The 69,396-nt window shown below is 47.1% G+C and overlaps 1 protein-coding gene across 3 annotated transcripts; it reads left to right on the top strand.

The window, feature by feature from the left end:
- Window positions 1–8,779: 8,779 nt before the first annotated feature.
- On the top strand, window positions 8,780–49,856 carry SCARA3 (scavenger receptor class A member 3). Of its 3 annotated transcripts, XR_009051451.1 has the most exons (7): window positions 8,780–9,087; window positions 29,320–29,418; window positions 30,612–30,731; window positions 32,052–32,150; window positions 33,122–34,165; window positions 38,831–38,978; window positions 47,214–47,333. XR_009051451.1 is itself a non-coding variant. In XM_057723361.1 (6 exons), the coding sequence occupies exons 1-6, from the start codon at window positions 9,081–9,083 to the stop codon at window positions 47,663–47,665; spliced, it is 1,821 nt and encodes a 606-aa protein (XP_057579344.1). In that variant the 5' UTR covers window positions 8,780–9,080; the 3' UTR covers window positions 47,666–49,856. The 3 variants fall into 3 exon arrangements, 2 of the variants coding, with proteins under 2 accessions (XP_057579344.1, XP_057579345.1); XM_057723361.1 differs by lacking the exon at window positions 38,831–38,978 and having other exon boundaries at window positions 47,214–49,856; XM_057723362.1 differs by lacking the exon at window positions 47,214–47,333 and having other exon boundaries at window positions 38,831–38,985.
- Window positions 49,857–69,396: the final 19,540 nt, after the last annotated feature.

Here is a 69,396-nt window from a genome sequence, read left to right as displayed (position 1 = left end):
TCTAGTTTATTCCTCTGATTTATTTCTTTGTTCATGTGTAATATATCATTTTTATTACATAACTTTAAAACAACATTTAGTGTTGAGAAGGTAATCTCCCTCGCTCTTTCTTCACAAATTTTCTCAGCTATTCTTGGACATTAATTCTTTTGTATAAATGTTAAGTTAATTCTGTCCAGTTGAAAAAAATGATATTGCAATTATAATTTCACTAAAAGTACATAATAGTTTTGAAAGAATTCACATTTTTATATTTTCTTCCTATTTAGAAGCATAACATATTCTAGAAGTCATTTAAACTATTATTTTTATTTCTAAATGAATTTTTCATCTTCAAAGGCATATTACTTAAAAATATCAAATAGTACAAAAGAACTAAAGCAGAGTCCTCTGTCTCATTCCTTACCATTCCTCCAGCCTGCTACCACCCGACCCCCCAATCCAGGAAAACCATTATTTTTATATTAAAACAAATATTGTTTCATCGTGCTATGGCATGCAACTTTTACATCGCTTTTTAAATCAAAGACTTCAAAGATATTTTTGCTACTTCTGTCATATGGCAGTAGAAAATTTCCAGAAATTGTAGGAAATTGATCAGATGATAGTTCAAATGTTTTCCCTCTCATTCAGCTTTGTGCTCCTATTCTCCAAGACAGGGCCCAGCATGCAGTAGGTGCTTAATAAATACTCGTTAAATTACCTGAATAAATTTTTCAATCAGCACCATCTAAGATTCCATTTATTTTTTTATCGTATCAAAACTTTAACACCCATGAGGATGAGGGATATACTCCTAATGCTAGCAGAGTTTTTGGCCACGTATTCAAAATATATTTGTTTAAGAAATAAAGGAAAGCCGCATGGCCAAATATCATCTAGATTTTTTTTTTTTTTTTTGGCTGCACCGCATCGGCTTCTGGGATCTTAGTTTCCCGACCAGGGATTGAACCCTGGGCCACAGCAACGAAAGCACCAAGCCCTAGTCACTGGACCACCAGGGCATTCCCATCACCTAGATATTTTTCTCTGAATTACTAAGCTTCATTCATTGCTAGTGCAACTGATGGTGAATCTAAACGTAGGGTTTAAATTTATTTCTCTTGAATTTTATCTCATAAGTGCACTTGTAGGCATCTGTCAAGATTGTCCTAAATTTTGTTCTTCCAGTTTTGAGTGAGAAACAAAGAAATAATCTGCTACCAGAGTATAGCTGGAAATGTCCATTAGGACCCTTCTTATCACTTTAAAAGCCCAACCTTGGGGACGTCCCTGGTGGCACAGTGGTTAAGACTCTGTGCTCCCAATACAGGAGGCTGGGGTTCGATCCCTGGTCAGTGAACTAGGTCCCACATGCATGCTGCAACTAAGAGTTCACATGCTGCAACTAAGGAGCCCGCATGCTGCAACTGAGATCCAGTGCAACCAAATAAATAAATAAATATTTTTTATAAAATAAAAGCCCAACCTCTTGAAGGCCTGCTATAAAGAAATTCTTATGGACCAAATCCTTTGGAGGATATCTTCGTCAAAAGCAGTCATGCCCCTCTAGCTCTGATCTTTCCATTTTAGAATATGTAATTCCTTGCCACCTGGAGATAGCGCTTTTTCCAGCCCTATTTGTAGTAATCTAAATTGTAGGATTCCTGCAGGGATCCCTTTCCATTGTCCAGTGTATGGTTCGGCTAAAAGAAGCTACTCCTTCCTACAGACCATCAAGGCTCCTTGTTTTCATCTACATCCAGCTCCAGATGAAGTCAGCCACTTTCTTCCTGAACTTATAATTGATTCAGATGAATAATCTAAGTAGACTGTCTTCGCTAAGACTTTATTACATTCGTTTAGATTTGCACAAGCTCTTGAAGCATGCTTTGTAATTAAACTGCTTTTCTCAGAACTTCGCCCTTACAGAGTTCATAAAATAAGATATTAATTTGATGATATGAAGCCCCCTTTAAGGACTTCTCAGGCTACAAGAGTTCATATTATATACCATCTCCCATTAGTAAAGAGTGGTATTGCAAGACACCTGTTGGCCACTGTATGCTCAGAAATGCCAGAATTGGTGAATGTAGAGTGAGGCAAGAATCCACAAAGATGGGATGAATCTTAAGGGAATTTCTGGGAGGAAGCAATAAAATATAGGAAACTTAAAAATCATGAAATAATCACATAGTTCAGAGAATGGGGCAAAAAAGGCCAACTTAATTTTTCTCTGGACAAGTCTTCAATTGAGAACGTTGATAGGTTTTCCCCTCCAGGGAATTCTATTTCTCATTTTTAATTGAAGCCAATAGAAAATGGGATTTAGATTTTCAGTTTATGGCCAGCATTGCTGGAACACTGCTATGAAATACCCCAGACTGGCCCTCACGTCCTTTCAAAACTATTTTACTCCTGTGCAGGATTGGTGGTGTTGCGGTGAGTATAACTGCCTTCCAAAAAATATTTTACTCTTTAGCTTCCAAAGGATTGATGATTTGGGTGAAACACTGGCATTAACAAGGCAGTAACACTGCATGGAGTTTGAATCCATGCTACTGAGGAAGAAAGAGCAAGGACTTCCCTGGTGGTGCTGTGGTTAGGAATCCATGTGCCAATGCAGGGGACATAGGTTCGATCCCTGGTCCAGGAATATCCCACATGCCATGGAACAATTAAGCCTGCAAGCCATAACTACTGAGCCTGAATGCTACAACTACTGAAGCCTGTGCACCTAAAGCCCGTGCTCCGCAACAAAAGAAGCCACTGCAATGAGAAGCCTGTGCACTGCTACGAAGAGCAGCTCCTGCTCTCCACGACTAGAGAAAACCCACATGCAGCAATGAAGACCCAATGCAGCCAACAAATAAATAAATAAAATACAGGTCTTATTATAAAAAAAAAAAAAAAAAAAAAAAAAAAAGGAAGGGCAAAAACCTTTGAAAGGTCTGGGTTGGGGAGGGGATTGTAAATGAATGGTAGGACTTACCAGTATCCACGGTTCCTCCTTTCCTTGTGCTAAGTCAGCTGAGGGATATTTTTCAGCCTCCTTGCCTTTAGTTGGGGCCATGTGACTAAGGTCCAGCCAATGGAATGTGGCTGATAGTGACTGTATGACTCTTCAAGTCCTGTCCCATGAGCTTCTCAACCCACAACCCTCCAGTCTCTCTCCCCCTTCTACAGCAAACTCGGAGGCTGCTTATTGAAGATGACAGCATCACAGGATGGAAGAAGCCTGCATCCCTAAATCAACATTGGTAAGAGAATTACCTGACCTGCAATGGACTGTGATAGGAATGAGAAATAAACTATTACTGTACTGTCATTAAAATCTTGCAGTTATTTGTTGCAGCCAGTGCTCCTTGCTCTCACTGCTACAGAAATTGCTCTCTTGAAATGGGATGCCATTGTAATAAAAACATAAATATGCAGCATTAACTTAGCAGTTGGGTAGCGTGATGTGAGGAACCTGATATCAGAGGCTGAAAAGATGAAAATCTTTATGATGCAATAACAAAACATTGGGTAAACTGTTCCTATATTATCTGGGATAGCAGACCACATGCTTACTAAGTAGTCATGTCCGGGGGCATTGGTTAGAAAGAAACAAAGTGATAGTGTGTGTTCTCTGCTATTGGCTGTATCTGGCAAAGCAATGTAAAGCAGAGATGAGCTCAGGAGAAGTGGATGGTTTGCAAAGAGAAATAAAAGGGAATGGAGAGAGTTTAGAAAATTTGAGCCAGAAAGAAGAAAACACCAACTGCCTATAGACTCAAACAGCAGAAAGTAAGATTGGAAAGTTTTTTTTAGCAGCAAAGACCCATTAAAAGCTAGCCTTGTCGAAAAGATCAGATTAAGGATATGACTTTCCCAGTCAAATCTTGTAGCATCAAGGTAGCTAACTGCCCTTTGAGAGACAGAGAGAGGCATGGGGGAAGAGAAACAAAGAAATAAAGCTGGTTTGGAAACTATGTCAAGTAAAAAACTCTGGGTGTGGTCACTGGCCCAAGACACTAACTAAAAGCAAATAGATGAGACTTTGCTAAAATTTGAGGGACTTTCTTGACAAACAAACAAAGAAACAAAACCCACATACCCAGACCCTTATCTTTCATCTTGATTGTTGGAGCTGAAAAACAACCTTGCTCCAGGAAGCAGTGGGCTGTGAGAATTAAGCAGCCCTCAGGGAAGGCTCACCACCTCCCCTGCCCTCCCCCCCAGCCCTCATCCACTTCAGATGTGTCCCAGGAGGCTGGTAGACAGGAAGAACCTTCTAGAGGGCATAGACTAGAATATATTGGACAAGAGAGTTCCTCCAGAGTTGAATAAGGACCTAAGTAAAGAATTTCCCCCACCCCAGGATTAGGGCCCTTTAGAGCACATGCAGGGTCTTGAAATTTCCACAGACCCATAGCTACTCTGTGTCTTTCATTCTCCCCTTTCCTGAATGGGTGTTTTTATTGTGACTGTCTGATCCAGGCCCCCCCATTTGGACTGGAGCCACTCCCAGACCTGGCAGAGAAGACAGAACCACAGGGAGAATCTGGACTTTGAGTTGCCTTCCTGGGAAGGAACAAACATGTTTATGTGCAAAAAGAAGGAAGCAAACAGGCATTTGGTGACCAGGAAGGTGGGCTGTATGGAGAATGCCCCTGCTCCCTCATCTGTGCTTCTCCCTCTGTCCCGGGCACACAGCGATGTCCGTTTTCAGGCCCTCTCGCTATGAGGGCTTCTGGTCAATGGAGTGTGGGTAGAAGTGCTCTATACCAGCCTAGCCCTTAAAATTCTCCCATGCGTGATCCTCCATTCTCCTGTTCTGCAGCAACCTTAAAGCTATTTGTTGAAGACAGTGGCCATACCAGATGGAAGGCCCCTGGGTTCCTGAGTCACCTTCTGGAAGAGAACTGTCCAACCCACACTGGATTGTGATGTGAGAAATAAACTTTTGTGCTATTAAGATAGTGGATTGTTGCCACAGCAGTGAATGTTACTCACACCAACTAACTAATATAAGGGTAGGGAATGTCTACATTCAGAAAATATACCAAATAAGAAAGGCCATTAATGAAAAAAGAAGTCAAAGATGTTTAGTAGGAGAACCGGAATTAAGTAGGATAAGATAAACTAGGGAAGAGGAGTGATTCAAGAAGGAGCTGCCAATGGTTTGTCTTAGTTAATTTTGTGTCAACTTGGCAAGACTATGGTACCCAAATATTTGGTCAGTCATTATCCTAAATGCTTCTAGATGTGAAAATGTATTTTACACGAGATCTTTTAAATTAGTAGACTGTGAGTCAAGCAGAATACCCTCCATTGTGTGGTGGGCCTTGTCTAATCAGCTGAAGACCTCAAGGGGGAAAAAATCTGACCTTTCACATGAAAGAGGGCATCCCACCAGCAACCTACCTTTGGACTTGAGCTGCAACATTAACTCTTTCCTGGGTCTGCAGAATGCTGGCTATTGGTTCTTTTTCTCTGGCTGTTAGTCTATAACCCTGACTAATACAGTGTTAAAGCTACAAAATGGTTGAAGAGGATACAGATTTTGAAAAGGCTATCATATTTGGCAACTAGGAGGAAGGGAGAAATTTCAGCGAGCATTGAGGGCTGAAGCTTCATTCTAAGAAGGAAAAGTGGAAGCGATGTGCTAATGCTGGAGAGGAGCATGGGTTGGGGGGAAAGGGATCAAAGGCATTGGTGGAGAAATTGACTTTTAGGAGAAAGAGAGGTTTTTTTTGTTTTTTGGGTTTTTTGTTTTTTGTGGGTTTTTTGGCCTGAAGTAGAAAATATAGAGGCAAGTCTGGGGATCAACCTGGGAGGCTTTGTTCTGAGTAAATCATAACAGTGCTCACAAACTGAGGTGGAACAATCCAAGTGCCCATAAACAGAAAATGGGCTTAGGCAGATGTCACATATATATATATATATAAAAGAATATATATATCAGTAATATATATATTAGCCATAAAAAAGAATGAAATACTGCCATTTGCAGCAACATGGATGGACTTACAGAATATTATACTTGGTGAAGTAAGTTAGACAGAGAAAGACTATTATTATATATCACTTATATGTGGAATCTAAAAAATAATACAAATGAATCTACATACAAAACAGAAACAGATTCATAGACACAGAACACAAACTTATGGTTATGAAAGCGGAAGCGGGGCGTAAATTAGGAGCATGGGATTAACAGATACATGCTACTATATATAAAATAGATAAGCAGCAAGGATTCACTGTATTGCTCAGGGAACTATATTCTATATCTTGTAATAACCTATAATAGAAAAGAATCTGAAATATATATATACAACTGAATCACTTTGCTACACACCTGAAACTAACACAATAGTATAAATCAACTACAGTTGAAAAAAAAGGGACTGAGTTGGGACTTCGTACCTTCATTAATACATGGAAGTTTCCACCACTAGTGATTCCAGTTTTTCCCTCTACATGGCGATTTCCTTTGACTTTCAACATAAGCATGGTATATGTGCCACAAGAAACTGTCCCCACACCTTCCCCACTCCAACTCAAGTTAAAAACATCATTAACCAATTTTCCCTAGCCCATCCCACCCCACCCACCCTATCTAATGCCTTCCGTGCCTCTGCACTCAAGTCCCAACTGAGCCACATCCTAACAGTTCCATAATCTGGTCTCTCAGGGGAAGTCATCCCAGTTGACCCTGGGTTCACCCTCTGGCTGTTGATAGAAATTGCCTGAAATTGCAGCTGAAAACTCTCACCCCAAAGCTGGTGTAATTTCTAGGAAATCTGGTCTCCTCCCTTCTTCATCTGTGATCTGTGACCTTAATCTTTTACCTTCTTGATCTGTGATCAAGATCTTTTACCTTCCTCATTCTGACTTCTTCCCTCTGAACTATTCTGGTGCTTTGGCCAACTGGTCCCCAGCTCTCTCCTGCAGCTCCACAGAGCCAGGTGCCTCTCCCCAGAGTGTTTTGGAGCAGGAATTCATCCTCTGAACCTCTTCAGGGCTGCTCAGCCAGGGTCCATCTATAGCCAGACACCAGGGTATTTCATTTCCCTGCTGATGGATCTGCATTACTATAGCAACACCACAGGGATACATACATCCTCCAATCCCAAGGGGGCGAGGGGGTGGGAGAGGGCCCTCCTGCACACAAGGTTAGGACCATTTTCTGACCAGACATCTTGGATCTAGCCAACTAAAGAAAGCATGGAGAAAACCAAGGGTCATCTGTTTGTTCTTTCTTTTGAAAAATATTTCAGTAGCTTCTGTGAGAGTCAGGATGGTGCACCATGGCAAAGGACAAAGGTGCTGGATTCAGCCTCCCTGGGTTCAGATCTCAAGATCTCCACCTACTAGCTGTGTGACACTAAGTGCAATATCTATCCTCTGAAAAATGAGGACTATAATAGTGCTTATCTCATAGGGCTGCTATGAGGATTAAAGTAATTAATACACAGGTAAACTGCCTAAAGGATCCTTTAGGGGTGGCTATCTCCCTAGTGCTTACAAAGCAGCTCTCCTGATCCATGCCACAGTCTGGAAGACTGAGGCTCATGTGGCAGAATGGAATCCAGATTCAAAGTCCCAGAAGTACATCATGACTACTACCAGGTAGGCAGAATCCTCTCTGAACCTCAGTCTCTTCTGTAAAATGGGCAGCAGTTTCCTGGCTCCCTCTCTCAATGTCATGGTGAGGTTCTGCTGAGATCACGGAGAGAGCGGGCTTTGTGAACTGAGACTTGCCATTGGGAAGGGGAGGAGATTAGAGAGAGCTGAGCATCCCCCTCTCTGGCTGCCTGGAATTAGGGGTTGGGGGGTGGCGGGAGCTGTCCTTGGCCCCTTCTCAGCTCCCAGTCTTGGGAGAAAGTTTCTCTGCCCCTTTAACCTCACCTGCTTTACTTTAAAGGTCAAATAGGGGTGGGAATGGAGGTGTGGAGATGTGGGAAAGGGGCTGACTTAGAAATCAAAAGAGGCCAGGCCAGGTGATCCCCACTGTGTGGTCCGTCTTGCCCTGCACCATCCTGCAACCATGGCCATCATGCCTCAGCACCATTACTTGTTAAACTGTTGTTTTTCCTCACAGGATGCAACCTCAGGGAGACCTGGACAGTGTGGAATGTTCCCCACACTCCCAGACTTTGGGCAGGACCTAGCCCATGGCTGATGCTCAGTAAGTGTCCCATCAATGAAGATGACATGTGAGGCTCCCATGCCTTGCCTGAGGCCCGTTTGCAGAGGCCCCTCTAGGAACAAAGTCACAGAAGTTGGGAGCGCTCAGGCCCTAGTTTTCCCTTGCAGAAAACTGAGGTTTGGAGACACGGAGTGGCCAGCCACCCAAAGTCACTCACCCAGAATGGCACTGCTGGAGTGACCAAAGGTCTGGGTCTGCTCCGGACTGAGGGATTCGGGACTGTCAGTGATAAAACCGGGACAGTCCCGGGCAATCCGGGGGACGGGAGGGGCTGGGGCTGGGACCCCAGGGATCCTAACTTCTCCAGCCCCTCTACCCCTGAGATGGGTGAGGAAAAGATCCAGGGCGAACATCCAGAGCCCCCAACCACCAGGCGGCCCTCACCGCGCGAACGATCGCTCTAGAAGAGCCTTCCTAGCGCGCCCCCGCCCCCAGTGCAGCGGCGCCCGGGGGCGGTCGGCGGGCAGGGCGCGGGGACCCCGGGCTGCACAAAGAGGCCCGGCCGCGGCAGTTTTGAAAAGAGCAAGGAAGTTGATCTGGGCCGGGGCCCAAGGAGTGACGAGGAGGGAGGGCGCGAGGGCGGGCGGGCGGCGGGAGGGCGGGCGCGCGGGGCCGGGGGCGGCCGCAGCCCTCGCCTCGCCGGCCTCCACGGGAAGCGCGGCGGCGGGATGGGCGGCGGGGCGCGGCGCCCCCAGCCTGCGACCCCGCGGACCCTCCCCTCGGCGCGCAGCCTCCGCAGCCGGGGCTCCGCCGTGACTCCGGCACCGAGCCCCACTCCCGCGGGCTGCGCGTAGGGCGGCGAGCGATCAGCGCCCTCCCGGGACCCGCCGGCTTCAGCCCCGGGCGCACGGCCGCCGAGCCGCCTCCGGCGGGGCCCTCCCGAGGCCCCGGAGCGGGGACCATGAAAGGTAAGCCCGCGCGCGGGAGTTCCGAGGCGAGCCCCTGTGGGACCCCCCACCCTGCCCGGGCGCGGTGGGCACCTCTCTCTGCGCGCGGGCTGAGGACGGGAGGACTCCTCCGGGAAGGATGGCAGGGGCGTCTCTAGGCCTTTGGTATCCTCCGGAGAAAGGTGTTGGGAGGACAGGATGGAGCCCTGAAGTCCAGGGGAAGGGGAAAGGAGAAGGAGGATGGAGAATGTTCTCGCCGTTCATTGCTTTCTCCCGGAAAGCCATTGTAAATTCCAGAGAAGCTTCTGATCCCTTTTACCAGTCAGCACGGACGATGTCACCAGCCCAACCTTCTATCAGTGCCTGCCTCATACAGAGGACCCATCCGAGAGGCTGCTGCAGCCCCCAACTAGGCTTTTGGCCGGCACCAGGTCCAGGATCCTCCTCTGGGAACTTCAACCCTTTCCCCAGGAGAGACCTGCTGTGTCTGAGTTGCTCAGTCTAGGCCCTGCCCTTCCCAACCTCTGACCCCGGCTGACCGCCCTCTGACCTCCTGGGGACAAAGCAATAGGGGGAGATCAGTGGTCCAGGCCCGAGCTCTCCCTGGGCCAGTGGGCATCATCACAGTGGTCCTTGCAGCCAGTTCTTGGGATGGAAACAAGAACCAAACTTGGTCCCTGATGCTCATCCCAGACCTGGCTTTCTTGAGGCCCGGGATAGCACACCCCTGGTTTTCACGCTCATTCTCAGGCTAAGCAAGAAGCAGGCTTTGGAATCATCCTGCGGACAGGGAACCTTGAGGTTTTGATGCTGTTTTATGAAAATCCTTCCATAGCACCAGGGCAGACGCTTATGCTCCTAGCACCTCTTCCGCTTACTGAATGCTGAAGGAGCCGAGAACCTTTGAGGTCATCCACAGGGCTTTCAACTATACTCTTATGTGGTGGTGTTTGTTCACGTAGAGGGGTTTGAGGGTTTCTGTGAAGAAGAGGCTCCACGAGTAAACCTCTCTTGGATCACAGCCTCCATGTTGTATAGTTGCGGAAACTGAGGCCCGAGCAGATAGGACCAGCCTCATGGGTATGTCACCCATGCAGTCCCCCAGGGGCCCAGGGCCCCACGTGAGGTTCAGTGCTCTGCTGTTGCTGTCTTGAAATTATTAATAATTTTTTAAACAAGGGAGCCCGGCACTTTGTTTTATACTGGGCCCTGCAAATTACATTGCTGGGCCTGTGCACGAGAGAAGGGACTTGCTTACGATTCACAGCTTGAATAGCTGTGGGGGACGGGCCCGGGGCTCCTGACTTCCAGGCCAGGGTGCTTGCGTATACATACATCCCTCTTCCTTCCCTCCGGCCTCTGGTCCCTCTGTCTGTGCTTCGTCGTGGCCTCACCATGTCTTGAGCTGTCTGGGGCGAGGCTGGCCAGTTATCATCAATCCCAGGGAGTTCCCCTGGCGGCAGAGGGGAGCCTCGCTCACCAGGCTCCTGCTCTCAGCTGCCACATCTGTGGAGCTGTCCTGGGCCCAGTCAGCGGCCCTGGGGCAGATCATTACCAGAAGCCTCCAGAAAGGTCTCAGACCACATCTCACCACAGGCTCGGGGCCCACGCTGCTCGGGGCCTTGAGGATGACGGTAGGATGCTGCACCTCCTCAGAGCGGTTTGGCTCCACCAGCATTCCAGAAGAACACTTTGGGGGAAAATAGAGCGAGGGAAAGACAGGCAGGGCCGAAATCCTCTGAAGAAGAGGAGACAGCCGGCTCCCAGGGAGGCAGTCGGCAACACAAGACCTGCCTTTCTGAAACTCGGTGAGGCAATTCCACTCCTCTGAGTCAAGGAGGAAAGAGCTGGTGTGAAAGGGTATTTAGAGGAGGTCTCTGAGGAGGACCGGCTGAAGCATGTCATCAGGTCCCAGGGTCCTCCAGGCCTGCTGGCTGGGGGGCTGTGGGCTCGGAGCAAGAAACCCAAGGCCTGCCTCTCTCACTCCTCTTCCCTCCAACAGCAGCCTCACCACCACGCGGGGCCGAATTGCTGTCCGCCGAGGCCGTCAGGGCAGCTGTTGTGTATTTTTCCCCCAGTTTCGGGAAACCTTCCAGCATCTCCAGAACATCCCAGGGCCTGGGCCTCAGAGCTGCGGGGAAGGCGGGGTTGATTCCCAGAGCGCCTCCCCGCAGGGTCTGCCCTCATCCTCCCCAGGATCCAGGAAGAGCCGCCACCTCCACCTGAGATGGAAAAGCCAGGGCAGTCAGTCAATATTTGGCCTTGGGGATCTGGGGAGTGTGAAGAATCAGGTTTTTTTTTTTCACCCACATGGAAAAAGTAAAGTGCCCAGAAGAGCGGGCAGCCCCTTCCAGGACGGCCCTTCCCTGGGGGGGAAGCTGCCTTCAGACTCTCCTCCAAGGGCCCCACCAATCTGAGAATTACATCTGCTGGCAAAGATTCGCCATCCCTGTGCAAAGCAAAACACGGTGATGTTATGTTTTGTGGAGGTTGGCGGGGACGGTACTTAAACAAGAAAACAGGTCTGCTAAGGAGCGCCGCCACCAGTGGCCAGGCGCCAGGGCCTGCTCTGCCAGCCAAGCTGTTTCCACCCTGTGGCGCCTCCTGCCCGCCCGCCCACTGGCCAGCAGCCGGGCCTCCCAGGCAGCCGCATCTTTTGATGCAAGCGGGCCCCGGCCCCAGGTCCAGCCCGTCTCACACCTGAGGGGCACGTAGCTGCCACCAGCCCCCGGTGATGGGCCCACCTTGGAACTGCCCACTGGCTTGTCTGAGCCATTAACAGCCACCTGTGGAACTGTTCCCACATCTCCAGCGAGAGGGTCCTGTTGTGAGAGACCTTCCCAGCCATGTGGGACGCCCCCCCAGAAGCAGCCTGTTCACCGTGAAGATGACTGATTTGAAGATCAAGGACCCGGGCTCTAGTCCTGGCCCCGAGTGAGGCTTTGGTCAGTGTTTCCGTCTCTAGGCCTCATTCCCCTCCTGGGTGGTCCCTGAGGCCCATCTCGCTCTTATGCACTGTGACTCAGCCCAGGAACTCTGGGCCTGAGGGCCACTTGGGGAGCAGAAGTGACTTGGTAGAGAGATGGTTAGAAGCAGGCCTGCCGCATGGACCGCTATGCCCCTGGGAGACGGCCTCAGCTGCCGTGAACGGGCAGAGCCACACCCCGCTGTTCCCCAAACCTGGGGGGAGCAACCTCTCTCCACGGAATCAGGGAGCAGTGCCCACACCCCGCAGGCAAAGAGTAGGCAGGACAACAGGGGGCCTCTGAAAATAGCAGTGCGATCCCAGGAAAATCTACCTCCCACAGCTTGGCAGGGGGGCATATATCCACTCACGAACATGCAGACTGGGTCCCTTTGGGAAGCCTGACCTCCATCCTCAGACCTCAGGGTGCTGGAGGGGGCCTGTGACTAGAAGGAGCTGACGTTGCAAAGGTGCACAGAGCCAATAAATGGCCTGATGGGGGAGGGGCACCCTGGGGGTTCAGATGTTGGAGATCAGTCCCCCCCGCCCCCCACACACACACTGGTTACCTTGCCATCCAGCTGGGGTGATTTTAATAACTGAAGGCTCCCATCCCAAGCCAATTTGGAAGAGAGGACAAAGAATTCTGTTTCCCAATAGATGTTGGTAGATAGCTTGACAGTTTTCGTGAAGGACAGACAGCTGTGCCGGGTGGTACAAGTACAGAGTTGGCAAGTACAGCAGCATGATGGGCTTGCCACTCATGTAGTCACTGTCTGTGTTTTGATCATGTTTAATTCAGCGTGTGTGTGTGTGTGTGTGTGTGTGTGTGTGTGTGTTGTGAGCACTGAAGCCCAAGGCTGAGCCTAGCCCTGTCACATACCACCTTTATCACTTTATAACTATGATGAAGTCATTGGTACTCCTTGGCCCTCAGTCTCCTCATCTGCAAGTAGACTGTATGGTCTTTGAAGTTCTTTCCAGCTCTGACATTCTCCTCTAATATTTTTCCTTTGTGAGGGTATATATATTTATATCTATCTATCATCTATCTATCTATCCACATTTTCCCTCCAGACTAAGACTGTAAAGTCCACAGGGTAGTATCCAAATGAGAGTTTCATGAGCATGGGGACCCTGTCTGTCTTTTTCTTGTCTTCCTCTTGCACAATGCCTGGCACTTCGGAGGTGTCCATTATATTTGTTAAGTGGGTACATCTGAGTCCCCCGCTGGGCTGAAATCCTTAAAGGCAAGAATCACACCATGGTGTCCCCAGAACCTAACGCAGATATTTGGTAAAGATTCAAGCTTCTATTTAACCAGCATTTTTTTTTTTACCAACTGCCAAATGGCCAGGGCTTGTGTGTCTATGGCCGAGAAAGATACAGAGAAGGGCTTAGAGTCTTTTCTCTCCAGGAGCTTACCCTTTCCTGGGACACTTATGATTTGTGCCCAAATCATTCATAAAACATCTAAAAGTGGTGTCACAAGAGAGGTCGCAAGGAGAGAATTCAGGTGCTGTTGGTCCTTTTCCCGTCTCTCCTCCTTTGCTGCTCCTCCTCTGGATGAGTCTGTGGTCTCAGCCATGGACTCCCATTCCTTGAACAACCCCACCCAAGCCTCAAGGATGTAATACACAGGACAGGCTGGTAGTAACGAATTTACTCCTCTGAGCCCTAGACCCGTACTCAACAGTGTCCTGCGCGTCTAGCTGGAGGCCTGCAGACACTCCTTTAAGGTGCAGATGGATGCCTTCACATCCACCTGAACCCAGGCTAAAATAGTTATTTTGAGATGTTGCCCCACACCTTTCAGTCGGCCAACATGTATTGATACCCGCTTTGGGGGAGGAGGTGGCTAGTCCAAAGGGGAGCAAGGATACCCTCCAATGGACACAAGACATGCACATTTAAGAAGAGAAGCAAGTAATCAAAGGGGATGATGTGAAGGCCCCAGGGAGGGGTTTATACAGTAGATTCCATAGGAATCCCCAGAGAGAAAGAGCGTTTCAAGTTGGGGCAGGTCGGAAAGGCTTTAGGCAGTGGAGGGTGAGAAAGATTTGGATGGGGTCTCTCCAAGAGAGTCGGGAGGGGCAGGAAGCATGTTGGTGAAAGCTGAGCACTGTTGTTGGGTAAGTGTGCTTAGGGCTGATGTACAGATTTGCCTGGAAGCCGAGGGTTGGCAGGGAGCCATGGGACCCGGAGGCCTTGAGTGCCATGCCAAGGACTCCAACTGTGTCCTGTTGACTTTGGCGAGGCCCTGGGAGGATTTGTCAGGAGAGGGCCTGGTTGCTACTTCTCTAATGACGTTCACCCACTTTGGGAAATCTCTACTTTTAGAGAAAGCAATAAGGGAGGAAGAAAATGAGCCCAGAGGAGCAGTCAGGGACACAGGGGGAGAAGAAGGACATAATGTCATGGAAACCAAGAGGAGAAAGCTCCAAGAAGGAGGAAATGGTCAACAGTGTTGACTGTTGATGGACAGGCTTAGCTCAGGGTTATTTGATTCTGAAAAAAGCAGGCTGTAGAGACCGAGAGGGGAGTGGGTGGATTTGGAGCAAAGGTGCAGGGAGGCCTCATGTTAGAGAAGTTTCAGGAAAAGGGAGCTAAGGAGTTAAGTAAGTAAGAAGGGGGCCAGGCGTGAAGGGTTTTTCCGAGGTGGCGCTGGCCTGCTCATTGGAAGGCAGAGGGAGAGAAGAGAAGGGGAGATGGGCGCCTGGGGATGAAGGAGATAGGAGTGGCTGAGCTTTGCTCTAGAAGGGAGAGCAAAGCTCTCCTTTTTTTTTTTTTTCAATTGAAGTACAGGTGATGTGCAATATTATATGGTATAGGTGTACAGCAGAGTGATTCACAAGCTTCAAAGGTTATACTCCATTTCTAGTTACTATAAAACACTGACTGTATTGCCTGTGTTGTACAATATATCCTTGTAGCTTATTTTATACATAATAGTTTGTACCTCTTCATCTCCTACCCCTGTCTTACCCCACCCCCCCACTCCCCTTTTGGCTGTCCTTATGGGGCCCCAGGAAGGATGTAGACACAGGCTTCTTGCATTACTAGTTGCTTTTAATCTTTTTTCCCATGCATCCCCATTATATATATAGTACCAACTGTAAAATAGATAGTCAGTGGGAAGTTGTATAACAAAGGGAGTCCAACTCGAGGATGGAAGATGCCTTAGAGGACTGGGGCGGAGAGGGTGGGGGGGACTCGAGGGGGGGAGTCAAGGAAGGGAGTGAATACGGGGATATGTGTATAAAAACAGATGATTGAACTTGGTGTACCCCCCAAAAAATAATAATAATAAAAAAAACAGAAGCAAAACAAAAAAAAAATTTTTTTTTGAAAAATTCAGAAAAGGAAAAAAATAGCACTTACATGAACTCCTACCCCTCAGAGATAATTGACAGGATTTGGATGAGAATTGTTCCAGAAATCCTTCTGTGTATATTTGCACACTAATTTTTTTTTACATAGGTAAGATTATACAACTAGTAATGTGGCTTATTCTATACATGCATTTTTAAAATTCAGCAACAGAACCTAGATATCTTCCCTGGGCAATAAGTATAGATCTGCATTATTTTTTTAATGGCTGCATAATATTCCATAGTATGGCTTTACAATAATTTATATAACCAATCCCTATTGATGGGCATTTAAGGTATTCACACTTTTCCAGTTTATCACAGCACACAGTGATAATCTTTACACCTCCATCTTTGCCTAGTGGTATCAGTACCTTATTAGAAAAGAGTTCCTAGAAAGGGGTTGCTGAGTGAAAAGGCATGCTCATTTGAAGTCTGGCTATCCTCAGAAAGAACACAAATAACAAATGGTGGCGAGCACATGGAGAAAAGGGAACCTTCATGCACTTTTGACAGGAATGTAAATTGGTTCGGCCACTATGGAAAACAGTATGGAGGTTCCTCAAAAAACTAAAAATAGAACTACTATATAAGCCAGAAATTCCACTCCTGGGCATATGTCCGAAAAAAACAAAGCCGCTAATTCAAAAAGATATATGCACCCCAAAGTTCATAGCAGCATTATTTACAATAAGCCAAGATACAGAAGCAACCTAAGTGTCTGTCACAGATGAATGGATAAAGAAGATGTGACACACACACACACACACACACACACACACGCACGCACACACAATGGAATACTACTCAGCCATAAAAAAGAATGGAATTTTGCCATATGCAGCAACATGGATGGACTAGGAGGGTATTACGTTAAGTGAAATAAGTCAGACAGAGAAAGGCAAATACTGTATGATACCACTTATACGTGGAATCTGAAAAATACAACAAACTAGTGACTGTAACAAAAAAGAAGCAGACTCACAGATATAGAGAACCAACTAGTGGTTACCAACTAGAGGGAAGGGGAGAGGCGCAAGACAGGGCTCGGGGATGAAGAGGTACAAACTACTATGTATTAAATAAGCTACAAGGATATGTTGTACAGCACAGGGAGTATAGTCAGTGTTGTCTAGTAACTGTAAATGGAATATAACCTTTGAAGCTTGTGAATCACTCTGCTGTACACCTGTACCATATAATATTGTACATCAACTGTGCTTCAATTGAAAAAAAAAAAAAAAGGAAGTTTGGAAATAGACTCCACACTATACTCCCAGTGCTTTGGGCCCATCTCCACACACCTTCGTCTGCACTAGGTTTGAGGGCGAGGCACCTGGAGGACAAGATGAAGAGCTTAAACCTAATGGTTTTGATCTTTTTCAGAAAGGGAGCTCATCTTTGGAGAATGAGGTGGGCTGAGAAGAAGAGGAATAGTGAGTGAAGATGCAGATAGGAGGACGTGACTGAGGACAGGGCCACACCAGTGTCTGACATGCCCCTGCCAGGTTTCCCCAGCACAGGGCAGAGAGAACAGGCTGGGGCATGAAAGGCACCAGGGCAGGGAGAGAAAGCTAAAGGCTCCCAGAAGCTGAAGCTGATCCTGGAGGCCAGGCTGCTTGCCTGGGAGAAGGAGTGTAAAGACTTAGTGCAGGGAATTAGGAAAAACAGTGAGAGAGGGAGCAAGAAAGGAGCTTGCGATCACGCAGAGGGAACAGCAGTGAGGTTTACCCCAGATGGTGGGCAGGCTGAGCTGCGGCCACCGTGGAGAGGAGACCAGCAGATTCCAGGGCAAGGAGGCCTGAGGTCTAGAGACCCAATGGGCTTTCAACATTAAATTTAATGGGCTGCCTCCATTAAAGCTGGTGGCGGGAGACAGGATGAAGAAATAATCGAATCCAGGTGATGTACTTATCCAGAACAGTATTCCCCAAAGTGGGTGCACCTCTTAATACCAGTTCCATTGGATTTAATAGATCATTTTTTTCAAGAATGGCAGAAGTTCTATGGTGAAATAAGTTTGAGAAACACAGAATTAAACACAGATTGAAATGGACTTTATTTTTTGCATAACTTTTCAAAATTTGTTCTATGTTAATGTGAGTCTTGAAGTGGTGATGGAAAATGCAGCATTTTCCAGATGTACTTTAATATTTTGAACTAGTGCTCTGCAGGACGTGTTTTGAAAACGGAACTTCTTGAAAGTTGGAAATTGGTCCTGAGAGTGACGGGTATTAGGAAAGGGAGATAAATGACAGCAGCAGTTCAAGCGGGATAGAAAAATAACCCTAATAAAAATGGCTGTTGCTGCCATTTATCAAGTATTTACTGTGTGCCAGGTACTTTTCATATGTTGTCTCGTTTTCACAGTAGCTCTGTGCAGTAGACGGTATTCTCTTTTGCACACGGAGCGCAGAGAAGGGAAGGGGAATCCCCTTGTGAGAGCCCGCCTGACCGGAAGTGGTGAAAAGCAGAGAGTGAGAGGTTTGAAGGCCCAGAGATGACCATCAAGATCAAGAAACTAATGATTCCGCCCCCCAACCCAGTGGATATGTGGGGTTCCGGGGCAGTGCAGGAGCTGCTGTCTTCACAGGGGAGACCAGTATGTATGTGATGGGGGAGGGTTGAGGTCTTTCGTATTGAGTGGATAGCCCGGGTTCTCTTCTCAAATAGAGGTTATACAGTCCCTTGAAGGGGTATTGTCATTGCTCTATATCTGCAGGGGATTGGTTTCAGGATCACCCACAGATACCAAAATCCAGGGATGCTCAAGTCCCTTGTATGAAATGGCATAGTATTTACATACAACCTACACACATCTTCCAGTATACTTTAAATCATCTCTAGATTATTTATTATACCTGATACACTGTAAATGTCAGTGTGAATGTAAATAGTTGTAAAAGTAAATAGTTGTAAATACACTGTAAAGGTTATGTAAATAGTTGCTGGTCGCTCAGCAAGTTCAAATTTTGCTTTTTGGAACTTCCCGGAATTTTTTTTTTCAGACTATTTTCTAACTGAGGTTGGTTGAATCCGCAGATGTGGAACCCGCGAATACAGATTGGCATTTGGACTTATCACAAATAACCAGGGATTGCTACTGGCACTTGGTGGGTCAGAACACCAGATGTCTGCGCGGCATGGGTAAATCCTGTCTAATGGAGACTTGTGCCACCCAGATGCCAGGAGTGCCACCGTTAGGACCCTGAGGGCCAAAAAAGGGGAGGCGAGTCATTTAGGATAAAGAGGGAGTTTGCCCACAAGCGCTGTGGTTACAGTAACCATGCAAGGCAGGCAGATGCTGGGGGCTGGCCCTGAGGATGCAGAGGGAGGTGGCAGTGGGGAGAGGAAATGCCTGTCCCAGAGCATCAAATGTGGATTTTAGGAATGAAGGAGCAGAAAGGAGGTGACTGTCATAGGAAACAGATCCTTGGCACCTTGCCAAGCAGGAGACTCTGAAAAGGAAAGACCAGATCATCAGAGCAGAGAGGGACAGACCAATTTCCATCCGAATATAGACATACCCACAGCGGAAGCCTGTGGGGAGGGGGTCATGGCAGAAGGGTTCTAATGAAAACAATTTTGCAACCTTAATTATAGCATTCTCTGACCATAAACTACAGTTGTTCTGCAACTTTAAATATAGCATTGGCTCCTGAGAAGACTCTGAAATCCTTATTTTTACTGACCCAATTGGCTGTTTTGAAAACCCACTCTGTGAACTCTGTAAAAGATAATCATCAAAATATGTTCCTTGAAGGTCCCAGAGAAAGACCTTTTATTCAGTTCCTCGAATCTCTCCGCCTCGCTGACTCTGATGGAAGATTGCAGTCCCAGAAAGGCTAAAGAGTGAATTAACTCCACATTTTCGGTCAACCAAAAGCGAGCCGGAGTCAGCACCCACGATCGAGTTAGCAGTTGGTGAACAGGTCGGGGCTGTTTTCCACCTCCAGAGGGAGAAGCGAACCTGGCTCACCCCCAGCAGAGCCAGAAGTCACGCCCAGCCATGTGCCGACTCAGGCACCTTCAAATCAGACTCTACGACGTGGCTCTGTGGGAGCAGGGGCTTGAAAAAAACAAGGGAGTTCCCTTGTGGCTGCCCTTTTGATATTTGAGTTGGATAGTAAGACTGTAGGTATGGGATAAACAGAGGCTCTTTCAAATCGCCAGTGGTTGCCACTGCTTTATGAGCCTGGGCTTGCAATGCTGTCTTCTAAGGTTAATTTTTTTTTAAGTACACTGCCTGGAATTTGGGTACAGATTGCTAGCTGAAGAGTGGGGCCCGACTGTGCCTTTGGTGGGTCATACGTGGGCCTGGCTTCTTTATGACAGAGGTCAGGATGGTCCCTCTTGACAGCTCCCTTGGGGCCTCCGGAACAGGGGAGGCTGAAACTGGCTCACAGAGTCTTTGATGTTTGCTACCCGAGCATGTCCCAAGAGAGGGGTTTTCCCGAACACTTGGTCCAGGCCCTTTCTCGAGCTCACCCCCTCCTGTCCCAGCAGCCTTTATCCTGGAATCAGAAAAATGAAAACACAGAAGAATGAAAAAGAGAGACAGAGAGAAGGCAGCAGAAGCTATTTCTGCCTTCCTAGAAAGATGGCCTCTTTTCAGACAGCTGTGGTGGCAACATCTTCAACCGTTCCAAGCACCCGGCAGCTCGTAATGTTTGACACTCAGGTGCTTCTCAGTTTTCAGCATGTCAAGAAGTCCTCACTTTCATGGATGGTTTATGTATGACACAGGAAAGAACCACGGCCTGATTTGAGAGGGCCATAAAAATGCTGGTGGTATTCTAAGTAATTAACTGAACGCGGATGGAAAAAATTAACCCCTTCCCCCACCAAAAGGGAGGTCTTCTAACTTTAGGAGAGGAAAATCATATCTCTTGTTCCAGCTCTGAGAATGGGAGGGGAAGCAGATCCCAAATTTTGCTGCACCGCCCCCCAGCCTCCCCTTTCATTCCTTTTCAATCCAAACACTAGGCGCCTCCCCATATATTCATTGTAAGTCTCTGCTGCTTTAAGCCTTGGCATCCTCAGTGCTTCAGAAGTCTCCAACACTCCCTAGCCATGGAAAACTCTAAGGATAAACTGCATTTAACCATATTTTAAGTCATTAATCTTTATTTTTAGTAGAACCGAGCGCTTAATGAAAAGGGCGGAAGTTAATTAAGGATGAAGGCCTTCTCAAAGGGTCAGTAAACCCATCTTCTTTGAACGCCCACTATGAGATGAGTCCTGTGCTGCAGAGGCTGAGGGAAGATTTCCTGACCTCAAGGTGATTACAAACTGCTGGCAGGCCAGGAGGGTAAACAGATGCCGGGTCAGGATGGAAGAGACTTTTCTGAGCCGTGTGGCTTGGATGTGTGTAATTCTGCAAGCATTCGGTATGTGTATTTGCATCTTGCTTCAGATCCCTGGGCATTTCGGCACTGCTAGCCAGCTGACAGATCACTTAACCTCTCCCAGCCTCTGTAACATGACAGGTGGGCTCTATGACTTGGAAGTTCCCTTCCCGCTCCCTCTCTCTGAAAACTCTGGAAAGCCGGACAGCCAACACGGTCGCATGGCCCCAGAAGGGAATAGGCAGCATGAGAGATGAAGCGCCAAGGAAAATTCTTCTCCTGGCTCTGCTGACCGCACTTGGCCCAGTGCAAGGGGAGAGTACAGATCCTGCCTCATCGATCATCCTCTAATCAATCATAGCCTCTGTGTCCTCAAGCCAAGCTCTTCTCAATTCTTTATGTCTGGTTCCTCATCCTTCCTCTGACTGGCTCAGTCTTGGTGTAATGTGCATATAATGAGTCCATGCTTGCGCAGGGTTTGGCTTCTAAAAGCCTCACAAATGCTTTGGATTACATTCTTATTCAGATGAACAGGGCTGAAGTGGAACCATTGCTACAGCATTCCAGACATAGGTAATTGAGAGACCCCCAGGGCCTATGGCTCAGCGCTAGTAAACAGGAAGTCCGAAGGATTAGAAAGAGACGATCTCTTCGGGGATGGGGCGGGGGTTCTGTGAGTTATGGAGCTGAGATGTCAGCAAAGGGAATAGGGCCAAACATTTGCGAAGCCCCTCAATTGAAGTAGGCTGAGATGGCGCCGGCCATCCTTTCCCTTCCCCAGGGCTGTTCCGCAAAGTATCAGACGCCTCGGGGTGAATTCCCACTTGCTGATGACTGCCAGTGTGGGGGCTCATGACGGGAGGGCAGGGCTACCACAGAGCTGTGTGCTTTCCGAGGGGGTGTTGAAGGTCGGTGTCCGTCTTGCTTCAGCTCTTCCCAGACTCCCTGCAAAGGCTATAAACAGCGAAGTGATGAAATTGACTCTGGAGCCAGAAGAGGGAGGAGGCCTAGACACGGGGGTGGACAGAGCAGCACCACCAGGGAAGAGAGATGAGAAACGCAGGCAGGAAGGTCTAGAAAACCTCTCTGCTCCAGCGAGTGGAAGGGATACCTCCCCGAGGGGCCCTATGCTGCTGTAAATCCTACAGCCCGCAGCGTGGTTCTGGCTGAGGTCATCTGAGAGGGCGCCACTAGTTAGGGTGAGGGTTTGGTCGGACACAGCACAGAAGGCACCGCCTGGCCTTAGGCGTTGGTGTATGGGAAAGCGATGGCAGTCCTGGTAACCTCCCAGGCAAAGTGTGCAGATTGATGATAGGGTAGCAGCCTAAGACACAAAGCAGGGCAGAGGAGGTGGATTTCCTAGGATGCATGTAAAGGAAGCCCTCATGTCAGCCTTCTTTCTGCCACTGTACCCACCCTCCTCCAGAGTGCGCGCGCAGGTGCGTGCACACACGCGCCCACACTAACTCTATCAGACAGAGAGGCTACCTGGAGTTTGTGACGGTGAAGAGGAAGGTCTAGCAGGAAATTTAGGAGGCTTTGTCCCTGTTACCAATGAGGGTTCTTGGCCTTCCCCAGTCAACAGCAACGGATCAGAGGCCAGACAAAAAATTCAGGCAGGGCTTTACTGGGGCCCCTGCTGCAGCGGCGGGGTGGGGAGTGCAAACAACGAGATCCCTTGCTCCCCGAGGGGGAGGCCAGCTGGTTCCTTACAAGGGGGTGAGAGGGTAGGGGGTGTGTCCAGGGGTCAGGCTGGAGGGGTGGCTTAGGTGGTTTGCCCACCCCTCAGGTGGTGGTGTGTGCAGCGAGCATGTGCAGGACCTGCTTTGGCACCCAACCCCCTGTTTTTGCTCCTGGCTTTCCAGAAGTGGCAGTTGGGTTTTTTTGGTCTTTTTGTCCAGAATTTTCCCCAACTGCACATGCACGCAGTTTTTTTAGTCCCTTATAGTTTCTTTGTATTTTGTTGCTTGAGGAGACGTTTGTCCAGGTGCAAGCACTGCAGCAAAGGGTCCCAGGTCCTAGCCTGTCTCACCACTGGCTATCTGTGTGGCTTTAGCCAGGCATTAAAAATTAACCCTCCCCCCCCAACTCAGTTTCCCCTTATGTAAAACTAGGAGAATAATTTCTCACCCTGTCTCTCTCTCAGGCTAGCTGTGGGGACCAAATGGGGTAAAGGATGTGAACCCAGGTCTCTGCCCTTCCCCCAAATTAACTCAGAGTCTCTGAGTGGTGGTGGTGGGGGGATGCTGACCTTGGTCTCTGGACCAGGCTCCCTCATGATTCCACATGCGGGCAGATACCCCCTACCAAGAAGCATAACATAAAAATCATTCATAGATCGATTCAAAATTTGTGTTTGTTGAGCATTTCTTTGTACCAATCACTGTGCTAGGGACTTTGGGTAAAGCAGAGAACAAGAAAAACACAGTCCCCACCCTCAGATCTTAAACACTGAGAAAGAAAACTGTTGGATAAATAATAAAGAGTATACTGCATTCCACAAAGGGAAAATATGGACCACGTGAAAGAATATGTAACAAACAAGGGACTTACTCCAGTCTGGGAGCTCAAGGAAGACTGCTCGGAGGTGACATGTAAGCCCTGACCTGGAGGACAAGCAAAGGGCATTCATCGCATTGATGGTTGAATCTTAAATTTGGAGTCATCCATAGTCCCTCCCCTACTGAGCCTGTTCAGGGCTGCCCTCACTTACCGGGCATTCCTTGCCCACTCTGCCTCTTGGCTCCCATGTGGACCATGGTGGTCGCAACAGCACAGTGTTTGGGAAATGAGGATACTTCCAGGTCATCGCCAGAGCTCCGAGACTCCATCCCACGCTCAGGCATGGGCCCAGCCCTCTTCATTTCTACCTGCTCACCTTGTGGTTGCAGGAGCAAGGATTCTTAGCATTTGGAGAACTTTTGCTCATTACTCTGAGGGGGTAGGGGTGTGGCAGGGAAGATTTCTGAGTTCAGATCTCAGCTCCTCCACATATCATGGGTGCTGTTAAGCAACATTCTTAACTTCTCTGAACCTCAGTCTCTTTGCCTATGAAAGTGATACTTTCTACTATACAGTTTATAGCATCGTTGTAAAGATTGCCTCAAGGGAAGATGCAGCCCTTCATCGCATTAAAAAAGGGAACAAAGTAAAGCAAAATTTGGAGCTTCCACTTCTAGCATTACCGGCTTACCATATTCTTGGACTATAACTTTTAGGTGCTCAGTAAACTGCAAGCAAACTGCGAAATGCATAGCTAGAGTTGAAAGGAAAAGCGGAAAATCCCTAGGGACCAAGCTAAAAAAAAAAAAAAAAAATCCTTAAAATTAGGAACTGAAACCAGATGAGTCAACAAATACAGGCTGGATGTTAGGAATCTAGAGTCTTGGGTGCAGATGGAGACAAGGCTGTGAGCGGCACAAGGGGGGCTGCTGGACCAAAGACCCCCAAGGATTAAACTCCGAACCTAGAAGATGCTGTTTACAGGTGCTGTCACCCTGGGGCAGCCATTCCGGTTGGGATTTTTCTGGCCCCAGTGTTTTCTGATGGGCCACAGTCTTCGTACTGATTGGTCAGTGCCCATATCTGTGGTTAACAGTTTTGAGTCTCACTCCAGCCAGTCTTTTCCTTTGAAAAGGGGGGAGAGGAGGGGCAAGAGGCTAGAGGGGAAATCCACCTGCCGGAGAGTTGACAAGGAGACAAGACATCTCCAGGGAGTCCGGGTGAGGGGAAAAGGGCAGTGCTGGGTGAACACAGGAGCTTCTACTTGTAGCGTTACCGGCTTAAAATAGTCTTGGACTATGAAGTTGGGTCCACCCAACGCTCTAGATTCCTAACATCCAGCTCCTGTTGTCTGGTTTCAGTTCCTAATTTTAAGGGCGGTGCTGGGTGAACATAGGCTTGCCCTCAACTAGTCTGGGGTTCCAGGTGACCCAATCTAAGGAATCAAACGCAGTGCTCCCAGATCGGTAGCTCCCCTGGCACCTGGCAAAAGTCTAGGAAATGCCCTCTGGAAGAAAGAGTCTTGAACACAGAGCCCTCAGGATCCACTGTTTAATCAGGGGCTACAGAGCAAATGCCCTTCCAGACCCCCCTCCCACCCTCTCCCTCCGCCTGGAGTGCACTATGGTGGCCCCAGAGCTGTGCACACACAAGCTTTAACAATTTTCAGAAATAAGAAATAAATATATCGCAACATCTGCAATACACATGATGATAGGTTATGTTCTCACCAACACGTTCCGTGAGAAGAGGAATCAACAGTTCAACGGAAAAATGGGCAGGGCTACATATGGTTAATTCATGGAAAGGCATGGCCGGTAAGCACTCAAAAATGTTCCATTTCACTAACAATTATTAAATGTGCAAAATAAAATATGGAGATTCTTTGAGTTAGACCCATAAATACGTTTATTTTTTACAAGATTCATTGGGGGGAGGGACAAGTATATCAGCGTATATTCATATGCTGTGTGGGTAGAAGTGTAATGTGTATGCTCTTTCTAGATGGTAGTTTGTTCATTTGTTTCAAGGACATTAAAATGTTTTTACAATCTGATCCAGTCAATTCACTTTTTAGAAAACCGTCTTAAGAAAATCCTATATGGGTATAACAGTTTACGTATAAGAATCGTCACTGCAGTGTTATTTATACACACACGTATTACATATGCACACGAACATATAATTTTTTTCTGAAGCCCTTGAGGGTAAGTTACATGCATGATGGTTCTTTACTTCTGAACACTTCAGTGTGGATTTCCTAAGAACAGGAATATGAGCAGGGTACAATTATGAACTTCATGAATTTGCTTCAATTCTTTACCTAATCTACCATATGTATTCTGATGTTCATTGATCAAATAATACCCTTGATAGATTTTCTTTTCCCTTCAGCACAGGATCTAGCTTAACATTAAGGATTGCATTTGGTTGTCATGTCTCTTTCACCTTTCTTTTTTTTTTTTTTGGACTCTAATATTTTTGAAAAAATACAGCCCCCCCCCCCCCAGCTTTTTAAAATACAATCCTTACTTAGTGTTTTTCTCATGTTTCCTCATGATTTGATTGGGGTTATGCATTCTTGGCCAATAAATTACATGGGTGATAGTGTGTGCTGCTCAGGCTGTCACCTCTGGAGGTACACAATGTCCGTCTCTCGCTCACCTGGTCAGTGTTGCCTGATTTCCACAATATATAATTACTGTTTTTTTTTTTCCTCCCTTACAACTAATAAGTCGTCTGTAAGGAGACACTTTAAGGCCATGTGTAAAGCCTTATACGTACGCATGCATATCATATATTCTGTTCCTCATCACAGTCTTCCCAAGAGGTGGCATCCATTGATGGTTCTTGCTTGATCTGGTCTTTGCCATGATGATCGCAACTCCAGCAGTAAGAAGAGCCCTCCCTTCTCCCTATCTGTCTGTCTGTCTGTCTGTCATTGGTATGGATTCCTATTTTTCCAATGACTTATAATTTCATTATTATACTTAATTATTTTAGCCCTCAAATTGTTCCAGATTTGGCCAGTGGGGGCACCTTCAGGCTATTTTTTTGTGATATGCCCCTATCATTTTCTTTTCTTTTTTTTTCTTTCTTTCTTTCTTTCTTTCTTTCCTTTCTTTCTCTCTCTCTCTTCTTTCTTTCTTTCTTTCTTTCTTTCTTTCTTTCTTTCTTTCTTTCTTTCTTTCTTTCTTTCTTTCTTTCTTTCTTTCTTTCTTTCTTTCTTCTTTCTTTATTTCTTTTAGCAGTCCCTTAATTTCTGAAATAGCAAGATGTTCCAGATTCATCTTCTACCTACCCTCTGCCCAACCATACAATCAGCCATTTCTCCAAGGAGCCCTGTTTTTTTTAAACTGGGAAATGGTGTTAGAGACCAACATCTGGATTGCTAGGGGTGTTCAGTGCTATGTGTATTTTGATGTCTTTGCTTCCTGGACCTTTCAACAAACAAAGTTATATATATACACATAGCTACAAATATAGATACATCTATACATATATATGAACATAAAGAAATATACACACACATAAACATATTTTAGAAATTACTAATTCCCACTGATACCTTCAATTTCAATCCATCCCCAAGGGGTTCTTATTTGTCTCTCCCATTCTATATTTCTGTATCCCTTTTTCCACAGTGAGAACCCTGGCTCCAAACCACATCAATGCACTTAGTCGATTTGCTCAATCTTGAATTAATCTAAAATAACTTCAGAATTGTTTTACCCATGCTACGCCAGCAGATAAAATTGCTTTAAAGGTTCAAGATTTGTTTTCACTTCTTCCCCAGTCCTACCCTATCGCATCCCAGACTGAGGTTACACAGTCCAAGCTATATCATCATTTACTTAGATTAGTTTTTCTTTTTAGTATGTTTATCGTATTCATTCAAGTAAGCAAGGGTTATTGGGTTCCAAGTATTTTTTATTAATAAAATTTAATTTTTTCAATATGTAAAATATTAACATGTTTTCAAAAGTCAAAACTATACGAATAAATTATAGTCAGAGAACTGTGACTCCTTCCTATAGCCTTTTCCCCACCCCATCCCTTGTAGGAAACAACTTCATTGTTTCTTGGTTTACTCTTTTATATCTCTTCTTTTAATGATAAACAGATATATGCATATTTTCTTATTTTTCTTCTTTCTTACAAAATAGTGGCTACCATATGTGCTCATTTGCATGTTGCTGTTTTCATGTAATATCTCCTTTAAATGACTCTACATCAGTTAATAGAGATTTCCTTATTCATTTGTACAGTGGCATTGAGCTCCATTGTGTGTATTTTTGGGTTGACCATAAGATGTTATGGAAAAACCCAAACGAACTTTTTGGCCAGTTATTCTATGTTAACCAATCTCTTACATTTGTACGTCTAGATAGTTCCCAGTTTTTGCAATTCAAATAATCCTGTAATGAATAACCTTGTCACATATATTTTCAGATTATTATCTGGACAAATTTATAAAAGTGTGATTGCTGAGTAGAAGGGTAAATGTATATGTTAAACCCCCCTCCCCAAGCTTTGGGCCCTTTTGCATTCAGACCCCAACTCCCTACCACCTAGGCCAACAGAGTGTATTGTCCTCTGCATTTTTGTCAATCTGATGGGTGAGAAATATTATCACAGTGTAGTTTTAATTATTTATTTATTTTTTATTTATTTTTTTACAATTAGATTTTTTTTCTTATTAGTAATGTATACATGGCAATCCCAATCTCCCAATTCATCCCACCCCAACCCCTGCTTTCCCCACGTGGTGTCCATATGTTTGTTCTCTACATCTGTGTCTCTATTTCTGCCTTGGAAACTGGTTGACAGTGTAGTTTTAAGTTGCATTTATATTGTGAGTAAAGTTAAACATCTTTTTATTTATTCAGTGGCCATTTTTATATCTCTTCTCATAATTGTCAGCTCAGGTCTTTTGTTCATTTTTCTGTAAGATTTTTGGTCTTTTATTTCCTCAGCTTTTAAAAACTCTTTATAAATTTGGTGTATTAGCTCTTTATCTGTGATGTATGTTGTGAATATTTTCCTGTTCGTCTTTTGCTTTTTTGGCCATGCAGAAGTGTTGTTTTACTGTCATGTAGTCAAATGTATTGATCTTTTCATTTATTGCCTCTGGATGTTCACATGTCGTTTAAAAAATCCCCCCACCAGATATCTCCCAAGCAACTGAGCTGTTATCATCAGCCTGCACCCTACTTCCCAGCACAAAAGCCCTGGTCAGCTCCGTGCAGACCACCTCATTTCTCAAACACCCACTTGGAGGTTTGGCTCATTCTGCCAATTTGGGGCATCTTTCTTCTGGTCATTCATAAAAAGAGCCAGTCTTGTAAGGAGGAAGGGGTAGGTGGTGTCTAGGGGAATGGGAGCAATCTTCTGAATGAGCGAATACAACACTTAGGTCTTATTTAGGGAGCACGAGATCTCAGGGAACAAGCACCAGATCAGCCTTCCGACGTGAGGTCTGTTCCTGCCATGGTCCCTTCCACCCCTTGGAAGGTCCGGCGTGAGGCAATGTGTGAGGCAGAGGCTGTGCCCATCCTGTGTCTTCACACTGCCCACTCCTCCTCTCTAAAGCACCCTAACTGGGTTGGATGCAGAGTGTGGGTGGGGACTATATTGGGGTCAGATTCACCCTTGTCCCTACAGAAGCAGAATCCTGCTTCAGTTACCACATGTCAGGGAATGGAAGGGTGCTGAGCCAGATCAAGCCAAATCTGTTTCTCCTTACTCCACCCCAGGGCTCTGAGCAAGGCACAGATAGAGAAGGCAGCTGGGCTGGCCTGTGTGCTTTTACCAATTTGCCGGAGATCATGAACTCTGCTCCCCCAGAGGTGTTGGGACATCCCAGTTCCTCAGCCACTTGATTCTGTCCTCCATCCCCATTTGCTCTGCTTGCTGTCAGGTCACCTGGAGCTCTGGTGGGCTGACTTGGACCTGGGGCAGGGGTGGGCCCAGCGTACGGGGACAGTAAATGAATGGGGCAGCTGGAGAGGGGTGGGTGTGGCACGGGGCACCAGCCTGGGGTCTGATGGCACTGGCTCCATCACAGTGAGGTCGGCCACCGGTGACGGAGATGCGCTGTGTGTTGCAGAAGAGGAGCTGGCTGCTGACGACGAGGACATGCCGTCCTTCCCATGCACGCAGGAGGGTAAGGGCTCCGGGCTGATCCTAGGCTGGGGGGAGACTTGTCTGTCCACATGGCTTCGAAGTCCTGGCTGTCCCTACTCCGCTGCTCCCTGGAAGCATTGCATGGGCCTGGGTTATGCAGTATGGATGAAGTCAAAGTTTGACACACAAGACATCTGTCTCCAGGGCTCCTCCTGAGACCTGTCCGGGACCTCTGCCATCTTCCCCAGGGCCTGTCTTCCAGTTGGCCCAGAACTGTCCCCTTCATTGTATCCCATGCTGCTTAAGTGGCCCGTCCTTCTCAGGCCCACAGGGCCCAGCTTAGCATGGGGTTGATCTGAGAAACCAATGACCCCTGAACTATTACTTGCCGTAGGGTTTCTTGGCGGGTTTCAGTATAGGTTCGAGCAGCTATTCTCAACCTTGGCTGTGCATTGTCACTACCCAGGGATGCCTGAGACCCACCCTCAGAAATTCTGATCTCTTTTGGTCTAGAGCATGGACAGGCATCAGGGTTTTTTAACGTTCCTGGTACTCGTAATGTGCAGCTGAAGTTGAACCCACCACTGGTCATTGGCCACCTCCCAGCGTCGCCAGAAACCTGCTTCCCTCCTTCCTCTGTACCAGGGACCAACTGATACGCTGGAGCCATCCGTTTGGTTTCCAGGAGAACTACTGGTTACCTGCAAAGTTTGGGGACTGGTGACCAACCTCCTGGTTGTCCTGGGACTGAGGGGTTTCCCAGAATGTGACTTACAGTTTTAAAACTGAGACAGTCTTGGCAAACCATCCTGGTTCGCCCAATGCCAAGGATTTCCTGATAAAGGAGACTTTCAGTGCTAAATTCCAGGAAAGTCCTAGGAAAACTGGGAGGAGTTGGTCACCCAATGTTGAGGCAAGACTGGCTGCCCCATGAGGTGACTGATGTTTCGGGAAGAGGTGTTTCCCCACACAGTGGGCTGAATGCCATGGAGACAGAATGATGGCGTGATGGGGGGCGTTCTTTGAAGACCCTGACTCTGGTCTCGCCTATTCCTAAAAGCTCTAGGAGCTAGAGAAAAGGCAGTGAAGTGGGTAGAGATGAGGATCCAGGAAAGCTCCCTTTCTGAGGATGGTTCAAAGTGGGATGAGGCAGGCCAGAGCAGGAGAACTGACCCTTTAGCTGCGGCCTCCGCCACTGGCTTCTTTTCTCCCCCACCCCCCCACCCCCAACAGGCCGGCCGGGGCCCCACTGCAGCCGCTGCCAGAAGAACCTGTCTTTGCACACTTCCGTGAGGATCCTTTACCTCTTCCTGGCCCTGCTTCTGGTGGCCGTGGCTGTGCTGGCCTCTCTGGGTGAGTACAGCCTGCCTGCAGCATCCGGCTAGTCCAGGGCTCTACCCCAGGCTGCAGGGGAGTTTCTCATCATGGGTCTGTCCAGCACCAAAACCCCCTACAAAGACAAACACAGATCTCTGTGACTCAGGGCCCAGAACCAGCATCTTCCTGGCTAGGGGCTCTGAATGCCTAATTCAAACCGCAAAGACTAATTCCAAATTTCTGGTCAATAATTAGCTGTGTGGCCTTGAGCAAGGCACTCCACCTCTCAGGACCTCTGTTTTCCTACTGGTGAATGAGAGAATAGGACTAGATAGTAGCTCTCAGTTTCATCCCCATGTTAGAATCATCTGGGAGCTGTAAAAAATAAGGATGCCTGGACCCCACCCCAAGTAATGGAACTAATTTAGTGTTTAAGCTCTTCAGATGATTCTGGTGTGCATCCAGGGTTGAGATCACTGGATCGGATGATTTCAAAGCCCTTTCCATGGTCTTTGTGTTTCTCAAAGTGAGGGTGGATGCCTGTCTGCGTCAAGGTCACCCCCAGGATTTGTTAAAATGCACATTCCTGGGTCTCACCCAGATCTACTAAATCAGAGTCCTGCCAGTGAGGCCCAGGGATCTGAAGTTTGATGAGTCTCATACCTTCAACAGTTTATATAACTGTGGTGGTTCACCCAGGTGCTGTCAGGTTCAGGTAACTTCTGCCTTCTGGACGCTCACAATTCATGTTTAAAAGTGAAAACAAATTTGACATCTTCTTACTGCAATCCCGTTCCATTCTTAGCTTCAGATTAACAAAATCTTTACTAAGGGAAGCCAGTAGGTTTGTTTGCTCCGGTGGACTAGATGTTAGAGATAAGGCTGGGACTCAGGTAGGGCAAGAGGGGCACGGAGATGGATAGGATTCAGAATAATTTTCATTTTCTTTTTATATTTCTTTTTTATTTGTCCCCATTCTATCTTGTGATCAAGTCCTAGTTCTAAAATCTGAGGGGGATGGAAATTACATATGTATATGTATAATTTATGTACTATTATATATTCTAATATATACATATATACCCACATATGTATAAATACACATGTACACTTAACAGAGACATATAACGAGATTGTATCTATGTCTATAGATATATAGATACATAGATATATATTTTTAAGAGATGTATGACAGACTCTAGCTATAGAAACATCTTCCCTTATGGCCATTGGGAAGCCCCATAGAAGAAGAGTGAATTGTTTTGCCTGCAGAGGGGCTGATAAAAATGCCTTCTCAACAAACGACTGCTGTTTCTCTGAGCTAAGACCTTTTCCTTGTCTTGATTTCCCCTGCAGTTTTCAGGAAAGTGGACTCTCTCTCAGAAGACATCTCCCTGGCCCAGGCCATTTATGACAAGAAGCTCGTGTCTATGCAGGAAAATCTCCAAGGGCTGGGTAAGTGTCCAGTGTCCAGATGTGTTAATGACCGTGACGGAAGGCCAATATTGCTTGGGGTGGGGCCAGGGCTCTCCTCATGCCATGGTGCCCTGGAACAGAGCAGCTTTCACCAAGCTTCAAGGCACAAGGGAAAGACAGCCACGGCTCCCTGCCTCTCTGTCCAGCTGGAGAACCATCCATCCAGGGAGGGCTGCTACCCTGGAATACACCCTGGATTGGGGCTGGGGGTTCTGTGTGTGGCACAGATCTAGCCAAAGCCTCCAGGTAGAGAAGCAAGCTGAAGACAGTCCACTCCCCAAATATCCTCACGTGTCTGAAATTATTTTTAAGACCTTCCAAATGTTCTTGAGAAGTCGACCCTCTCATCATCACTGCCTTAAAGTTTGCACAATATACAATCTCTCTATCTCTTGCTTTCACAAGGTACATTCTCATTCTGAGAATGAGACAGGAGGAGCCATAATAGAAGGGTTTAGAGAGGGTCTGCCTGGTGGGAAGAGAAAGTCCTGTTCTGCCCGCTGAGTGACATCTGGCAAGTCACTTTTCTGAGCCTCATTTCTCATCAGTCACGGGGGTAAAAAAATCCCTGCACCCTCTTCTCCACGAGCTTGTGAGAGGCTCGAATAAGCACAAATATTAAACTATGGGGAGAAATTTTAAAAATAAAGGTAAATGGAAGGTCTTGGCAACTTCAGAAACGTTATGAAGATATATTCTTGAGAATTTGGTGGTGAGATGGAGAAAACATCCTAAAGTGTACATTTCAGGTCAGAGTAAAGATATTTGGTAGAAATAAGATTGCGTAGAGGATGGCAAGACTTTTCCAAAAGAGATTTCAGAGCAGGTTTTAGGAAAGGAAGAGGGATAGGAAAGCCTCTTGCTAATTCATTATGCTCTAAAATATTAAAGAAGCGACCTTTGTCCCATGATCCTTCAGCGACTCAAAATGTTGTCCCTTTCTCTTGAAGATCTGAAAGCCCCGAACAATTGCTCTTTCTGCCATGAGGCTGGACAGCTGGGGCAGGAGATCAGAAAGCTGCAGGCAGAGCTGGAAGGAATTCAGAAGATGCTTCTGGCTCAGGAGGTTCAGTTGGACCAGACCTCCCAGACCCACGAACTACTCTCCACCACCAGCGGACAAATCTCCCAGGAGATGGGTAATTGCTCCTTCTCCATCCACCAGATCAACCAGTCTCTGGGGCTCTTCCTGGCCCAGGTGAGAGGCTGGCAGGCCACCACAGCCGGCCTGGACCTCTCTCTGAAGGACCTCACTCAGGAGTGCTACGACGTCAAGGCTGCAGTGCACCAGATCAACTTCACTGTGGGGCAGACTTCCGAGTGGATCCACGGAATCCGGCGGAAGACAGACGAGGAGACCCTCACCCTCCAGAAGATGGTCACCGACTGGCAGAACTACACGCGGCTCTTCAGCAGCCTGCGCACCACCTCGGGCAAGACGGGAGAAGCGGTCAAGAACCTCCAGGCCACCCTGGGGACCTCGTCCCAGCGCATCAGCCAGAATTCCGAGAGCATGCACGACCTGGTGCTGCAGGTCATGGGCTTGCAGCTGCAGCTGGATAACATCTCATCCTTCCTGGATGACCACGAGGAGAACATGCATGACCTGCAGTACCACACCCGCTACGCCCAGAACCGCACGGTGGAGAGATTTGAGACACTGGAAGGACGCATGGCTTCCCACGAGATCGAGATCGGCACCATCTTCACAAACATCAATGCCACTGACAGCCACGTGTACAGCATGCTCAAGTACCTGGATGACGTGCGGCTCTCCTGCACACTGGGCTTCCACACCCAGGCCGAGGAGCTCTACTACCTGAACAAGACCGTCTCCCTCATGCTGGCCACCACCGACCTGCTCCGGGAGCGCTTCGGCCTGCTCAGCGCCCGCCTGGACTTCAACGTCCGCAACCTGTCCATGATCGTGGAGGAGATGAAGGCTGTGGACACACAGCACGGGGAGATCCTGCGCAACGTCACCATCCTACGAGGTGAGAGCCAGATGCAGGCCGGGCGGCCGGGGCGCTCCCAGGGGGCCTCAGTGATCTTGGGAGACACAGAAGGACCTGTTTTTCTGGCCAAAATCTCACTGGGCTGATACAGCCCTGGCAAATGCCTGGGGCGACTGGCAGCTTTCATGTTCTCGCCAACCTCTTTTGGAAAAGTGTTGTGGCTCTTCACTTTGCCATAAAGTTGGGGTTTTTATGTGGGGATTTGTTTAATTGGGTCCACAGAAAGATATAGGCAGAGTTTATCTTTTGGAAATTCTGTCTCCTCTTGTTTTCTCCTTCCCACCCCATCATTGGTGCTCTCAACCACCTGCCCCTCAGAGGCCTGTCACTCTGATGCCCTCTGCTCCTCCCACTCACCCCTGCATTAGGCAGAGTTCTCCAGAGAAATAGGAGAGAGAGAGAAAGGAAGAGAGATTATAAGGAGTTGGTTCATGTGATTATGGAGGTTGGCAAGTCCAAAATCTGCATAGCTGATGTCCTAGTTCAGGTTCAAAGGCTGGAAGCTGCTGTAGAACCAGGGAGAGACAGTGTGTCCATTGAAGGCTGTCAGGCTGGGGGATGCTCTGTTACTCAGGGGAGGGTCCGCCTTTGGGTCTCTTCAGGCTTCAACTGATATAAATGAGGCCCACCCACATTGGGGAAGGCAATCTGCTTTACTCGGTACTAATTTAAATGTTAATGTAATCCACAAATACCCTGTGGACACACCCAGAATAATGTTTGGCTGACTCTCTGGATACCCTGGGGCCCAATCAAGTTGACACAGAAAATGAACTATCACAAGCGCATCCCTCATCAACTTAAATCCTACTTAATCCCCAAATGAATACAGTAACAAGGTTATAATTCTAACGTACATGATATAACTACCCTGAGTACAACCCAAAGTGCACCCACGCCTTCCCCAGAAGAAGAGGTAAAGTCCTTGAGTGATGTTTGCTCTTCTTAATATCCCATAACTTAAATATTATGACATAAAGTTAACAACCCTTAAACACTGTGATATGAAGTCAGTACCTTTTGAACTTAAATTTGTTACATGATAAGGGGATAAGAGAGGGAATAAAACAAAGATGTTGTACATATACGTACACAACGATGTATAATCAAAACCCAGTGAGGAGGTACTCCTGACAACTGCAGTCCTTGTTCATGTAACTGGCCAGACAGTCCTACCCAGTGTTTAGCACGACCTTCTTCCACTGCTCATTCCCTATTCCCTTTGCCTTCAGCAAGCACCTCAGCTGGTTGTGCTTATTTACCTGGTGGGGTGATCCAAACCTTCCTTCCCAAAGGGCTGTTAGTAGTCCTGCCTGCATTGGGTTGTTGTAATTCTCCGTCGACCTTAATCTCAGGACATGGTAATACTGAGAGACACCCTCAGTGATCTCCTGGATTCCAGACAGGCTCCTTTTGTTTCCTCCGTATGGAGAAGTAGTCTGATTTCTCCGTGGCAGTCAGGGCCAGTCACCCCAGTCAGCACAGTAACTTCTTTGCCTGTTATTTCGGAGGCATGAGGAGCCCGAAGTGATCAGGCAGCAGTCTTAACTTCCAGTTCAACGGCCTCACGTCTCCTGGCAGAAATATCTCCCTTTGGAACTAAGATCTCTAGGCTGGCAGAGCATAAGTTTCTGGGAACAAGAGGCAAAAAAAGTTTGTTCGTGGGTCGCTAGGGGTAATAGTGAGTGGCGGCCTCCCATTTCCCCTTCTTGATCCTTGGACCCGTGAATCCTGGCTGTCAGAGAAATAGCACCATATTTTGGATGCTGATTCAGAGCATATACAGTCCTGTAAGGTGTTACCACCAAACTGGCACTGTAAGTGCGTCTTCAAAAGGCCATTCCACCTTTCTGTTCAGCCAGCTGCTTCAAGATGGTGGGGGACATGGCAACGCCAGTGAATTTTATGATCACGGGCCCATTGTTGCACTTCACTTGCTGTGAAATGAGTTCCTCGATCAGAAGCAATGCTGGGCAGAATACCATGACGGTGGATAGTGCATGCTGCAAGTACCTGGATGGTGTTTTTGACAGAAGCGTTGCATGCAGGGAAGGCAAATCCATATCCAGAATAAGTGTCTAAACCAGTGAGAACAAAACACTGCCCCTTGCATGATGGAAGTGGTCCAATGGAGCAAGCAACCTGCCACCAGGCAGCTGGCTGATCACCCTGAGGAATGGTGCCGCGTGGGGGAGTCATTGTTGGCCTCCACTGTTGGCAGATTGGGCACAGCAGTGGCTGTAGCCAGGCCAGCCTTGGTGACTGGAAGTCCGTGTTGCTGACTGCATGCATAACCTCCATCCCTGCTACCATGGCAACTTTGTTCATGAACCCATTGAGTGATGACAGGGGTGACTGGAGAAGAAGCCTGACTGGAATCCATAGAACAAGCCCTCCTCTTCACTTGATTATTAAAATCCTTCTCTGCTGTGCCACCCTTTGGTGAGCGTTTACATAGGACACCGGGAGATGGATCTCAGCTAAAACTCTGTTGATCACCTGACAGCCGTAAGTCCTTACTCTGACTGATGGGTCACAGTGATGGTTGGGTCTCCTGGAATCAGTGTCAATTCAGAGCTTGTGTCCAATAGTGCCCGAAAGTTCTGATTATTTCCTCTTCCCCAATGTACAGTTGTGCTGGCAAAAGGCCATAGGGCCCTTTGGGGAAGGCTGGAAAAATGATTAATAATAAATATTGTTGGCATTGTACAAGGGTCCTTCCTCAAGGGGACCTGGCCCCCCCTTCATTCAGGGAGTTCTGGGTTTATAAACTGGCTTACGTCTGAGAATTGGTTGAGGGTTCGTGACACTGTTTTCATGATTCAAGTTAGACTTCCGTTTACTTGACCTAGAACTTTTCTGCTTACACAAAACAAGTAAGAATTAGTAGGCTTCCTATCTTTCACTTCTAGGAACCCCATGATGAAATAGCCAACACCATCCGTCTGCAGGAGTCAGGCCATTCTGATTGCGGCGTTGACCCTGCTGTCCATCACAGGGACCACGCCCTCCTTGGGGCTTGAGTGCAGCCACTTGGTCCCTGCCACACCTGATCCAATCACTCGCACTGTGGTTACATTTCCCAGTTCTGTGCCTGCAGTTCCCACTGTGAAGTCTGGCCCACAGAGAAGAGCCAGGGATGCCAGGGCTCCCGTCTCAAATTTATTCCGAACAGTCGTGGGGAAAGGCATGTCTTCTGGACCTTCCCACGGGTGTGAGTGGGTCTCAAGTGACAAATTCACTCTAACATTCCAGTCTCCCTAAGTCATCAAATCCCTTTTTCTACATTAAACCAAAGCAGGTCTGGCAATTCTGTTTTTTAATTTATTTTTTTATTGAAGTATAGTTGATTTACAATGTTGTGCCAATTTCTGCTGTACAGCAAAGTGACTCAACTATACACATATAGACATTCTTTTTTTAGTATTCGTTTCCCTTATGGTTTATCACTGGATATTGAATATAGTTCCCTGTGCTGTACATGAGGACCTTGTTGTTTAGGTCTGGCAGTTCCAGTTCACTCAGTGTGGGTCTCCTTTTGGCCTGTATTTCAGCCAACCAAGGAAACAAACTGTTGGGGCCCTGTCTACCTCCCCGAGATGCAACGTTAGATGCAGGATTCCTGCTTGGTGAGCCTGTAGCAATAAATGACGCCTGGTCCAACTTTATGTTCCTTCCACCATTAGGTCCCACAGCCTTCATACCCATCCCCACACATGGCCCAGATTTCTATCTGCAGGAATCAGAAAACTCAAGTAGTTCTTTTGGAGGGTAGGGCAGCTCCTCATGGGTCACACTCTGAACCTCACCTGTAGGGGCTGCTGGGACGTGAGCCGGGTGATGGGTCTAGGAGCCGCGAGGGCTGGCGGGGGTGGCCCTGAGGAGGACCCGCCCTGTCTTGCTCATCAGCTGCCTCGGGGGCGGTCATCACCCTTTCCTCAGGCAACGCAGGGCTACTACCCTGGGACGGGGTGGAGAGGCCACTTCTAGCGGGGACAGAGACTCTGCTGCCACTGGCAGAGACACTCATCAGAATTTAGGGCTCAAGGTCCCCAGCTCCATCAGGGGCTTCCCACACACCCCCATTCCAACTTGCAGGATCCCATTCCTTCCCAATCTGTGTCCTCACTTTAGCAGGAGACACCCTGTGAGGCTGGGAGTTCAACTCGCTTTGTAATTCAGCCCATCACAGGAAGAGATTGTGGGTCTGATTTTCCGCGATTGCAGCCCTGTGTCTATAGGAGGTAAGGGTCTCCTTCAAGACAGATGTAGAAGCTTTCAGGTCATTTATTGGTCACTTGAGCTGGGAATTCGAATCCCTGAGCTCATCCTTTTCTTTCCCCACTTCGTCCAGTAACATCAGAAGCAACCAGCCAATCTCATTATACTTGTTATTTTGACCAAAACATTCAAAAGTATCATATGCATGGTCACATAGATCCTTGCTTAGGAATCTCCATTATTTTGGTATCTCTATTGCCAGGGACTCTCAGGTTGTTTTTACTACTGGATACAGAGTCCTTAGCATCTTTAAATCTAATCATAGACAGCTAGTTCCAGAAAACCCAGACCAATTCAGAAAACTCATCTCTAAAATTCCGTTCACCTGGAATCACTCTTGGTACCAAAATCTGTATTATTCAGGCTTCTCCAGAGAAACAAACCAGCCAAGAAGACGTATATTTATCCTGTATCCATTAGGCTCTCTGGAGAGAGAGACTGATTTATTATAAAGAATTGAAGGTATTGATTCACATCGATGTAGAAGCCAGCAAGTCCCAAGATCTGCAGGGTGAGTCAGCAAGAAGACCCTGGAGAGGTGATGGTTTAATTCCAGTCTGAATCCAAAGGTCTGAGACCCAGAGAGCTGATGGTGTAGTTGCACTATATCAAAGGTGGGTTACCAGGCCCACTCTTTTTTTTTTTTTTTTTGATGTGGACCATTTTTAAAGCCCTTATTGAATTTGTTACAATATTGCTTATGTTTTATGTTTTGGTTTTTTGGCCACAAGACATGTGGGGTCTTAGCTCCCCAACCAGGGATGGAACCTGCACCTCCCACCCCTTAACCACTGGACCATCAGGGAAGTGTCCTGGACCACTCTTTTCATTGACTTGAGATGCTCTATGGCTCTGCTTATGAGTACTTCACTCCGAAATAAACCCAGGCTGCTATAACAATACACCACAGACTGAGAGGCTTAGGCAACTAAAATCTCTTGTCTCACAGCTCTGGGGGCTGAAAGTTTAAAGTCAAGGTGTTGGCAGGGTTGGTTCCTTCTGAGGGTTATGAGGGCAGGATTAATTCCAGGCCTTGGCTTGTAGACTGCCATCTTCTCCCTATGTCTCCTTATAACATCTTCCCTCTGTGTGTGTCTGTCTCTGCGTCCAAATTCCCCCTTTTTATAAGGACACAAGTCATATGAGATTAGGGACCACCCTAATGACTACATTTTAACTTGATTACCTCTGTCAAGACCCTATCTCCACGTGAGGTCATATTCAGCGTGGGTTAGGGCTCCAGCATATGAATTTTGAGGGAACACAATTCAGCCCAGAGCAAACACCGTTACCTTTCCATTTTAGTCCTTCACAGCAATATTTCCAACAGTGTTTCTCCTGGAAAATGGCCCCAAAGACTCCTAATTGGGATTCCATACAGGAATTTGTGTGGCTATACTCAATTTCCTGGACCCTTCCCCTGGAAGTGCATGTCTCTGTGGGAAGAATGTTCAACCTGAAAATATAGCAGCTCTTGGCTCTAGAGAGTAGGAGCAGCCACTGAGATCTGGAGGGTCTAGTATGTATAGTCACATTGCAGGGCGGGGCGCAAAAATCTGGGCCTGATCATTCAGGGAGCTCTAGGAGACAGGAGGGCGGGCATCACGCTCCCAGACAGCGCTGTGGTCTCCACAGAGCTCAGGCTTGGAGCCCACCTCCCTGATTCTCTGGTTCTCTTTAACCATTTCGTTTCAAACCTGTGTTACCTTCTTTTTGTATCAGTGAGCATGTCTGCCAGTATTTTCTTTACTCTGGGTTAGTGGTGATGTGGGGAATGGGGGTGAGGTAAGATATTGTTTGCCTATTGTCATATTTTTGCAACAAAGCCAGGTACTGAGTATTTCCTTAGTAACTGAAACAGTTCCACGGTATTTCACCTAAAATATGTATCTGAGTGACTTCTAGGATGCAATGTTCCAGTGAAGGCATTAGCAGGTAGTTCTCATGGTTCATCCTCTGGTAATATTGTTGTTCTTAGGTTGTGTTCAATCTCAGAACAAATGAAACATAAAACTTTCCCCAGGACAAAGCCCATTCACACACTTTGTTTCATTTTAGCCTCACAACCTTTTTCTTTTTTTTAAATGTTTTAACTTTTAATTTTACATTGGAGTATAATTGATTAACAATGCTGTGTTAGTTTCAGGTGTACAGCAAAATGATTCAGTTATACCTATACATGTATCTATTATTTTTCAAATTCTTTTCTCACTTAGGTTATTACAGAATATTGAGCAGAGTTCCCTGTGCTATACAGTAGGTCCTTGTTGGTTATCTGTTTTAAATATTGTAGTGTATACATGTCAATCCCAAGCTCCCAATCTAGCCCCCATCTAGCCTCACAACCTTTGTGGATAAGATGTGTTGCAGGTGTTGGTGTCTTTATTTTTCAGAAAAGTGACCTGAGACTGGGAAAGGTTAAGGGATAGCTCAAGGTCACACTCAGATTAAGACCCTAACCCCTTACCATGGGTCTGAGATGCACACATCTAGGGCCCAGCCAGAAGAGGAGACACTGAGAGCATGAGCTTGCAGATACCAAAAGGGCATTTCCACTCAGGTCCCTCTTAGGTGTCGTGCATGGAACAGACTGGAAAAGAGGGAAATAGCACCAAAAGTGTTATAAGGGAACCATTTGAGAACCTCTTTGTAAGTATAACCCAACAATAGCCCTGGGACTTTATATTTGCTCCTGTCCTAATAATGGCAGAGTTCTCATCCAAGGACCCCATGTTAACTGGAGAGCAAGGTGGGACACCTCTTAGAGCTACATTTGACTCTCAGTTCAACCTCTGCATATTTGTTTACATTGTGTCTTTTGGCCAACATTCCTCTTGGTTGTTAAATCACCACATATAAAGTCTCTCACATCTGAAAGGAAATTTCAGGGACAAAATGTACAACCCTTCTTACAGGAACACATGTACATCCCTTCTTACAGGGATGTGTCATTCATTCATTCATTCATTCATAGACAGCTGCTGACAGGCTCTCACGCTGGGGCTGGCAATGAGGTCTCCCTCTGGCTGGAGCCGAGCTGCTCTCTAGAGTAAAGAAAGAGGGACAGCAATGGCCACAGCCAGTGTGGAAGGTGCCAAGGGCTGACTGAGGGGCTGGGGCTCTTAAGCAAAGGATTCTAATTTGCTCTGGTCTTTAGGCAGAATCATTTCATCCTTCCGGGCCTCTGGTTTTTTGGAATTTTTGTTTTGTTTCCTGTGTAAATCAATGGATAAGACCAGCTGTTGTCTTAGACCTCTTCCAGCTCTGTGATTAATTCTGAGTCTCCGTTTGCCAAACAGAAAGTCTGTGGTACTTCCATAGTGTCTGTGCCTCTCGTGGAATGTTTCTTCCTGTTCCATAGGAGGACCTCTGTGTGTGTGCTAGACAGTGTCTACGCTAGGACTATCCCTTGGGAATTGAAGCCAGGAAAGCATCATTGCTTACTTGCGGAGCAGCCTTGGACAAGGCTCTTGGCTACTTTCAACTCAGCTTCCTCGTCTGCAAATAGGAATACAGTATCTGCCCTGCCTGTATCCCATGGGCAGTTGTGAGTATCTGTGGTAACAATGGGTAGGAACAGTTTTTGGTAAAATATAAAAGGGTGTCATCACGAAGGGATGCTTCTGAATCTCATTCACGTGATGGTGGGTTCCTCGTCTGGCTCATCATTGCCGAGCACAGTGCTTGACCTTCAGAAGGGTCTCAGGAAATGTTTGCTCTTTGAATGCATCAATGAAAGCATGACCACAGGGCAGAAGGTAAGGACGAGGGATTACACGTGCAAACTCGTCCCTTAAGCACTAACCTCCATCCTCCTCCCACAGACAGTGTCCAGGAGTTTACATGTTGTAAAGGGAAAAGCAGAGAACGTTGCATTATTCTGTTGTTTAGGGCGGAAGAGCTTCCTGGGGCGTAGGCAGGGAGGAAAATGCCTGCTTGGAGGATTAGCGGGTTTGCTTGTTATTGAGAAGCAAGGGCGATCAGTGGAAAGGAGACCTATGCCAGCTTCTGTTGGTGCCTGCAAGAGAGCTTTACCATAACACCTGGCCTATTTCCGATACATTCTTACTTCCAGGGCATAGTCCTTGAGTGTTTCTAAGGCCCTACCACCTACCGGCCTTGAACTCCGGTTATTGTCTTCCCAACCCCACAGAACTGAAGGAATGAATCCTAATTCTCAGCTGAGCTTCTCCACCCCCCGGTGCTTACTTCAAATGCCCACACAGTTTCCTTTCTTCTTTTTCTCCTGAGTCTCAGCCCTGGGCCTTGGCAGCCCTGAGCCCCAGCCCCAGTGAAGCTGCTGAAAACCCTACTCAGGTTCTCAGCTTCTCTGCGCAAACCCATTGCTAGTCAACGAATGCCTTGAGAGGAAAAGAGGCAGAGAAGGTCAGGCTTTCTTCAATGAGTCTCCCTTCTCCCTGGGATTCTGGCCCTTGATCTCTCTCCAAAGCTTTTAGAAGGATGTCTTGGCATTCTGTCTAATAATTCTGGTTGCTCTCAGTGGGAGGTTGGGTCTGTACACATTAATCCATCATAGGCAGATGTAGAAATCCACTGGCATTTTTTCAATGCTCCTCAGGTAACAACAGCCAGGATTGAGAGTCCCTGACCGAGGCTGATATTCTCATTGAACAAAGAGGAGCCTGCAGTCCAAAAAGGACCAAGTGACTTACCCAGCGGCCCAATTTGTTAGTATGGGAACTGGGACTCAGACTCAGGTCCTCTGAAGTTCAGGCCAGTGTGCCTTCCATGGCGCCAGGCCAGTCTCCCGAGAGGCTCCCCTTCTGTTTCTGTCTCCTTCTACCTTTGTAAGTTGGCACGTTGCTTTGGACGGCGGGATGGCCTGCACCCCCTCCCCGCCCATGCACTCCCCTACCCATGGGTGGGCAGGGTTGGCACCCTCAGGACTTGGTGCTTCTGCTCATCCCCCCCCCCCCGCACTCCCAGTGCAGACCGGGAGCAGACCACCTACTTGTCCCAGACGTGCAGTCAGTTGTGGCTCTGCCCTAATGGGCCAGGATGGCCTAATTACAGCCCAGGGTTTCCTGAGTAATTATGGGCCTCCTCGGGACTCCAGGATGCTCTGTTCCTCTCCCCCATCTCTGCACCTTGGCCACTGTTATTCCCGTTTCCTCCTTTGTCTTAAATGTGCCCCCACTGCTCAGAGCAGCACTTAGCTCTGTGCCCCCCCCCCCCCACTTTGCCCTTTAGCCCTGCAGGTACCCAGATCTTATTACAGGCCGGGTGAAGGGCCTCCTGTCGTGGAGAGCCCCGGTCAGCCTCTGTCTGCATCCCTTCCCCCCCCACGCTAACCGCTAAACTTTGCTTGTTGACTTCCTCCCCGGCTGCACCCAGGTCCTGCCAGCTCTCCCCTCTCTGACAGCATGACTCATGGCTGGGCCTGGAGAGACAGGCGGAGGCCCGGCTTACCAGAGGGAGACAGGCCTTTAGGTGACCCCTTCCCAGTTCTGTAGAGACCCTCCCCCTCCTCCAGGCGGCACGAGGGTGGACAGGTCCTGGCAGTGGGAGGGGGTCTGGGGACCAAGCCTGGAGCCTCTCAGGCCTGGCTTTGCATCCTGTCTCCACCCTTCCTGGTGGGTGATGGTGGGCAAGTTGCCACTCTCAGTACCGCGATTTCTCATCTGTAAAATGAGGCGATGATCTCAATGTAAGGTGCTAGGGACATAGGAGAGACTCGGCAGGCAAACATTACCTGATGCTCTGGCCCCTCCCTTCCCCAGGAGAAGGCAGGTCACAGAGAACTTGGGGTGAGCTGGGGCCTTCGTGGGCACAGGGACACCACGACATGGCAGTGAGAGAGGCCAATGCCTACAGCATAGTTCCTGCCCCCGGTGGAGCCCCTGCGCCGAATGTCCTCAAGGCCACTGCCTGGGAGCCCTGCGTAGGTTCTCAGAGACAGGGTCGGCAGCGGCAGGTGTGGAGAGGGCGGTGACCCCGTTCCTGGCAGGCCTCTGTCCACTTGCGCTGGGGGCTGCAGCTCCTGGGGGAGTGAGAAGGACCGTGCGACCCAGGCTCCTGCTCAAACCTTCACCCTGGGCATGTGGGGGCCCAGCCTTCCCCAGCCAGGGAAAGACACCCAAGAGCTTTCCCAGAAAGAGGAGCCCGAGGGAGCTGGAGGGGAGGAGTGAAAAAGAGGCCTGCACTCTGCCTTTTCTCCCTCACAACTGGCTGCTGCGCCCGCAGGGCCCAGGGAGCAGTGGGAATGTGTCGAAGATGGTGGCAGAGGAAGGATGGGGGTCCCAGGGAGAGAGGCAGGGGCTCCTTCTGGATCTGTGGGCATCCTTTTCCAGATGAGATTTCTCAGGCTTTTCCTGAGTCCAGGCTGGGAATGGGGACCATCGATCCAGGGGACAAGAGTGGAAGCCACAGCAGTGGTTATAGAAAAAGAGAGAAGAACCGGGGGGAGCTGGGGTGAGCCCTGGGAGCCGTGTTCCTAGAGGAGGGACAGAGCCAGGAGGAGGGGTGCTCCTGAAGCCACAGGGCCCTGGGGACTGTCAAGTGCAACCTCAATGAGATAGGTGATCTGAGTGCGGATGGGCAGCGACTTGCCCAGCACCTCCCCACGCCCTCCGACTCCCTTCCCCTTGCACAGCCTGCAGGGGCCTCTCCACCTCCAAATGGCTCTGCTTTTCCAGCCCCAGCTGGCCCAGGTGCCAAGGGCAGAGCTGGGGTGAGGACAGGCGCGGTGGCTTTGCCGGTCCTAGCCATTCCTGCCAGGCTGGGGGAGGTGGTCCCTACCGGCCGTCCCCCTGTGCCCTGGCTGTGCCCTGTTGTTCCGGCTGCCGTGCCGCAGGTGCTTGCTCACTCGCTGCAGACAGAAGGGCAGGTCAAGCCGCTCCCAGGCCAGGTCCCCACCCCCGCCAGCCCATGACGGCATCCCAGCCGGTGCTGCTGGCAGGCCACGGGAGCTGAGCCCACGCAGGCCATAGCCTGCTGTGTGTGGGAGGTGGGCATGGGCAGGAGGTGGCAGGGAGCAGCTGCAAAGTTTTTATTGGCCCCGGCAGGGCTGACTCTGTCTGGGCTCCGGTTTCCAGTTTAGATCATCATTGGAGGACAGTGTTCACTGACTGTCTGCTCCGCTTAGAAACACTCAGGGAGGGAGATGAGAGGGGGCACAGCAGGGGCGGGAGTGTAGGGGGAAGCTGGGGGCGGGCAGCAGGCAGCCCTGGCCAGGAGGGACAGCCGTGCGGAAGGGGCCCCGAGGCCGCAGACCTGGCTCGCAGCCACTAGAAGGGCTCCCGGCTCCCACACAGAGGATGCCTTCTCTCTGAGAGGCCCACCTGGCTTCTGGTTTCCACTCAGGGACCCCTGGGGCTACCGTCACCTTTCTGAGCTTAAGTTGCCTCCTCCGTGAGGAGTTGGACTGGAGCCCACAGAGCTCAAAAACTCCAGGATTTTCTTGCAAGGAGGCTGGTGTAACAGCAGAGTTCTCGGGGAGAGCTGGGTATGGGTGTGCGAGTTCACCTCCCAGGCTGAGCCTGGGGGTCAGTGCCTCCACCACCCCATCCCGTGAGCCGCTGCTGAGACCACTGAGGACAGCCAGGCCTTTGCAGCGCCTTGGCCCCACGGGAGCTAAAGCTGTTCTCCACAATTCCTGTTCTCATCGGGCCAGAGGGTTCTCTTTCTTCCGACCCCCAGGGCATCTGACTTGCCCAGAGTGACGGCCACATTCTGCTGTGTGTCCTCAGGGCTGGTACAGCTCTGAGAGGTGGTGACTCTGACCTGCACAGCAGGTGGAAAGGGCATTAAGGTCATTCATTGCATGTCTTCATCCTGGCATCTCCCCCAGGCCCTAGGCTAGAGCTGGGCAGGAGCAGGGGGTCCACAACTGTTTGGTGAATCACCCTCTTCAGGCATATACTGAGCTTTCCCTGTCCCGTGCCTGGGCTCTGTCTCCGTGCCCAGGACTGGGGATGGGAGCGATGGCCCTCTCTGTCTGTGGAGCCCCACAGTCTAGCAGGGTCCACCAGAGAGGTACCAAGGCTTTGCCTTCACTATACTGTGACTTCTCTTTCTACATGTTAACTAAAAGATTCAGAAAATGGTAGCTCCAAGAGCTCAGAGAAGAGGCCGGAGTAGTCAGGGTGGACTTCCTGGAGGAGCTGCCCTTTCTCTGGGTAGTTGCTGTTCCCACTCACTCAGTCACGCTGGGAGGGATCTGCTTCTCATGCCTCACTTTCTTGGCTTTCTCCTCCATGTCCCCTGACTCCATTCCTGGTCCCAGGTGCCTAAAGGTCCCGGGCAAAGCCTGGGGTTAGGATGGGGGTGGGGCGGGAGGTGAGGAGAGCAAAGTCCATAATGAGTGTAGGCGTCCAGTCCGGTCTCCAGAGCAGGACAGATGATCCTGGAGGGCTGTGGCCTTTGCTCAGAGCCATCCAGCTCTCTCAGCCCCCAACCTGAGTGCACATGTGGAACTACAGCCGAGCCCTGAAGTCACAACAGTGAGTGCCAGCCTGGTGCAGGCCTTGTGCCAAGTGCTTATGCATGGTATCTTGGGCTGGGCTCACAGCTTGCAGGCGAGATTCTCAGCCCCACTTCACAGGTGGCCAAGCCAACTTAGAGGGGTCAAGTCAGTGCTCTAAACCCCCAGAGCCTGCAGTCGGCAGACCTGGCCCCTGCAGCTTTGGACCCTCAGGGGTCACAGTGCCAGGCACCCACTTCACAGGACAGCCTCGGGACACCTGCCCTCATGCACTGACCTCTCCCCTCTTCTCTCTGACCCTAGGTGTCCCCGGCCCCCCAGGACCAAGAGGACTCAAGGGAGATGTGGGCATTAAAGGGCCTGTTGGCGGCAGAGGACCAAAAGGAGATCCTGGCAGCTTGGGCCCCCCAGGGCCCCAGGGTCCTCAGGGACAGCCTGGGGACACCGGGCCTGTGGGAGAAAGGGGGCCGGTTGGCCTGCGAGGTTTCCCAGGCCTCAAAGGCTCGAAGGGCAGCTTTGGAACTGGAGGCCCAAGAGGACAGCCAGGCCCCAAAGGGGACGTGGGGCCCCCAGGGCCAGTGGGGCCCCCAGGGTCTCCAGGGCCAGAGGGGCCTCAGGGAAAACCGGGGATCGCTGGAAAGACAGGGTCACCAGGCCAGCGGGGGCCCATGGGGCCAAAGGGCGAACCAGGGATCCAGGGTCCCCCGGGCCTCCCCGGGCCCCCAGGCCCACCAGGAAGCCAGAGCCACTACTGAGGAGGGGCCAAGTCCCACACATTGCCACGCAGAAGGTGGGAAGGGTGCTCAGTTGGAGAGAGACCCCCCCCAAAAGCCACACCTACAGACATTGTCGTCCTTTGGTCCCAAAAGGGGTTCCCCCAGGCCTGACCCCGCACCTCCAGGCTCCCAGTAGCGACTATGCCATAGAAAGCAGCCCCTTACACACACACACACACACACACACGCACGTGCGCACACGCACACGGGCAGACACGCACATTTCCCTGCTGGTCGGGGGCTGACTGGGTTTCCCTGGCTCGGCGGGAGGAGAGGGCAGGAGAAGCCCCTCTCCTGTGACTGAGCCTGCCAGGGAGGTGGCTACCTCGGGGGGATGGTCTTGACTCTAGCTCTGAACTGGTGACCAACACCAGTCTTTCTAGTATCTTCACACCCATCCTAGCTGGCCGGCAGTTCCCTGAGGGTCCCAGGGTGGAAAAGACCCAGGAAGACCTTTGCGGGGGATTATGGTTCAAGCTCTAGGGACAAGGTGGGTTTGGCAACCACAAGACCCTGCTTGTAACCATGGGAGCAGAGTCCCGGGAGCTGCCCCTGCCTCACAGAGGACAGAGCAACTCCACCTGGGCCCTGAGCACTGCTCCTTCAGGAGTTCAGCATCTTTTTCCACGTCTCCAGAAAATTCCTCGCTTCATCCTTGCATCTGCCTCTCAGGAGCATCCCAGGAGGAATCCAAGCAGAAGTGTCATCTGTACTGGGACACTCTCCAGGCCCTGGAACATTCTACCAAAGTGGAGTCCAGCCCCCGGGAAGCTGGAGGAGGAGGAGGCTGCAGTCACTGCCTGTCTACGAAGCTGACTCCCTTGCTCCACTGGGGGCCCCGCTCCAATCCTGGAGTAGCCCATCTGTAGTGACTGGGGGAGGGCCGACCCCTGGGAACAGGGCAGCGCTCCCGTCCCCCACCGGCTCTCCTCCTGCCCTGCTGACCTCACCCCACCGTTACCTAGAATGGCCCGAGGCCTCTCTGCACTGCACAGGCAGCACCACCAGATGAGGGAGTGGGGCCGCATCGCCCTCTGAGGTCACCCCTCCCCCACCTCCATCTTCCTGCACAGCCGGCTGCAAGAAGTGCTGGGACATCCCCAGCAGGGCAAACGCGCAGTGAAGCTGCCCTTGCTTTGTGTTCTAACAGATAACGAACCCCCCCTGGGGTGGGGGCTTGCAGCTGTCTCCTTCCCAGTCTGACCCAGCGGCCAGCCCCTTCCCCATTCCAGAAGCCTTATACCCCCCTTTCTTGTAGCAGGTGTGCAACTGGCTTGCACTCCCTCTGCCCCCACTGCCATGTAGTTCTCCTGTCTACATATGATATCATGCCACATAATATCACTGATGCAGTAAAAAACTGTTCCCAGGAGGGAGGTGTCTTCTGGTCCTTTCTGCCTGACCAGGGCCGTGATACCTTCAGGGGCTCTGCTTACCTGGCCTTTGAAGGGGAACCAGTGGACGAGGGGTCCCTTAGATACTCCGTCCCACTGTGGAGTCCAGGTCTGAACTCCCAGAGAACCCCAGGGAGAACCCCTCACTCCGGAAACACTGAGCTCTGCTGGGAGTTCCCGGTGGTCCTGCAGGGGCCAGGGACCAAGGGGGGCTGAGGGAGTTACCCACAGCGAGCAGAAACCCAGGGGAAGCAAGGTGAGCTTACTAACCTCGCAGCAGGGCCCTAGAGCTCTTGGGCTAAGACAAGATTGGAAAATGAGACAGGACACCTGAGTGATGCCCCCTGCTCCCCCATCTTGTCTCTAGGATGAGGCAATAAAATAGGAAAAAAAATGGGGGGGAGACCAGACGTGCCCCAGAGAACCTAGCCCTCCAGGGTGGACAGGAAACAAAGACCAGCTGGGTCCTCTGTGAATCAGCTGGGCCTGTTCTTGGAATCAGGGGTGCGTGAGGGGGCTGTGCCCTTGGCCGGCTCTCAAGGCATATGTCTTAGTCTGTTCAGACTGCTAGAACAGAATACCACAGACTGGGCGACTTCTAAACAGCAGAAACAACGTAAATGATGAAGGTCATCCACCTTCATGACCTAATCCCGTCCCAGAGGCCCCACCTCCTGATCGCATCACGTTGGGAGGTTAGGTCTCAACATAGAAATTTGTGGTAGGACACAAACATTCAGACTATGTAGCATAGTAACCTCATTTGTCAGTAAAACATGGCCTAGTGCAAGCCCTGTGCCTTGCTTTGCTTTTTTACTTTTTTTTTTCAGGGGTGGGAGGGGTGGGGTGTGGGAAGGGGTGTAATAGCCAGAATCCTCCAGAGAGAGGCAGGCTGAGAAGTGCTGTGATCTGCAGGCTGGAGGCCCAGGAGAACCAATGGTGTGGTTGCAGCCTGAGTCCAGAGGCCTAAGGGTAAGCCCCAGACCCAGGGCAGAAGACCAATGTCCCAGCTCACACAATCAGGCACGGAGAATTCTCCCTTCCTCCATTTTCTTGTCCTATTCAGGCCCTCAGCAGACTGATGCTGCCCATCTGCTTTAGGGAAGGGCTGTCTTCTCTACTTAGTGCACGCATCCAAATGCCCATCTAATTCACATGCTCATCTCCTCCGGAAACACTTTCACAGACACACCTAGAAATAATGTTTAACCGGATATCTGAGCAGCTCATGGCCCATCCCATGGTCAAGTTGGCACATGACATTAACCTTCATAGGGTGTTTGGTAGAGGAAGCGAGCAGAGAGGTAGAAGGATGGGGATGGGGCCAAGGGGACCACGGCATGAGGCCCTCATCACTTCCTTGCTCGCTGGGGTGGCTTGGGGTCCCCGCCCCCAAATCGACACCGAGCTGTGCTGGGCAGTGATTAGGTACTGCGGAGTTACGGGGCTGAAGTGGCCTTGCCCTGTGGGGCTCGCCTCTTGTAGGGGAGGGGGCAGTAGTGAAAGATACCTCTCTGCCTTGGGCAGTGCATGGGGCATGCCCAGGGCTGGAGAGGAAGGGGTCCCTGGGGCAAGTCTGGCAGGTGAGATGTCACCCAGGTGGCACAGAAGTAATGGGCTTTGGGGGAGGGAGTGAGGATCATCCAATGGTGTCATTTCACAGTCTGCGTCCCCAGGAGAACCTCCAGGATACTCACTACACAATGTCCGGGTTGGGGTGGAGGGCAGGCCTGGTAGGGGTACCCCTGGGGGGCCCAGCATGGGTGCAGGTACCCAGAGAGCTGGGCCAGGGAAACAGAAGCAGGAAAAGTGTGGGTATCAGGGGAACCCAATGTCCCAGAGTCCCAATCCAGAAAAGTTAAGTCTGGGATCAAGTCCAAGGGATGAGTTGGGGGCCAGAATGAGAGACAAGGCCACAAGGATCAAAAACTGAGGTGATTTTAGAATATGAGCAAAAAAAAAACAAAAACAAGAAAAACTCACGGGTCCTGGACAGTTGCCAACAACACATCCCTGGCTGTGTGGTTTCAGGGAATCAGTGTGATTCACAAGCACAGGGCGGAGACAGGCCCCTGGAGTCCATCCAGGCAGCCACCTCCACCTCTGGTTTCCCTGGTCACAGAAGTCCTCTCCAGCTCTAGCAAGGAAATGAGGAGGGGGCAGTCACGACAAGGATGTAGCAGGTAAAATCAAGGAATCTTGCAGTATAGCTCCGTCTCAGGGTGATAAGATGAGGAAAGCTGCCAGCGTCTCAAGCATCCGTCTTCACTCCGGAGAACCGACCAGTCTCTTACCTCCCTTCACTCGGTGGCCCCTGACCTCCCCCGCCTGCTCCTCTTTGTCCCCTTTCTGTTGACCAGCATCTTCTGTCTGCACGAGGCCCAGCATGATAGGGCGACCGCTCATCACCAAAGGACCCGCTCCTACAACTTCTGGTTCCCAGCCCTAGAAGAGCAACGTGATCGCTCTCCCCGTGGGTGGGTGGGGGGTCTACCGCAATCCAGTGGGCTGACCACAGAGGGAGAGGCGGAGGGAGAGGGATCACATGGTAAAAAATTAGAGGCACAAAAGCAAGCGTGACCCTGAGCAACGCTGCCCACGAAATCTGTGTTTGGCAACATAGTTTTAGGAGAATGACCTCAACAATAACAACAATAACAGTAAACACCAATAGGAGAGTTACTATGCGACAGAGCACCACGCTAAGCGCTTTGCATACAGTGATTCATTTACTCCTCGCTACAATGTGTAATACAGCTATAATATCTACATAATCTCTCTATATACTGTATTTTTATGTATTATTATTCCTACTTTACGGATGGGGAAACTGAGGCTTGGAGAGATTAATTAAATTCCCAAAGTCACATTGATAATGAGTTGGGTTTTTTCGTTTGTTTGTTTGTTTAAAGGACACAGGAGCCAGGCCGAAGGGGCTCCCACTGGTCAAATCTGAGAGAATTTATTTGTTTGTTCATTCAATTCCACTTTTCGTTTTCCTTATCTTTTCGGCCATGCCATGCCGCACAACATGCTAGATCTTGCCCGACCAGGGACTGAATCCACGTGCCCTGTATTGGGAGTGCGGAGTCTTAAGCACTGGACCACCAGGAAAGTCCGATAATGAATTTTTAAACGTATCTCTATTGAACCTCCGTCTCCGGTGATTTAACGTCTCTGTGCTTCTATTTCCTCCCCGTAAAACATTATAATTGTACCTACCCCGTGAGGTTGCTGAGGGGATTAAGTAAGATGGTGCTTTTGGCCGATTTCCCAGTGCATTAGTCAGCCCAGGCTGCCATAACAAAATACCACAGATTGGGTGGCTCAAACAACAGAATTTTATTTTCTCAGAGTTCTGGAGGCTGGAAGTCCAGGATCAAGGCGCCACCTCTTCCTGGCTTACAGATGGCTACCTTCTTGCTGTGCCATCTGTCTCTTGGAAGAGAGAGAAGTGTGGCGGAGGAAGGGAGAGAGAGACAGAGACAGAGAGGCAGAGGGAGGGCTCCCTTCCTCTTCTTGGAAGGCCACAGTCCTATCGGATTAGGGCCCCACCCTTACGACCTCATTTAACCTTCATTACCTCCTAAGACCCTGTCTCTAGATATAGTCACGTTGAGGGTTAGGGCCTCAACATATGGATTTTCTGGGGACACATTTCAGTGCCTGGTGCCCGGCAAGGCTTAGCATCCTGTAAACATCAGGCATCATCATGGTGGTGCTTATCCTACAGACCCAGGCTTCCTGAATGGCAGTATTACTCACCACTTTCCTCTGCTGGTGAGTGGCCAGAACTCAAGCTCCTGCACACTCCCACCCACATTCCCTGCATGGTTAGAGCCAGGAACGAGCTGGTGACTCACCCAGCTCAACCTCCTTACTTTTCAAGTGAGAAACCAAAGGCTAAGAGGGGCTGAGGGGCTCATTGCCTGACTGAGACCAGAACTCCGGTCCCTCGGTTCCTGGGCAATGCAATCTCGCACGTCTCTGGTTTTGCCACGACTTCAGTTTGCTGTTGGTTAGGACCATCCAGCAGCAACTGCGGCATATTCCCCAAGCCCTCTCTCTGTTTCATGTCATCCAACAGCCCCCTGGTACTAACGTGGCCCTTCAGGGCATCTGGACCATTGTAGGTATTGCTGAAGATCCCAAGAGCTGACCACAAGGCTTGGCAGGGCGGGCAGTCAGAACCTTAAAGTTTATAGCAAATGCTGTGAATCAGTATCTTATTCTGTGTGTAAACTGTGTGAAATGGATCCAGCCCTCATCCAGTGGGGAGATCGTGTGGGCTTCGAGATAGAGTCCCTCAGTGGACATGGAATGGGGACAGGTCGTGCTTGTTCCCTGCTGGGGTCCTCATTTATCGGGGGACTGTCAGCCCAGCACTGCCCTCTCTAACCTCCAGTTTCTTCATCAGGAAACAAAGAGAGTGGCCTAGTCTTGACGACTTCATCTGGGAGTCATCAGATGTGCCCAACTCCTCTGTCCTACAATTCTAACCAAGTGCTCTCCCTCCTGGCCTGCTTGGTTGCTTTCCTGGAATGTGCCAGGGCCAAGGCAGGAAAGTCTGAATCCAGACTGAGAGGTGACAGCAGCAGGATGCAGTCAGTGGCTTAGAATCACGGCCCTCGCCTTTGGGTTGTTTTCCTCTCCCCGTGATGTGCCAAACACTGAGGAGATCCTGGGCCTTCTTCTAAGCAGAGCAAGGGGCTTCCTGGAGACCACAGGCCTGGGGCATGTCCTTGAGCCCCTCTAAAGGTCCCCCCCTCCCCCGACCTACCTACCTTTCTTCCTGGCAGGTGCCTCTCCAGCTAGGGCAGGACAGGGGGCTGGGCAGAACCTCCAGGCCTTCCTCCTGCTCCTCTTCCCCGGCCAGGGCTGAACTGGCAATATCTGTTGTGCCAGCCCTGGACACACCTGTCAAAACAGAGCCACGGGAGAGGAGAAAGAAGAGCTGACAAACACACTCTGACCACACCATACTTTCCAGCAGGGTGGGCCGGGCTGGCAAGGATCTGCCTGGACACACAGGCGGGAGGCGCACTGAACAACCTCCCTGGGGATTTGTTTTCCTCGCCTTTACCTGTTCAGTCCTTTTGTTTTCTCTTGAATGCTTCAAAGGGCAAGGCTCTGTGTCTGATGTGAGGGGAGAGGTGCAAAGTCTGGTGCAGTGCCCTCAATGGGGCAACCACCCAGGAGCCTATAAAAATGCAGACTGCGGGTCTGCACCCCAAACCCCCGTTTCAGGACCACAGAGATGGGATGGGACAGGAGGATGGAGGGGGAGAATTCCCCAGGGAATTCCAACACCCCATATAAAATTTGAGAACCACAGATGTAACAGATAAAGAAAGCAACACCAATTTTTTCGATTTAGGTATAGTAGCTCATTTAATCCTCACAAACCAAATGTATTTACATTTTACAGGTTGGAAAACAAGGCTCAAAAAAGTAAGCTGCTCAGGGCCACAGAAATGTGATGTGGAGTTGAACCCAGGATTCATGGAAGCCAGCTATGCCAAGCTGATACTGAACAGGGGTCTTGGCCTTCCCCAGTCAGCAGAAATTGATAAAAGGCCAGACAAGAAATTCAGGGAAGGCTTTTGGGGGACCCCCGCTCCCCAAGCAGCACTAGCTGATTCCTTACATGGGGTGAGAGGAGGGATGTGTCCAGGGGTTGGGCTGGAGGAGTGGAGTGGGTGTTTGGCCCATTCCCTTGATGATGTTGTGAGCAAGGGGCATGTGAGGTACCTGTTTTTGCTCCTGGCTCTTCAGAAGTGGCAGTTGGATTTTTTTTTTTTTTTTTTTTGTCTTTTTGTATCTTTTTGTCCAGAGCTTGCCCCAACTGCACATGCACACAGTTATTTTTAGGCCCTTATAGTTTCTTTGTATTTTGTTGCCCAAGGAGACGTTTGTTCAGGTGTAAGCACTGCAGCAAAGGATTCCAGGTCCCAGCCTGTCTCAGAGCCACTGCTTCCAGAATGGTGGGACTGGGAATTCAGTGGGGCCTGAGAAAGCCGAGATCCATAGAAACCGACTTGCTCAGAGTCCCAGAGCTAGCTAGTGAAGAAGTTGTGACAGGCCAACAAATTCAGTGGGATGCCCACACTGCCTTTTCAGTTTCTAACTGTTTCTCTGTCTAGAAGAAGGTTGCTCTGTGAAGGTGAAGTAAGAACAGTGATGGATGATGTCAGATCTGATTATGTGAAAACAAAGTGTGACCTTGAATGAATAAAACACAACCAAAAGATGTTTTAATATTTAAAAGTTTGTTCCTCTTCCCTGGAGGGTTTGGCTGGGCACCCATTTTGGAGACCTTGGGTTTAGGGGAAAGGCAGTAGGGAGGTTAGAGGCCTGGCTAAAGGTCGGCATCTGGCTGTGTCTGCTCCTGTCAAATGACATGAACTCAGCCAAAAAAGTGTGCAATGATCAAAACCATTTTGATCTTTATTATCCTTCGTGGCCAACATCATTGTAAGTGCAATTTTCCTTTGAGACATTAGCCAATAATAGAAACATAGAAAATAATTCATAAATAAATAAATTTACATATATTAGGAGATAAAAGAAATGATCTCCCCATTTTTTTTTATTAATGAGGGGGTGTGACCAAAATATTTGAACACCACAGCCCTAAGCCAACTCTGTTGCTTCTGACATTGTCCCCTGTGATAAAGCGGAACTCCCCCCATGAAAGGAAGAAAGAATACCTGCATGATGATGGTACCCAGATTTATAACCTTCTTTGTCTGAGCTCCCAACACCTCTAAATGCCCCAAAGAGCCCGACCCCCAAGTTTGTAATTTGAAACTTCCTTGTTTCCCATCATCCGTCACAGTGATTACTGTGAAGATACAGCAATCAAGACAGTATGGTGTTGGCCCAAAGATAGACAAATGGAACAGAGTAGAGTCAGAAAAATGTTCAATATTAAATGGTCAACTGATTTTTTTCACAAAGGCACCAAAAGAAATCAATGAGAAAAAGAATCATTCTTCAAAAATGGTACTGGAACAATTGAATATTCAAATGGATATATATATATCTTGACCCCGACTTCATCATATATACAAAAATTTATTCAAGATGGATCAAGACCTAAATATAAAAGCTAAAATTATGGAGTTTCTAGATGTGGCACTTATATACGATGGGTATTACTCAACCATAAAATGAACGAAATTGAATTATTTATAGTGAGGTGGATGGACCTAGAGTCTGTCATACAGAGTGAAGTAAGTCAGAAAGAGAAAAACAAATACTGTGTGCTAACTCATATATATGGAATTTAAAAAAATGGTATTGATGAACCTAGTGGCAAGGCAGGAATAAAGATGCAGATGTAGAGAATGCACTTGAGAACATGGTGGGGCGGGGAGGAGAAGCTGGGACAAAGTGAGAGAGTAGCACTGACATACATACACTACCAAATGTAAAATGGATGGCTAGTGGGAAGCTGCTGCATAGCACAAGGAGATCAACTAGATGCTTTGTGACGACCTAGAGGGGTGGGATAGGGAGGGTGGGAGGGAGGCTCAAGAGGGAGGGGATATGGGGATATATGTATACATATAGCTCATTCACTTTGTTGTACAGCAGAAACTAACACAACATTGTAAAGCAATTATACTCCAATAAAGACATGGGAAAAAAACAATCTTAGTGTTTAATATATTAAAAAAAAAATTATAGATCTTCCAGAATAAAGTTCAGGAAAATACCTTCATGTTCTTGGAATGGCAAAGATTTCTCATCTGAAACAAGAATAGCATCAACCATAAAAGAAAAATTAATAAACTAGATTTCATAAAATTAAAATCTGCACATTAAGAGATCCACTTAAGTAAATGATAAGGCATGTTACACATTGGGAGAAAATATTTGACAAATAACTTATAAATAGAATACATAAATATCTCTTGCAACTCAGTAACAAGAAGATAAACAACCAAAAAAAAAATAAGTGAAATGCTTGAACAGACACTTCACAAAAGACATTCGTGCATGGAAAGGTGATCAACATTATTAGTGACCAGGAAAAGACAAAATAAAACCACCATGAGATATCACTACATGCCTCTTAGAATAGCTAAAATTAAAAAGACAGACCATGACCAGTGATAGGGTGAGAAGCAACTGAAACTCAGTTGTACCGCTGGTGGGAAGATAAAATGATACAACCTCTTTGGAAAACAGTTTGGTAATTTCTTAAAATTTTAAGCATACACCTATCATAGGGTTCTGCCATTCTACTCCTAGGAATTTATCCAAAGAAAATAAAAACATATATTTGAAAAACATCTGTACAAGAATATTCATATAAGATTTATTCATAATAGCCAAAAAGTTAAAAAGAACAAAATATCCACCCTCAGGAGACTGGATAAACAAGTTGTGGTACATCCATACAATGGAATGCCACTCAGCAATAAAAAAGAAAATAATTATGCTGAGTGAAAGAAGCCATACCAAAAAAAAAAAAAAAAGAGTATCTTGTGTATGAGTTCATTTATATGAAATTCTAGAATATGCAAAATAAATCAAAAGTGATAGAAATAAGTTTAGTGGTTACCTGGGGCAGAAGTAGGGTGTAATTGGCTGTAAAGGAGCATGAGGGAATTTTCTGAGGTGATGGAAATGTTCTATATCTTGATTAGGGTTGTTGGTGATACAGTTGTAGACATTTGTCAAAACTCACCAAATTATACACTTAAAATGTGTGCATTTCATTGTATGTAAATCATACATCAATAAAATTGATTAAAAAAAAACTAGGATACCACAACTTACTTACTAAAATAATTAAAATTAAAAAGACTTAAGGGACCCTGATGGCACAGCAGTTAAGAATCCACCTACCAATGCAGGGCACACAGGTTCGATCCGTGGTCTAAGAAGATCCCACATGTTGCAGAGCAACTAAGCCTGTGCACCACAACTACTGAGCCTGCACTTTAGAGCCCGAGAGCCACAACTACTGAGCCTGTGTGCCACAACTACTGAAGCATGCATGCCTAGAGCCTGAGCTCAGCAATAAGAGAAGCCACTGCAATGAGAAGCCCGGGCACTGCAAGGAAGTGTAGCCCCCATTCACCACAGCTAGAGAAAGCCCACGCACAGCAACAAAGACCCAAAGCAGCCAATAAATAAATTAATTAATTAAATATTTTTTTAAAAGACTTAAAAAGTCTAATGCTAATGAGGATGTCCCTGGTGGGAGTGTGAACATGGTAGAATATCTCTGGGAAACTCTTTGGCAGTTTCTTGTAAAGGTAAACAAGCACTTACCCTGTGACTCAACACCTCCACTTCTAGGTATTTACCCAAGAGAAATAAAAACATATTCTACAGAAAGACTTACACAAAAACATTCATAGCAGCTTTCACCATAATTGCTGAAAACTGGAAACAGCCCAAGTACCCATCAACAAGGGACTGGATAAATAAATTGTGGTACTTTCATGCAACGGAATATGAACTACTTAAAAGAAGGAGGGGGGTGGAGGGAGTGGGATGAGGATGAAGAAGAGGAGGAAAAGAGAAAAAACAAAAATTCCAAGCTACATCATAGAAAACACTCGAAACCACTATGAAAAAAACTAGAGACAAACAAATACATATAGTATGACTCCATTGATAGTAAATTTTAGAAGAGGCAAAGCCACTCTATGATGCTAAAGATCAGAATAGCTGCTGTCTTAGATTGTGTAGAGGAAGTGCAGGGATGGACAGAAGAGCATAAGGCAACTTTCTTTTTTTAAAAACTATTTTATTTCTTTTTAAAATATTTACTTATTTATTTATTCATTTGGCTGCACCAGGTCTTAGTTGTGATGTGCAGGATCTCCGTTGCAGCATGTGGGCTCTAATTGTGCATGCGGGATCTAGTTCCCTGACCAGGGATAGAACCTGGGCCCCCTGCATTGGGAGCCTTAACCAAGGGGAGTCTTAAATTAACCACTGGACCACCAGGGAAGTCCCAAGGCAACTTTCTGCTGTCGTGGAAATGGTCTGTATATTGATAGATGTGTGATTTATGCAGATTTATGCATTTGGTAAAACTTAAACTATACACATGACCTGTGCATTTCACTGAATATAAATTAACATTCAATTTCTAAAAAAATCATAAAAAAGTAGAAATTTACTTCCAAAAACTCGTGAGTCAAAAAAGAAATTATAATAAAAATTAGGCTGAAGTAGATACAGAAAATATTTTTAAATTATTTTATAATGAAAAGACTAAGTCTCATAAGTTGAGAAGTGTAGCTAAGTCATACGTGGAGAGAAAATTAATAGCCTTAAACACATATTAATTAGAAAAAAAAGAAAGGCTAAAATTCACAAGCTAAGTGTCCAACTTAAAAAGTTTGAAGAAGTGCACAGGAGTGCATATAGAGAAAGTAAAAGAAGGAAATAATAAAGAGCAGAAATTAATGAAATGGGGAAAACGCTTTGAATAGAGAGGATCAAAAAAACCAGAGAAGAAGTTGGTTCTTTTAAAAGGCTAATAAAATTGATAAACCTTAGGCAACATTGATCAAGAAAAATGAAAGAAGGCATAAATAAAGAATGTTAGGAATGAAAAAGGTGATATGAAGAGGAACTATTAATGAACATTTGATGCCAATAAATTTGAAAACTTAGATGGAACAAACAAATTCATAGGAAAATGCAGCTCACCAAAAGTGACTTAATAAGTTGAAAATCCAAATATTCATAAACCATTAAAGAAATTGAATCAGTGGTTAAAAATACCCCCCACAAAGAAAATACCAGGTCCATGCAGAAAGACTTACAGGAAAATTCTATGAAAACATTCAAAGAACACACAATTCTTTTTTTTTTAAGCTGTTTTGTCTTTTATTAAATTTATTTATTTACTTATTTATTGGCTGTGTTGGGTCTTCATTGCTGCACACAGGCTTTCTCTAGTTGTGGAGAGCAGGGGCTACTCTTCATTGTGGTTCACAGACTCCTCACACAATTCTAACCCAACACAAACTCTTCCAGAGAACAGAGAAAATAGTGAGCATTCCCCAACTTATCCTATGAGGAAAGAAAATCTTGATACCAAAACTAGAAAAGAAAATAGATAAATAGATGTGTTGCAGAAATCGGTCCATCGAGAAACCAAGCACCACACTCAGAGGGTTGGAGAACTCAGGTTTATTAAGCCAGCTGCCCCAGATGAGCTGGCACTCCAAAGTTCTGGGCCCCAAGCTCAGGGTGAGGTTTACTTTTATAGGGGTCTGTGCACATATTTATAGCTAGCATTGGTAGATTGGTTACTTGGTTTACAGAGCACAGAAGTTTCCAAACAGAAACTTACAAGAGCAGGTGCAGAACATTCCATATTTAGCAAAACATCCTATGGTTACATTTGATTGCTAGGTCATCCTGTTTTTGTTTTTCCTTTTAGGTGCAGCAAGCATATTTTACAGAAGCAGAACAAGCATGGAGTTATTTTTAGCTGAGTGCAAATTTCTAATTTTCCTCTTCAGATGCAGAAAAAGCATTTATTAAATTAAGCATCCATTCATGACTTAAAAAATCTTATCAAACTAGAAATAAAAGGGAACTTTTAAACCTAAAATATAGTATCAACCAAAAAAGTCCACAGCAAACATCTTTCATAAATTTGAATTGAAATTATTCCCTTTAAGAGAACCAGACATTCCATACTTCCTGATATGAGTCAATAGAAAGTACATGATACCACCTATTAAGTAAACTTGCCCAACCCCTGAAAGGAAGGAAGGAAGGAAGGAAGGAAGGAAGGAAGGAAGGAAGGAAGGAAGGAAGGAAGGAAGGAAGGAAGGAAAGAAGAAAGAAAGAAAGAAAGAAAGAAAGAAAGAAAGAAAGAAAGAAAGAAAGAAAGAAAGAAAGAAAGGAAGGAAGGAAGAAATATTGACCCTAATTTAATCAATCATCTAGATCTATCTTCCAGTTTGTATACAATAGCTCCAAAGAAACATGTTAATACTGTGTGCATGAGCTTGAGATGTCAGGCCACCAAACCCAGAATGATTAATTTTCCTCAACAATAAATAGCACAGGAATAGTAAAGCGAAGAGGGAATGTTACGGATTCAAAGAGACAAAATTCAACTTCAAGTCAAAGTGTATTGAAGAGAGAAACTCAAGAGACATATCAACCAAATGCAATGTGTGGACGTTGGATTTTCATTCAAACTAACCAACTTATAAAGATATTTGGAGAAAATCGTAGCAATTTGAACACAGATTTATGATTAGAACATTTAAGAAATTATTAAGTGTGAAAATGTCTTGTGATGATGTTTTTTTGAGTGTCTCTATATGTTAGAGATACATACCTGAAATATTTAGGGGTGAAATGAATCGATGTCTGGGATTTGCTTTAAGATACTCAATAGGATATGACAAGTCAAACACGATTGGCAAACCACTGATAATTGTAAAACTGGGTGATGGGGACATGCGGTTCACTATCCAGTCACTTTACCTTTGTGTATGTTGGAATTCTTTTTTTCAATTAAAAAAAAATTCTTGAAAGACAGTTGATTTCCAATGTTGTATATATATACTATAAATATATATACAACTATATACATATTCTTTCTTAGATTCTTTTTTTGTTTTGTTTTGTTTTGTTTTCATGGTATTATATTTAGTCATCTTTGCTGGTTTAATCACATTGTTGTTATTCTTTACTTTTTGGCTGCGCCATGCAGCTTGTGGGATCTTTGTTCCTTGACCAGGGATGGAACCCACACCCCCTCATTGGAAGCACGGAATCATAACCACTGGACAGCCAGGAAGTCCCTAGATTCTTTTTCTTCACAGATTATTACAAGATATTGAGTAGCGTTCCCTGTGCTATACAGTAGGTCCTTTTGGTTATCTATTTTATATATTGTAGTGTATATGTTTTAATCCCAAACTCCCAATTTATCCCTGACCCCCACCTTTCCCTTTTGTCTGTTGAGTCTATTTGTGTTCTGTAAATAAGTTCATTTGTACCATTTTTTTAGATTCCATGTATAAGTGATATCATACGATATTTGTCTTTCTCTGTCTGACTTACTTTACTTAGTATGGTCATCTGTAGGGCCATCCATGTTGCCGCAAATGGCATTATTTCCTTCTTTTTTATGGCTGAATGATAGGAAATCTTTGGTAATGAAAACTTAAAAGACACAAAATGATGATGACGGTGATGAAAAATATTACTTTAAAAAGAAAACAGAAGGCAAGAAGTTTGTCTTCTCTTTAGCCATCCTGGGACCTCCTGGGGGCCCAGGATGCTTGAAAAACTCTCCTCCACGATTACCTGGAGATGTTTTTTGACCCCTTCTTTTCTCTACTGAACAGGCAGCAGCAGAAGTAGGCTGCAGCATGGCAGTGGTGTGGAAAAAGCATGTGCCTGCTGTTCAGATTTAAATCTCAGCCCCCATAAACGATGTGACTTTCTAAGCTTCACTTTCCTTATCTATAAAATGAGGATAATAATAGCTTTCCACAGGATGGTGGGGAGATTTAAATGAGATACTATGCGTGAAGGTCCACAGCACACTTCCCAGTACACTCTGGTCTTTCTGCTTCTGTTCTTTTTTTTTCTTCCAGTTTTTATTGCCATATAATTGACATACAGCACTGTATACACTTAAGGTGTACAGAATGATTTGACTTACATACGTCATGAATTGATTCTCCCAGTAAGTTGCGTGAACATCCATCATCTCGTATAGGTACAACGTTAGAGAAATAGAAAAAAAATTATTTTCCTGTGATGAGAACTCTTAGAATTTAGACTCTTAACAACTTTCATATATAACATGCAGCAGTGTTAATTATATTTATCATGGTGTACATTACATCCCTGGTACTTATTTACCTTCTAACTGGATGTTTGTACTTCTCAACTACCTTTATCCAACAACCACCCCCACACTCGCCACTGGTTACCACAAATCTGATCTCTTTTTCTATGAGTGTGTTTGTTTAATATAAGTATAATTGAATTACAATGCTGTGTTAGTCCCTGGTACACAGTATGCTGATTCAATATTTCTATACATCTAAAATTATCTAAAATTATCACCACCGTAAGTCTAGTTACAATCTGTCACCATACAAAGATATTACATAATTATTGACTTATTCCCCACACTGTACGTTCCATACCTGTGCCTCATTCATTTTGACTGGAAGTTTGTACCTTTGAATCACCCTCACCTGTTTCTCTCCTCCTCTGACCCCCACCCCCTGGCAACCACCTCTTTGGCCTCTGTATCTATGACTGCTTCTGTTTGGTTATGTTTGTTCATTTGTCTTGTTTTTTAGATTCCACATATAAGTGAAATCATACAGTATTTGCCTTTCTCTGTCTGACATTTCACTTTCCACGTAGATTTCAGAATTATTTGTTCTAGTTCTATGAAAAATGCTATTGGTGTTTCCAAAGGGATTGTCCTGAATCGGTAGGTCGCTTCCATCCTTGATGCTGTTCTCCTTAGAGAAACCAGAGTTTCTGTTTTGTTTCAGCATAAATCAGATCTCATCTATTCCCTTCCGAAAATCCTTCCAATAGTTTCCCACCGTACTTAGCGTGAAATCCCAACTCTTTAACAAGGCTCAGGAGGCTCCCCTGCTCCGCCCCCTGCTGACTCCTCTAAATGCCCCTTTGCCCCTCACCTGCTCCTCCAGACACAGTGGCCTTGATCTGTCTCAAACAGGCCAGACAGGTGCCAGAATCATGGTATAAACACTATGGATGTCACTGCCTGGAACTCTCTTCCCCTGACCTTCACACGGCTGCCTCCTCATCTCCACTCAAATTTGGGTCACCTCCTTGTGGGTGGAGGGGAGAGCCTTCCCTGATCACCTCTCTGAAAGTAGGGGAGAGAAATTAATAGGATGGGGATGGGGGAGCTGCAAATAGGGAACATTTCACACCTACTGTTTGCCCTGTAATAGCCTGTAGGCATACGTGCTCTCCTACCAGTGAGTTCTTGACGGCAGGCACTGTGTTTCATACGTTCATCACTGCTTCTCCATGATCAAGTGCTCCATCCTCGTGAGCTGAAACAGACCAGATACAGCCCCCACTAGTGGTCTCAGGGGAGGCAGTCCTGGGTTACCTGTCAGACCTGCTGGTCAGTTATCAAGCTATCCTCTCTTTGTCCGAAACTCTGCACTCTGCTCAATGCCTGCTTCATGATGCTGGGACTCTCTTACCCACCTGGCTTCCAGTTACACTCTGCTCAGAGGAGGCAGTAGATGGAAACTGAAGCCTGGAGGAGGAGAATAGCCTCACTCCTTCCCATCTGCTTCCTGTGGGCTTTTGGTTCTTGTGAACATCACCCCAACCTCCCTTCTTCATCCATAACAGCCGCTGAATCCAGTTCAAATTTTGTCCAACACAAAAGCAGCCTGACGACATGTCCCTCCCCTCTCCTGATGGAAACACTGGTATCAGAGGACTGGTGCCCCTCATCACAGGGTTCGATGCCCTTCTCTGAGCTCAGAGATAGCAGGGTCAGCTGAGCCGAGCTCCATCCTCAGACATCTGAGTTTCAGCCTTATGGCCCCTCCTCCAAGTTTTTGAGTTTCAATAAGTCAGTCTTGATCCTTTGTTCCACCAGCCTTGGGGGTGGTGACTGCTTCCTGCAGTTGCTGCCTCCATGATACCTTAGGGTTCCCTCCTTGCCTTTTATCTGATGGATAACTTTACCCTAGTCCACACTACCTTGTATTAAATTCTATTTGAATAAGTGGTGTGATTTCTGCTTCTGAGTGGATCCTGAATGATACAGCAACCCAGGAAACTTTCATTCATTTAAAAATATTTATTGAATGCCTCCTGTCCTTCAGGGGTTCTAACTAACTAAAAATGACAGACAGAACTGGATTCTGTGACCAGTCATTGTACCTGTCATTAGTGACCTATATGTGCATTGTACTCTAAAGTTATTTCCATCTACAGTAGGGAATGTTATGTTGTGCTTGTGATGACTGATGGTCAGTGATAAGTTATGATGAGAAAGGAGGGAAGGAAAGGGTTAGAAAAGACATGGGATAAAGGGAAAAGGACTGCCAAAGTCCTTGATAGTGGCCAATAACAAACAAATCAACCAAAAAGACTTTCAAAAAAAAAAAAAAAGTAAAGGCAGCTAATGGGAACCTACTGTATAGCACAGGGAACTCTACTCAATGCTCTGTGGTGACCCAAATGGGAAGGAAATCCAAAAAAGAGGGCATATATGTATACATATGGCTGATTCACTTTGCTGTAGGGCAGAAACTGACACAGCAGTGTAAAGCAACTATACCCCAATTAAAAAGAAGAAAGAAAGAAAGAAAGAAAGAAAGAAAGAAAGAAAGAAAGAAAGAAAGAAAGGTCAAAGGGAAGATTTACCATCAAAAACCACTTCTCCCTCACCAATACATTCTATTTGTAAAGTTTTTTACCTACTAATACTTCTTTCTAATTCATTGGTGGGCTAGGAGGCAGGGTTGGGTGTGAGCAAAGTTGAAGAGCTTTACAATCTCAGGAGAAGACAGCACTGTGTGTGATTGGATGCTGTGAGTATGCCTGGAGGGGGATTCCAGAAGGACAGTAACCGAGTGTTTTTCAGAGTTACTTAGAAGGGAGAAATCTTACCTGAATTTCAACATATAAAATAGACTAAGGAGGGCCATGAAAGGGGCTTCTAGAGCACTGGCAATATTCTATGTCTATACCTGGTGAAGGTTCCATAGGTGTTGGCTTTAATTTTATTTTTAAATTGTACATATATGTTTTGGTACTTTTCTGAATGTATGATATAGTTCACAATTTTTAAAAGTGGGTGGGGGACTCTGTAGTTCAAGATGCTTTCCTTAGCAGCCCCAAGGCCCTTCCTTAGAATGTGGAATTCCTTGGGAAATGCTCTGAAAACCTTAGGACCAAACCAATCAGTCAGGAAAGACCTGAAATCAGCAACAGCATCTGAGAGGCGTGTGCCCAGGCAGCGCTAAAGGTCTGAGAGAGAAATGTCATAAACCAGATCAGGGGAGACATTCTCTGGGCTTAGGGGGGCGGTCTACACATCCCCCAGTTCCAACCAAGGGGTTGACGTTGGGGGACACTGGGAACAGCTTTTGTTTCCTCAAAACCTGGAAAGCTAGGAGTGAAAGAGCTGTAAGACAAGCTGGGAGCAGAAACTCCCTAGGAACAAGGCAGTGAAACGGTGCTGCCCACCAAAAGCATGATTATTCCGTGGTGGTTCCAAGCTAAAACATAGTGACCCAAAGCAAGGCTAGTAAGGCACTGAGCTGCATCTTGTTAATAGCTCATCATCTTCCCACTCCGCAGAGGAGGGGTTCGGGTGGCGAGGGCAGGTTCCCAAGGCCCCATTTCAGAACAAAAGTCCTCTTGTGTTTGGGTGTTTGGGCAATAAAAAGACACCTGAATGCTCTAGAATCTGGGGAACCTGTGTTTGGGGGTGGCCCTGCCAGGTCATCTCAGGACCCCAAGACATCGCAGAACCTGGTGGGATGGGAGCAGGCCCAGTTGTGCTCTCTGAGTTCTGTAGAAGCGGAGCTGGACCCAGCAGAGGGCTCCAGGCCCACACCTAAGACCAGTTTGGACCAGAAAGCTGATTTAGGTTATTTATCATGAAGGACGCATAATTCTAGGGACCTAGTATCTCTAACCTCTATCCGGAAAGCTGCAACCTTTCCCAGTGTTAGGGTACCCGAGAGACTGATTAGAAGATGCCAGGTTACTTTGGGATTGCCAGCACCTTGCTGAGATTTGACTTTCTTGGACAAAATGTAGGAAAGACTTGTGTCCATACTTCACAGCATCATTGGAAGAACAAAAACAAAGAGCATATGTAATGATATCTCTGATGGATTTCCTCCCATCCATCAGATGGTTTCACAAATGAGAAGCCTGAATGCATTTAAGGAAGGGAGACAAACATTCTTCATAGTTCAAAACCCACATGTCCTTTGATCTTGCACCTCCACTACTAGGTGTCAAGGACGTTTACTGCCCAGTATTCAGTATGTAATAGCAAAAGATTGGAAATTAACCAGAATTCCCATTAATAGGAAACCAGCCCAATTTTAACACATCTATATGATGGAAAATTATGTGGCTGTTAAAAAGTAATAAAGCAGTTCTCTAGGTACTGATAAGGAATACTTTCCAAAATATATTCAAAAGGTTGAAATTTGTAAAAAGCAAAGTGCAAAAGAGTATGTACAGTGTGCTGTCATTTGTGTGAAAAACATCAATATATACATAGCTGTTTTTAAATGCTGCAGATCTCTTCAGAAGAATCCATGTAAGCTCGATAATAGGGGTTCCGAAAGGAGGGCTGGGAAAGTGGGCAACAGAGGTAGAGGGGCTGTTTCCTTGTATATTCTTTTGCACCTTTTGGATTTTGTGAATGTGTTAAGCAATTATTTTTATTTTAAAATACGAAAAAGTAAAGATGTCAGGCCGCCTTTCCAAAACAAGAAGTGTTTACATTTAATTGAGACTGGGAAGAGCTTAGCAAATCATCAGGACTCATCAGAGCACAGCTTTCTAGTCATGCCAGTTTGGAAGCCCCCAGTTCAGTCTCTCTCCATTCCTTGGCCAGAGTCTCCCTTCCTTGGCCAGGATGGCAGAATCTCTGAGAAATTCTTACTTTGCTTTACTTTCTTCTCTTGTTCAAACTCTGACTCCTTCCCTTTTTCTTGTACTTGTCATGACATTATGCTTCATTTTAACATACTTTTATAACATGCAAATGTTTCTAACTAGATCACTGATTTCATCCTGATTATAAGTGATGCTGGCACCCCTGCTGAGACCAGGGGAGGCTGGTTGCACTCACCCAGTTCCTGTCTCTCCACGTGTGAGTGACTTCTGGGAAGGCTGTCTGTCTGCTTCATTAATCCTGCCCCGGTGGATTCCTGTAAGTTTCAGTGACAAATGACCTTTTTGTCATCTGAGGGTTCTGTTCTCCTTCTGATCTCATCCTCAGTCCCTTCTCCTCCTAGATTTTGGACCCATTTCCTCGTGAATCCTATGATTCCTTTTCTGCAGTTTTCAATTACTTAAATCTCTGATCCCCTTCGCTAAATTCTCCCACCCTCCTCGTTCTCCTGTGCCTGATCACAAACCCTCACAGATCACTCAGATTCCAGGCAGGAGATTATTAGAGAGGACCCCTAAGATCTGACCATTTCCATCAAGGCAATGCTGGACCATAGATCTACTTCCCCACACATCTTCTACCCTTCATTCCACCCTCACAAGTCAGGGAACCACATGCCCTTTGATTACTTTTCTTAAGAGACATCTTTCTAGGGAGAAAGTATTGAATAGTGAAAAGAGGCCAGATGTGAGCCAAGGAAACATTGATTTGATGCCTTGCTCCTCGTTTACCAACTGTGTCTTGAGCAAGCTAGATTTACATCATTGAGCCCCAGCTTTCCTTTTGAAAAATAAGCACAAGAATCCTTACTTCAAAGAGTAGTAATGAAGATTAAATGAACTTTGTATGTAAAGGGTATATTTTAGTGCCATGACTCAGAGCCAATGCTTAGTATATAATAGTTCTCTCCCCCTGGATGTTCTTCAACCTCACTTTGCCAACTTCATTCCTCAGAAATTATGCCACACACATTCTCACTAACATATGCCAAATATTCCCCATCAAGTGTATAAATCATATATATGTATATGAATTTATAAATACATATAAATCAATTTACATAAAGTCATATATATATTCATATGACCCCAGAAAAAAAATTTAATAAGAAATAAAGTAGAGAGGGGAAAAACACATATAGAATAAGAAAAGAATGAGAGGATAGTTGAGGAAATGAACTTCTCAGAAGGAGAAAGGGAGAGATGTGTGGGAATAAGAAGTAAATGGAGCTCTGGTCAATAAGAAGCTTACCTCCATGATAATTTGGTCAGTACAGGTTACTCATGATCTAATTTGTGAACTTGACATGGAGAAAAATGCAAGCTAGCCACAAAAGAGAGAGATTTGTGCCAATTTACAAACTGCCAGGAGTTAACCCTGACCCAAAGGAATTAAACACATCTGTTTATCACTTCAGGTCCCAGAAGGATCACATCATCAGAGGGCAGTGCTATAACTGGAAAAAAAGGTACAGAAAAAGGAAGGAATGTAAAGGGAATAGAAAATGTGATAGAGTTGAGTAAAAAAATCCATCCTTATCAGAGTAAGTCAAGGGTCTTCTAAGTGGTCTCTCTCAATACCTTACCATATGATACAAACTGAAGTGATTTTGAGACTTCCCTGTCTGAAATCCACTG

This window comes from Hippopotamus amphibius, chromosome 2 (assembly GCF_030028045.1).
Source record: "Hippopotamus amphibius kiboko isolate mHipAmp2 chromosome 2, mHipAmp2.hap2, whole genome shotgun sequence".
In the NCBI taxonomy this organism is placed as follows: Eukaryota; Metazoa; Chordata; class Mammalia; order Artiodactyla; family Hippopotamidae; genus Hippopotamus; species Hippopotamus amphibius.
The sequence above is the reverse complement of the archived record's forward strand: the minus strand, read 5'-3'. Positions and strand labels throughout refer to the sequence as shown.

Coding starts and splice junctions, on each gene's coding strand:
- SCARA3 (XM_057723361.1), top strand. Junction 29,419..30,611: donor CTTCCCATGCACGCAGGAGG/GTAAGGGCTCCG, acceptor CACCCCCAACAG/GCCGGCCGGGGCCCCACTGC. Junction 34,166..47,213: donor CAACGTCACCATCCTACGAG/GTGAGAGCCAGA, acceptor CTCTGACCCTAG/GTGTCCCCGGCCCCCCAGGA.